The sequence below is a fragment of the Myodes glareolus genome, chromosome 2, assembly GCF_982192425.1.
Source record: "Myodes glareolus chromosome 2, mMyoGla1.1, whole genome shotgun sequence".
NCBI classification, from domain to species: Eukaryota; Metazoa; Chordata; class Mammalia; order Rodentia; family Cricetidae; genus Myodes; species Myodes glareolus.
Window position 1 is genome coordinate 71,263,943 of NC_142027.1, and position 71,896 is coordinate 71,335,838.

General features: G+C 45.7%; 2 long non-coding RNA genes across 4 annotated transcripts; both read left to right on the forward strand.

Annotated features, from left to right (window-relative positions):
* The first annotated feature begins 5,965 nt into the window (after positions 1–5,965).
* On the forward strand, positions 5,966–17,618 carry LOC148123000 (uncharacterized). 3 transcript variants are annotated; one of them, XR_015736654.1, is made up of 5 exons: positions 5,966–6,099; positions 7,216–7,401; positions 13,105–13,267; positions 15,059–15,794; positions 16,320–17,618. It is a non-coding gene; the product is annotated as an uncharacterized LOC148123000 (long non-coding RNA). The 3 variants fall into 3 exon arrangements; XR_015736650.1 differs by having other exon boundaries at positions 15,059–17,618; XR_015736656.1 differs by having other exon boundaries at positions 15,654–17,618.
* Positions 17,619–22,019: 4,401 nt separating this feature from the next.
* Positions 22,020–42,145, forward strand: LOC125412972 (uncharacterized). Its single transcript, XR_015000558.2, has 5 exons — positions 22,020–22,542; positions 28,856–28,901; positions 30,867–30,964; positions 38,349–38,442; positions 39,701–42,145. It is a non-coding gene; the product is annotated as an uncharacterized LOC125412972 (long non-coding RNA).
* The last annotated feature ends 29,751 nt before the right edge of the window (positions 42,146–71,896 follow it).

Here is a 71,896-nt window from a genome sequence, read left to right on the forward strand (position 1 = left end):
AGGTTTCTCTGTGTAGCCCTTGCTGTTCTGGGACTCGCTCTGTAGACCAACTGACCTCAAACTCTCAGGGATCCACCTGCCTCTGCCTTCTGAGTGCTGGGAATTAAGACATGTGCCACCACATCCTGCCCAGCCATAAATTTTTTTCTAAAGAATTATTAAAGTGGCACGGAGCCAGGCTTGGTTGTACATATCTACAGTTCTATAACTCAGGGGGGCGACTGAAGGAGGAAGATGTCCAGTTTGAGTCCAACCTGGACTACACAGTAAAATCGAAGTCAGACGGGTAATGAAACCCTACCTCAAAATAAGATGCAATACATCAATTAAAAGAGAGTGAGATGTGGGTTCCTCACTCAGTCTTTCAACGGCTTACTGTGAACCTAGCCACACTTGTGCAGTAAGTTCATGTCCTGTAGGGCAAAACTAAAGAGGTTGAATATATCAGAGTTCTGCAGAGGGGCAAAAGTCCTCTCCTGAACTGTAGATGTGGAATCAGGCCCAAGTTGGTCCCCTCTAAAACTAAAGTTATCAACAAACAAAAAACCACCACAGCAAAACAAAACAAAGCAAAGCACAGCAAACCTTCTGGTTCTTGTACAATGGTTGAAACCCTGCCTGAAGATGGCAGACCCCAGGATCTTGCTCCCCCCGAGGGTCTGAGGCTGTGCATGTCCCTGGGCATGGATTCCAGGTGGGATTTATGGAGAGCAATACTTTCTGCACAGTCCATAATCAAGGACTCGGCCTCTCTCGTGGCTGGTGTCTCCTCTGAGAGGAAGCGGGCCAGTCAGGTTTTGTGAGCTGGCATTCTCCCCCCTTGAAACATAATTGAGGCCCTGCCCTGGGGACCAAATGGAGAGAAAGGCAGGCTTCCTTCCCAGTCCATTAGCGAGCCAGTCAGTAGCCTGTACCTTTAAGATTTCTATCCAAGAGCAGAACACTGGAGGAAAAGGTATTTTCGCTAAGGCAGGGCGTTACTTTTCTATGGGTATTCTAAGAAATGACTACAGTCTAGACAACTCAGCCCAACAGAACTTTGTTCTCAAATAGTCCCATAATCTAGAAGTCAAGTTGTCGGGGTTGACAAGGGTGACAGGTTCTCTTCAACGGCTGTCATAGAGAACCTTCTTTTTTTTCGTGCTCTTCTGGCTAGAGGCTCTCTTGTTTTCATAATGGAGTCATTCCTGCCTTGCCTCTGTCCTCACTTCCTGTCTTGTAAGGACACATGTAGTGTAGGCTGCATCTAGTGATGCAGGAAGATCTCATGGATATCGCCTTATTTAATTACGTATCTAAGTACCCCTTTCCAAATAAAAGTCTACCTGTACGTACTTGGACATGTCTCTTGAGAGGCCACTATTTAATCCACTCCAGGTGACATGACTAATGGGCCCATTGGCCTTCCCTGAGCTGTAGGAAACCCAGGTGATAGTGGCTAGAGGGCCCTCCATGAACAGCATCATCAAGAGATGAGGTTTCAAGCAGGTGTAGGAAGAGTCCACGTGACCCTGCTGACTTTTGCTCATCCTAGAATCTGTGACTCTACAAGTTAGTGTAGACAGCTCTGAACACCCACTGTATTAGTAAGTTAGGTTTGGCTCTGCTGCGGTAACAAAGACGTCTCCAGATCCCAAGGTTCACAGCGCTGAGAAGGCTTTCTTGACTGAGGCCCTCCCAGGCTCACGACAGCAGCACCGCTCTAGGTCTCCTGCATTGTACCATCTGGCTGATAGAGACAAGGAGCTGGGGTCAGGCCAACCTCGGGGCAGCAAGAAGGGCTCTGTCTTAGGTTTCTGTTGCTGCAAAAACACCGCGATCAAAAGCAAGTTGGGAAGGAAAGGGTTTATTTCACTTTACAATTTACCACCTCTCCTCTCTCAATGCGGGAAGTCAGGGCAGGAGCCTGGAGACCAGAGCTGGTCCAGAAGCCATGGGGGAACGGAGCGCTGCTTACTGACTTCCTCCTCATGGTTTGCTCAGTTTGGTTTTTTACACACCTCGGGACCACTGCCCTGGATTGGTACTGCCCACGGTGGGCTGGGCTCTCCCACGTCAATCATCCGTCAAGAAAATGTCCCACAGGCCAATCTAATGGGGAATTTTGTCCCTTGAGACTCTTTCTCAGAGGACTCTAGTTTGTGCCAAGTTGACAAAACTAACAAACCATCACAAACTCTCAGTAAAACCTGCACAGGGGCTGCAGGCAGAGCTTGCCTACCTGCTGAGATACTGTCTGGCTCCCCTTCTGCTTCTTCTCCCAGGTGTCTCAGGCAAGTTTCAAGTACTGCAGTGTCTGCACGTTTTGGCCATACCCCTGGCTTTCTCCTCTCACTTTTGAGGCCTCCCATGCTCCCTCTTCCCCCTCATCTCAGGAAAGAAAACAACTCAGTTTCATGCTGCCAACCTACAGAACTGCTTTGGGGGGGGGGGTGCTGCTCTCCAAACAGAGCCTCAACTGACTGTCTAAATCCGTCTTGTCGACAGAGCCCATGGGAAGAACACTTGACTTCTTCATTGACTTAACAGAGACTTTGCCGAGTAGTCAAGGCCTCTCAATTGCTTGAGGCCAATTAAGCAGAAGGGGCTCTGGAGAGAGGTAAGTTCAGTCTCTTTGGCTCTATGGGTCCACAACAAAGGACCCTGTGAAGTCCCTAAATTGCAGGAAAAATGACGTCATTTTCGTGTCCAGCACCTGTGTACCTTCTGGAGCCAGGAACCACAGCTTATGTTGGGGTCCCAAAGGCTTTATGAGCCCAGGGAGATTAAGGACCAGGGTGTCTAACCGGACCTCTTCATTTAACTGTTGATACCAGAACTGAGGTATGCGGTTCCTTGTGCCAAATGGACTGACACTATTTAATACAACTCCACCCAAAGCTTTCCCCTGAATCTTGCTTTCTGTCGGTGAGCTAATTTCTCCCCTATTACCATCTACTCTGGGAGACAGGAGGATGCTTGGGAAAGTTACATTGCCTTTTAAAGCCACAGGGGTATCGTTTGGCGCATTCCTGCCCCAGCAATTATTACCTTCTGAGAGCCTGCCGAGCTGCCTCCTGCCTTCCCTTCGGTCTCCGTGGGGACTCATTATGTTTCTAGCAGGCCAGTATGAAATCGTACAGTGCTGGCTTACCAGAAGGGTTTGCTACGGGAATTTCACAGGCAGGACTGCTTCTGTCTTAAAGGAATTTACATCCCACATAGCAGAATAGGGAATGATTGTGTTAGACGATGATAATAGGACCACATTAATATTAAATGATGCCTGCTAGGCAGAGAACCAATGGGTTCTAATGGCAAAGACCGATTTATCACCCCCCCCCCCCGCACTGTGAAGCCTGGTTGGGGGACAGTGGTATTTCCTCTTTACAGATTAGGAAAACACAGGCTCAGCATTTTGTTGTCCTCCAGAGCAGAAATTCTTAGCAAGGTCCCCTAGAGAGCGTGACTGGGGATTCCCGAGGCCATCTGCAAAGGCAGGTAAATGATTTGTTCACAGGTGCAGGGTGGGTGTGATTTTCCTTACATTCTGCAGAATTCTGTGCCTACCAATGAGTCAGAACCACTATGGTAGAGAATCTACTCTTGTACATTGGTAGTAAGTATCATGGTTTGGAGATAAACACACAAACATATATATCTCCCAGAGGCTTAGGTGTGGAAATCTTGGTACCCAGTTTGGTGGCCCTCGTCATTTGAGAAATTTATTGGATCCTAAGGGCTCTAACCAAATTGGTGGATTAATCCTTTGATGGATTTCTACTATGATGGCGTTATTGGGAGATATAGCCTTGTTGGAGGAAACATGCACCCCAGAAAGACAGTCTGTTTCCATAACCCTTCCTGTTTCTCTTTGCTTCCTGATGGCCATTACCTGAGCAGTCTTTCCTTCACGGTGGCTTTCAGCCATGATGCCTCTGCCTTGCCATGAGCTCATAGCAAGGCAGCCAGCTGACCGTGGTCTGAAATCTCAGAATCCATGAGCCCCAAACAAAACAACCTGTCCAAAACAAGACAAACGTTTTCCTCCTTTTAAATGGTTCCTGTCAAGCACTTTTATCACAGTGCTGAAAAGGCTAACGCAGCAAGTGGGCCCTTTTTGATGTCTAAGCCTGCATTTCGATGTGTCTTCTCTGGTTTCCAACCTTTATAATAGTGGACAGAATTGGAGCTAAGAACAGTGTTTGGAGGAGACATGTCTACATGTTTCCCTTTCCGAACTTTGTTCTGCAAAGTTGAAAATCTTGTTTTGCCTCAAATACCCCCCATGTACAATGGAGCTGCTGTAATTTTAGAGCTCTAGGAAGACAGCTCTAAAATCTTCAGGCTGTGCAGACAGGGAAACTGAGGCCGAGACAGTGGCCGTGTCCAGGTAAGAAGTCAGTGACCGAATCAGGCACCATGCTTGCACCCTTTTAAGGACTCGACTCCAACCACAATTGGAACCTCTTGCCAATATTTCTCAACAAATGACAGTACAATGTGACTCATTTTTTGACATTATGCAAATGAAGGAAACAAGACTGAGTGCCCTTCTGTCCAGAGAGCAGGAAATGAAGGCTGTCTGGGGCCGCATGTTCCCAGGGACATACAGTGTCGCAAGGGGTCTCTGGAAGAACCAGGCCTTTGTTCACGGCTGTCTTCACTCAGCTTCTCTCCCCAGCCATGGCTAGCGGGATTGGCACCCAACCCACACTCCCAGCGTCAACCAGAGAATCTCATGAGGACACTTAGGTTGTGTTCTCTGTAGAACTGCCAGCCGAGAATCCTTTCCTCTCAACTTTGCCCCCCTCCCCCACAAGGCAGCATTTACACTCTCTGGAAGAGAGGTTTCTAGCCAATTGGTCCCTCCCTCCCATAAAAAGCAGAGCCATTTGCCACAATGGCCCTTATATTTTCGGCCAGAGAAGTGCTGAGTTGGTGCTGTTAGAGTTTATTGGGTTTTATTTTGTAGCTCCTTTCCCCCCCTTACAGGATGACTTCATCCAGACTGCAGTGCCCTCCACCCGGGTGGTTCCTGTGAGGGACCGTCTTTGTGTTCGCCTCATGAAGCAAGCAAGGGTCAGTGATGGAAACTCTCCCGGCTCTGGCTTCTTTCAATTAGGCACAACAGTGTTTCACCAGAGTGACTTGCGGTGAGACAGTCCAGAAATGGAGGCGTTTATAAGGAGGAGAGTGCTTTCCAGAGAGTAGGCAAGCTGGGGGAGTGGGGAGGGGGGCTCTTAGAGAGCGTTAGACGTGTGCGCGCGCGAGTGCACGCGGAGACTGCGGCCCTGGAGAGGCAAAGGCTGGGAGGCCACGGAAGCCAGGTGGCCGCAGCTGGACTACCAAGACAGGAAGCTGGGCCTTAGCGCCAAGCTGGTGCCCTGGGGTGTGCCACACCTGTCTTTCGAGATGTCCTCATGCTCCTGATGTAGATCACACGCTTGTCTTTAAATTGGGCTGTTGGTTAATGTAAAGATCTCCCAAGGGGTCGGGGTTGGGGTGTTCAAGACTGAGGGCTGGAGAGCTCACACTGCTCCCGCAGAGGACTCGAGTCTGATTCCTAGCACCTGTAGAGGCAGCTCATCACCATCTCTAACTCCAGCGCCAGGGGAGCTGATGCTCTAGCCTGGGACGCCTTTACCACATACACATATGGGCGCACAGACACAAAGACATATACATAATTTAAAATTAAAAAAATATTTCTAAGGTCCGAATGAAAGATGTTGAGAACTCCTCAGGGGATTTTGAGCACACTCTCCTGGTGGTGGTAGTGGTTGGGGAGGGGGATGAGGTGAAGGACGCCTCCCTTCCTTTTCCCTCAGAGCCTTCATCCTCCCTTCGTTTGGGTCAACTGAGCACAGGCCTACCTGGCACCCCGGGGCTTCTGCTGTGAGGTGACTGTGACAGGCTAGCCAGGCAGAAGGGTCCACGGCCGCTCTAGTGGACCAGAGTTCTCCTGATCACCTGCCACTGGAGACCTTCAAGCCTTCCCTTGCCCCTCCCTTCCCGGCTCCAGCCTGGGTGTTGTGCAAGAGCCAGAGGAATTTGTGATAATGGAGCCACATGCCCAGGCCCAACCCAGGCCCAAGGAACTTGACCTGAAGCAGGAGGGTAAGCAAGAACACTCCTAGCTCCCAGGCCAGAAGGGTGGCCGGCAGCCACAAGGAAACTCCTAGCCCTTCTGGATGCTGCCAAGAAAAGAAGGCTTGCATTCTTATTTATAGCGTTGCGCTTGCAGAAGGGGGGGAGGGGGAGCTTGCAGAAGAGCTCGATCCTTCTTGAGCTTGGCACATGATTCATTTCCCCCACCCCCACCCCCCGGGAGCAGCGGGCCGAGGTAGGGCGTGCGCTCCGGCAGCCTCCGGCCAGCCGCACACTCGGGCCTGCTCGTTTATTTATGGTGCTTTATCAGGGGCTGTGCACCAGGGCGATAAAGTTTATGAAAAGAGGCGGCGTCTCCGGCGGCGGGTTGGGCCCGGGCGCTCCTTTCCCACACTGATTAGGATCAGCCGGGGCTTTGGAAGCGGCAGTTAAGGATCAGGGTGCTGGGAGCTGGCTCTCCTTCCTGCCGCGCCCAGCCAGGCCGGCTGCTGGCCCGCGTGGGTGGGAGGTCCGCGCTGTGACCCGGCACGGGGCGGGCGCAGGGCAGCCTGGAAATCCAGTGCCCAGATCCCAGCTGAAGACTTGGACCGGGACTCAGGCGCCATTTGTCCTCTGAATGCAGCAACTCTGATCCCGTGGGTTTACTTTTCCACCCACCGGTTCTTTTCCTGATGCCTTTGGGGCCCATCCCTGTCCGAAGACTCTAGACTCTACAGTGAGAACGCCTTTAATCGCTTGCAGAGATAAATTCAGGATTACTAGCTCCGGTCTGGCCCCTCTCAAAGTCACAGAGGGTGGATTACAGAGTAACCACAGCCTAGGGTTATAAGGCCCCAAAGCAGGCTCTGAGTCTGACGATTGCATTATCCTCACTGACTTGCTTAATCTATGGTGACCTCAGGGAGGTGCCATTCCTAGTCAGAACATTTCAACAAGTGATATAAGATGACTCAGAAAGGCAGCCGCTGAACTTAAGTTGGACCTTAGAGACGGGATGTGGCTCAGTGGTAGAGTCCTGGCTCAGGGTTTGATCCCTTAGTACAACAAACAAAAAAGTAACCTGAACTTCAGCAAATAGTAGCAGAGTCCACTCAACCTAACTTCTGAATTTCCGGGCCTCTCTAGCACAGAGAAAATGCAGTGGATGGGACTGCCATCATGCCTGGGAAGGTCACCGAGGTGTCATGGTCTTGAAAAGGGTGGCATGCCTTCACTGTCCTGTGACTGGTTTAGAATCACCCATGAGATACGATGGCTGTGACTTGTGGGGATGTTTCCAGGGAGACAACTCAGGAAGGAAGACCGCTGAATGTGAGCATCACATGAGCATCCTATAGGCTGGGGCCTGGACTAAATAAGAAGGAGGAAGTAAACTAAGTCCTACCGTTCTCTGGTTCTCTGTTTCTTGCAGGAGAGATGGAGGTGCAAGGCCACCTGCTGCCTTGCCCTCTGGGAGTCATGCCTTCCTTGCTGTGATGATATTCCTTCAAACCATGAGCTAAAAACAAACCTTTGCTTCCTTAATATTTTGTTGTTGTTGTGTGTGATGAGTGTTTTTCGTTTTGGTATTTCTAACAAACACAAGTAGATGTTCACGAGACACAGTGGTAGGAAGGTAGGAGTTTCAAACAGAGCAAACCCTGCACAGCGCTGGCTCTCAGGGCCAGCTCGTTCACCTTCCACTTCTCCAAGGAGTAGGAGGGCAGAAGGGCCATCACAGCCTACTTCCTTGATCTGGAACATCCTGCTCACTGAAATCCCACCACCTCAACCATCTAGCAACAACCCGATCTCCTCCTCACCCTCCTAGACCCACTCCTTCTCCCTCTGACGGAGACTAAAGTCAGTCCTTCCTTTTACCTCTCTCATGCCAAGCCTGCCTCTCTGCCCGAGAGTCCTGTGGGGTTGGACTCCACCTGCCTGTGTTGCTAGTCTACCCTGTCCTAATCCTTTTCTTCCCACTTCCTTCTACCCCAGACTGGGTTTGCTATTGTGCACACAAGAGATGCATGGTAACTGTGGTGAACACATAGGGACATGTGTGGTGGTGGTGGGAGAGGGGGGCTTCTCATCTCAAAGAAATCTTATTTATTATCCCTTCATGAATTCCAAAAGCAGGCAGCCTCAAAACAGCCATGTGTGTTCCCACCTGGGAAAACCTGGACGGCTCTGCCAAGAGAACACAAAGAGTAGAACAGGCCTAGCAACCAGGCTGGCTGAGGCTAAGTAACCCAAGCTGCTAGCCCTTAAAAATCCCTCCAGACCTGAAGCAGGATTAGTCGCGGGGCCTGGACCTAGCGACGAGTCAACAAACGGAAGTCATGTTGCCCTAGTTATGGGGGAGAGTGTTGTGAGGGCTCTGAGCCAGGCCAGTCATTGTGCAATCCACCTTGAATGCAGCAAAGCATTCCATGGAGCCAGGGAATGTTGGACATTTGACTCTACAGGGTATAGCACCAGCGGTGGGCACCTTCCGGGTCCATCGCTAAGGGGTTTTGTTTTGTTCTTTGTTTTGAATTTTTTTTCTAAACTAGATTTTTTTTAGAAGATTAATTGGAAAAATAGTATATAACTATACTTTTAAAAGTAGAATGAGAGGCTGGAGAGATGGCTCAGCAGTTCAGAGCAGTGACTGTTCTCCTAGAGGACTGGGGAATGAATTACCAGCATCCACGTGGTAGCTCATAATTGTCTGTAACTCCATTTCTAAGACATCTTGATACCCTCTTTTGGCCTCTGTGGGCATCAAGCATGAACCAGGCATACAGACATACATGCAGAGAAAAGATTCATAAAAAACTAAGTTTTGATTTGATAGGAGTCAAACCATAAATGAAATAAAATAAAGTTAAAATAATTCTAACACTTGGGAGGCAGGGGCAGACCTCTGTGTTCTCTATGAGTTCAAGGACGGCTTGATTAGTCTACATTGCAAGTTCTGGGTCAGCAAAGGCTACAGAGTAAAACCATGCTTTAAAAAAAAAAGAGTCAAAGAGGTATACAAAGAAAATTCTACTCCCAATCATGTACAACTAAATTAGTCATCTCCCTTCAAAGTAGCCAAGGTACAGTCATCATTGAAGACTTTTTCAGAGTTGGGAATGGAGCTTAGTTTATAGAGTATTTTCCTAGCAGGAGAGAAGTCCTAGGTTCGATTTCCAGGTCCTTGTAAAACCAGGCACAGCGACACACACCTCTCACACTAGCCCTCAGGAGATAGAGGCAGAGAGTTGGTTGGAAATTCAAGGTCATCCTCAGCTACATAGTGAGTTTGAGGCAAACGTAGGCTATGTCATATACCCCTTATTGCCTCTCTCTCTCTCTCTAATAATAATCTCTTTTTTGAAGATTTGATATGCATATATATAATATTTTGCATTTTTATCTATATATATTTATATATAATAATCTCAAAAGGTTATTATGAAGCTAACGCATTTGTAGGCAATGTTTACGTGACGATTTCCTGGTGTTCTGGAAACGAAAATTATAGAACTAGTCTTACATATTCTGAATAATGCTAAGGGTTAAGACAGTGTGGATGACTATGCTCTGAACCGCTCCTGTACCACCTAGACAAGGCAGGTATGAAGAAAAGGACAGTCAAAGAAAGATCCAAGGAACCACAGTTGGCCACAAGGTGGATGGATACTGTTAAACCATTTTAGTGAGGGCCAATAGGCTGTCAGGATGACTCCCAGGAAGATAACTGATGGCGATGCTCACTGAAGTGTTTATAAATGTTCTGTGGTTACTCTGCTATATAAGAGAAGCAAACTGAGATCAGTCCACTTAGGTCCTCAAGGACCTTCTAGAGGGTACTCTACCCCACAGTCTTCCTAGAGCGAAGGCTGGCTAGGTCCAGTTTTCCCCAGTATCCCCAGGGACCTGCTCCTATGAGGCTGTCCAGCCATTCGGGGACTCTGTCTTTTTCCCTATTGTGTGATAGTCCAGTATCTGAGCTCCCAGCACTACCCCTCCACACTGTGCTTCACACAAGACCTCACTTGCACGCCTTTAATCCCAGCGCTCAGGAGGCAGAGGCAGGTGGATTTCTGTGAGTTTGAGGCCAGCCTGGTCTACAGAATGAGTTCCAGGACAGGTCAGAAACCACAGAGAAACTCTGTCAAAAAAAAAAAAAAAAGACCTCACTAAGCAGTCTTTCCAATTCTTTCCCGTGGTTTCATTGCTCCCCAATGGGACTCAGAAGTCCAAAACCTGTGTGAACAAAAGATATTCAAAAAAATTGTTCTTCCCCAGCTTCTAAAGCTGTCTTCCTGGATTAACTAGGGCTTCTGTCTCCTGCCCCACAGCACAGGCTGCTTCCCAGGAGACCAGGGCTCCGCACACAGCTGTCAGACATGCTCAGACATGTCAGAACCCAGCTCAGGTTCAGCCGAGGCTCTAGATTTGCCCTAATAATAACCAGCAAGTGTTCAGATATTTTGACAATTGATTCTAATGAGTTATTCCACGACGAAGGTCAAACGGGAGGCTCTGGGTCCAGACTGTAACAGGGAAGGATTTTAGCCAATGAAAAAGGCTTTCTCTCCTCCCTTCCCCCCTCCTTCCTTTTTCCCCCTCCGTCTTCCCTTCCTCCCTGTATTTGTCTTTTCTTTGGAATAGCTGCAGAGATTGAACCTAAGGTCTCATGCCTGCTGGGCACTGAGCTATATCCCTTCTCCCTCCTTCTTCATTTCTGTCCCTTTGTTTTTGACACCAGGATCCACCAGGTTGGCTTTGAACTCACTCTGTAGCCCAGACAGGCCTGAACTTGTTCTCCTCCATGTCCGGCTCCCAAGTAGCCGGGGTTATAGACTTGTGCCCCCTGACCTGGCAAAGAGTTTCTTATATCAGCGCGATAATGAGGCAAGGTATTAATTTAGTGTCTTCCTTGGGTGAAATCTAGAGTCTTGTCCTTGGAACTGCTGGAGCGAACTGAGGAAGCCCAGTTTTACAAGAGAAAGCTCTTGGTCCTGTCCTTAGTTCACGCTACATAGCAGTTCCGTGTAGTTCCCCCTCTGCCACACACACATTTTACCTGTCTTAAACTTTTCCACCTGCAGACAACCGAACTAATGAACAAGCAGTGAACAGATATGAATGCGGAAGGATGGACATCACGCTGCCTTGTTGCCCTTTTTAAAGGATGTGTTAAAATTCTTCTTGGTTCACAGGATGGAAAGAAACAGACCATTATTCCCCGGTGTTCCTCGTGTTTTGGAAAGTGTGCGGTGACATTTCGTCCTCTGTCACCCTAGCACACTTGAATGCTATATTGTAGTCTGGGGGTGAGGGGACTGGCTTCCTCCCTCTTCCCTCCTCCCTCTGCTGTTTGTGTCGTGGCCTGGGCTGACTCCCCACCCCTGCCAGGCTAAAGATAACCTCTCCATCTGGGATATCACCCACAGGCTAAATTTATTCTCGGGGGTGAGTTGGGGCTACCCTGACCTGTGACTCTAGACAAGTACTAGGGGACTCTCCGGCAACTTGAGAGGTCTCATGGAAGGAGAAGTGGGGATCGGGGAATGAAAGATACAGAGATTAATGGGAAGCTGCCAAAAAGACTTCAGAGAAAGAGGCCACACCCGTGACACACTGTGGTTTGAGAATAAGCCTGTGAGCCCGAAGGATTTGACTGCTCCCAGTGAAGGCCTCTCTGCTGCCAGTTATACCGTTACTGTAATACAATCCCAGCAGGAAAAGCCCAGTGTTAATCAGGGCTCAAGAAGTCAGTGGACTTGATGTACAGAATGGGGTATTTAATTTTATGATGTGGCTATGGGTTACATGGGAGACTAATAAAAGAACTCCATAAAACATGGCTTGCAGCAATGGGGTTACAGCTTCTGCCAGAGGGGTAGCTTGGCTCAGAAGTGGTTTCAGGCTGGAGCTATGCTCTGGCTGGTATGTGCTGCTGTGGTCACTCTGGTTCTTAAACTGCAACCCTTCTGTACCCATTGTTAAGGAACTATGGCTCTCAGCTTCCCTGAGAGCTGACCTGCTGCCCCAAACGGTTTCCCCAGACATGCTCACGATCCAATCAGCAGATACAGAGTGCCTACACACCCAGCCCTATACTGTGTCTCTAATGCCACATTCCTCTTGAGACAGCAGTACCTCTGCAGAATTGCTTGCTGGCCCTTTAAATATCACCCATCCTGCAAGCATGTTCTCCTGGGGCTGGGTCTTCCAGACGCCCGTGGGACAGATCAGGGACACAGGTGCCAAGACTGTCTTGCACCAATCCCTCAGCACCTATAGGCTTTCTTGAGGAGCGCTGCAAGAACACACCCAATCTTTCCCTTGAATCATACTTGGCAACCTTGAAGGGGAGCTTTAACAGGCCCAGAGATGACCTCAGGGCAGAGGAACACTTGGAAAGAAACAGAAAAATTTACATAATGTTGCCCAACCGAGGTTGCCTTACAGTTGGAATCAGAAAGATGCTCGCAACACCCTGAACTCTTTTATAGCCAGCACAGACCTTTCTTTCAGGAGACTGGCAATTCCTTCTGGGCCACACCCTTTGCCATGGGGCATAGCTCCTTAAAAAAACTGCTGTGTGAACCAGCAGGGCCCAAGACCTCCTAAAGAGCGTCAGATGTGAGCCCTTCTGTTGAGCGGAGATCTTGTACAACTTGAACTTCAGTCTCCAGTCTGGATCAAATTGTAAGTCCAAGGTCAGCCATAGCACAGCTGGGCCGTCTATATCGCACACTGTATTGTCCAGTGAACAAAGAATAAATTTAGCCAACCAGCATTTGTTGACCAGCTCCCAAGTGCTAGGCAACAGACCTGGTGCTGCAGTCCATATGGACAGGACGTGATTCTGTTCTGAGAGGGTACAGGGAGCTTGTGCTCTCATGGGATAATGGGAGGAGACCTAGGGACCTGGGCTGATGATCATTGCCTTCAAATTTTGTTCTAGACCCTGGTCCATCCTGGATGGGGTCCACTGTGAGTGACTCTGGGTAAGAAGTATCTGTCTCTGGTTCTCGTTGGCCTTCACAGGTTACGAGAAGCCTGCAAGGCCACTGAGAAGATGAGGCTAAGCTCTGCCCTTACCGTCTCCTCCATTCTGTTCTCTGAAAACTCCTATGAGAGTCACGTGTCTATGCCTAATGTGTTTCCCTGAGTGAACAACGGGACGGAATAACTCTTTCGTCTTTCATCAGTAAGTATTAGATGATGTAGACAAGAAAAAGAGAGGTAAGTTTATAACCTAGCATCCAGTGGTAGTAGTGTGATGTTGATCCTTACAAATATTTTATAGTTTTTTTCTAATATGCCTGTAGATGTGGGAGACATACACACATAATATATCTGTACATACTGCCTTTTAAACCACTTACTATCCTTATAAACACAATTTTGATTTTTAATTACATACATACATCTATATATGTGTGTATGTGTGTGTGCGCATGCATCTTACATGTACAACCATAGCACAACATGCATGTAGAGGTCAGAGAACAATTGTAGGAGTTGGTTCTTTCCTTTGGCCATGTCAACCCTAAAGTACCAACTAAGGTTGTCAGGCTTGGAGGCACACCCCTTTACCCACTCAGCCATCTTACTGGCCCATAAACACAATTTTAAAGTAAATCCAATGAGCCCAGGATATTTCTCTAAAGACTTTTCTCCCAAGACATCAGAGGAGAACGGAAGTTAAATCATGTCAGTTGCGAATGAGGAACCAGCCAGGGTGAGCCGATTAAGCATGCTCTTTACAGTGAAAGACGTATTGTGGGGTATCTAGGTTTTGTTAGCTTAGAAGATTTGCTGCCTTCATTCTCGGCTTGAGCCTGATAGTTAGCCCTCCTGGTGGAAGGATGGCAGCAGATCCCGGAGAAGGGAGAGTGTGTTGGAGCTTTGTGGCTATGACAAGACACCTGACTGAAAAATTGAAGAGCAGGAGATGAATTTTCGTTCCAAGATACAGAGGTTCCAGTCCATAGCTTCTGGGTGTGTTGGGTCTGGGCCTGTGATGAGGCAGTGCATCTTGGCAGTGTGCAGTGTGCGGCAGAGCCTGCTCACTTCATGGCAGACAGGAAGAAGAGTGAAAGAATGGGACCAAGGTCTACGCATGACAGTCAAAGGCAGATTCGCTTCTCCCAGCTCCCAAAACAGTGCCACCAGCTGGGGACTAAGCATTCAACACATGAGCCCAGGGGAGCGGAGCATTTAATATTTATACTGGTACAGAAGGCTATCCGGGCTTTAATGGAGCTGTGGAGTAGGGCTTTCTTCCCTGGGTACCAGTGCCTGGCAAGCTTAGGGCTGATGCTCACTGTGGTGAGGTCTGTGCGTGGCCCCTTCACATTCATGACCCTAGAGTAAAGGACAGTCAGCATCTGTGCTGGACGGCCCTCCCCAACTCAGCAGAGAAGCTGAATGTGGAGAGTCGGGGGAGCCCCTCATCCTGATGTCTCGGCTGGGACTGGAGGGGCCCTGTATGCTGCTGACCTGGAGGCTCCTGAAGGAATCCCCTCTGTGTCACCATGGATGCGCACTGAGTTTTAATAGACTCTCACCATCCCCAGTGGGCTCTCGGCCACCTGTTTGTGCATCAGGGTGTGAGCTTTCAACCGCTCTTGCTGCCCTGCCTTGGCTCAGCCATCATGGGCTCTAACCCTCTGAAACCATAAGCCTAGTCAAATGCTTTCTCTTCTAAGTTGTCTTGCTCTTAGGGGCTGGAGGGTTTGCTCCGTGCTTAGAGGCCCTTGCTATGGTGAAAGACACGGGTTCGACTGCCAGCAGTCACATGGAGGCTGGCAATCTCCCTGGGTGTCATGCACACATGTGGCGCACAGATGAACAAGCAGGCAAACACTCATAAAATAATAAAAATAAACCCAAAAACTTTAAAAAAAACAAACAAACAACAAAAAGCGTTGGCTTGGTTATGGCCTTTTATTACAAGAGTAGAAAAGTGACTAAGACATCTTTCTATTCTGGCAAGGTTTTCATGGCTATGGAACCTCAGGGGCTGAGCTGCAGAGGGCAGTGGTGCCTCTATGGGACTCATCAGGCCAGCAAGAAAGAAGAGAAAATTGCAAGAGAACAACATACCAGGCAATGGTGGCACACACCTTTAATCCCAGTGCTCTGGAGGCAGAGGCAGGAGGATCTCTGTGAGTTCGAGGCCAGCCTGATCTGCAGAGCGAGTTTCAGGACAGTCAGAGCTAACAGAGAAAGCTTATTTAAGAAAAAATAAACAAATAAATAAAAAGCATCCTAGAACTCAAGTGAGAAATGAATGAAAATAATGCATTGGATGAGTTAAAAGAAGTGGTTGGAAAATCAAATGCAAAAGCATCCGAAACATAGGAACCACGTGCAAAGAGATAGAACTCGAGAGACCAAAGCCAGGGAACTGGCTCTAGGGTACCGAAGACGCCAATACGGAGCTGTGGAAGAAAAAGATAAATGAGCAGGTTAAGAGGGAATAATTAAACAAAGTAGGGAAGATAATCTCCCTGACTTGCGCCTGATATTTGCGTGTTTAGTGTTGAGTCTATAATCCAAGCTGACCTTGAATTCACCCTGTGGCCCAGGCTGACCTCCAACCTTCTGCACCAGTCTCCTGGATTCTAGGATCACCACGCAGACCGGGCCTGAGACTCGAAAGAGCTCGTAGGATCCCCAGAGCTGAAAGCCAAGTCCTCAAACTCATTCAGGACATTGTTGAACAGCAGGTGTGAGAAGAAGCTCATGCAACCTTCTACAGCACGGGAACAAAACCACAAAGGAAGAGGAGATTGTGTCAGAACATCTCCCCTCTTTCCCTTCCAACCGTGGGCGCCAGAAGGGAATGCTGCTTGCAAAATACGAGAACCAGCCAAAATTCCCTTTACTGGGCAGGGTGGGAGTGTGTGTGTGTGTGTGTGTGTGTGTGTGTGTGTGTGTGTGTGTGTGTGTGAAAGTTGTCTTCCTTGGAATTCATCTTACCGTCCCACCCCCGAGCTGACTGGTTGGTAAGGATGTTGCCCCAGGCAAGGGAGCAGACCTGGCTGAGACTGTTCCTTGGAGCTTAAGGCAATTCCTGGAGAGGGATTTGTGCAAACTCAGCAGCTGGAGGGGGTGGGACGTGACACTCGGCATCCTTCTCAGCGTGACAAGGTCATGAGCCCCATGTGTGCAGGTGTTACCGTGTGCTGGGATATTCAACCGAGAGGTGAGGGCTCTGATTTTACTGATTCTTTTTTTGTTTTTCGAGACAGGGTTTCTCTGTAGCCTTGGTTCTCCTGGAACTCGCCCTGTAGACCAGGCTGTCCTCAAACTCTGCCTCCCCAGTGCTGCCTCCTCATGCCCCACCACCACTAGTTTGCTGATTTTCCGTGGTAGAAATATCACCATCATGATGGCTATCCAGGTACTAGTGTGTTGTTGTGGAGCAGAGCACTGTATTGCCGGTGAGTGTCTGGGCAGGCTAGGAATGTCGCTGTGCCTAAAGTGGCATAGGGGAGTTGTGAGAGACAAGCTGACTTACACACCTCCATCACTAGTAACCTGTGAGTGTCTCCATTGGGCCCACTCTCCATTTTTTGGCCACCTTTTATCCAGTCTCAAGTCCTTATCTCCTCCCTGACACGGATTGGTGTTCCTTCAGGCAGCACTCACAGAGGAACCGCAGACACTTGTTGGCTGAAGGTCTGTCAGAACCGGAGGCTTCTTCTTGGTTGGTAGCTGTGGTGACCAATGTACAGTCATCTTTATGGAGGAGGCTAGCAGGAAACTGTGCTCAAGGGACTCGCGGTCTTTGGTGCAGAGACAGACCTCCAGACAGGTTATGACTTCTGTGTGTGTTACTGTTGTATCCCCATGCCCATAGAAGGGCTAATTATAGTTATTTCAAAGGCCCCAAGGGAAGGAATCGTTGGACTCCACACTTTCAAACCATTAGGCCCAGAGGCGGGAGACAGGCATGCAGGGTGGTTATGAATGAGACCTCCTCCACAAAGCCTTTCTTCTTTTTACCCAAGGTTTTGTTCATTTGTTTATTTTTTTAGAAGTGAGAAAAGGAGAAACATAGATTAAAAACCAAAAGCAAAATCCAAACCCAGTTCTACTAACAAACTCTTTTACCTGTCAGGGTTCTGCTAATTCACCCGGTGACCAGTGAGGTATCAGACATTGAAGCAATCTCCTCTCACATCCATCAGTGTTCAGGAGCACATGCCCAGGAAGGCGGCAAGCTCCCAGCATCCTATCTCTGAGTAGATCAGCGGAATAGACCAAGTGAAGCAGCAAGAACCTTGACCAGGCTAAGAAATGAGCCATGCTTTGGCTTCCCGGCAAGCGCAACCCTGGAATACAGATCTGAAATCCCAGAAATCTTCCAGTCACACAAATGGCAAGCCGAGGAACCTGTCTCAGGAGCCTCTGTGAGCTTGCCCAGCATGCTGGCGTAGGCCCTGAAGCAATAGCTTCCAAATTCATTTGGGTCAAGTCTCTTTTCTCCTGGTTTCACATTTCGTGTCTTCAAACAAATATATTAGATTTCTTGGGCACTCTTATAAGTTTCTGTGAATATGTACTTGTCTAGAACACTAAATTTCAGGTTTTTTTTTTTTGAGCCCCCAGTGTTTGACCTCTTAATTACTTGTTTTGTAATTAGTTAAGGTTGGCTGTGTGTGGTTTTGACATTCTGCCCCTCCTCCACTACTGCTGGCTGATGAGTGAAACTTGAACCCAGGGTCATGTGTATGACGAACATGCGTTCTTCCCCTGAGTTATAACACAGTATAAACTATGTGAGAACCACTCTGTTTGGGCCTCTAGTCCTCTTTGGATGTGCTTGTGTGTGTTTCTATAGCGACGCTGACATTGGGAGAGATGTTTTTTTCTAAAAGAAAGTTCTTGACTTACTGAATTTGACAAAAATTTGCTTTAAAAAATTTCTGCTCTCCGGCACCTGGCAGAGATGCAGGTACGTTGCTCTTTGGAGGGCCGTGTTGGTTACCTCTTCTCTTTAGCCCAGCAGTGGTGGCGCAAGCAGAGGTAGGTGAATCTCTGTGAGTTTAAGGACAGCCTGGTCTACAGCGCTAGTTCCGGGACAGCTAGGACTGTTACACAGAGAAACCTCATCTTGAAAAACAAAACAGAATAAAAATTTAGTTTATGGGGCTGTTGAGATGACTCAGCAATTAAGAACACTGACTGCTCTTCCAGAGAATCTAGGTTCAATCCCCAACAACCCATATGGCAGCTCACAACTGCCATAACTTCAAGATCTGACACTTTTTTAAAGCTTTTTTTTATATATAATTTTTGGGTGTGAGTGTGTGTGTTTTGGGGGGGTTGTGTTCATGAGTGTGCAGGGAGGCCAGAGGCACTGGAACCCTGAAAGTTGCCTGATGTGGGTGCTGGGAACCAAACTCAGCTTCTCCAGAAGAGCAGCCTGCGCCTCTTACCTGCTGAGATACCTTTGCAGGCCACTTTTATGGATATTTGATGGAAGAAATGAGGAGCCCATTAGGAAACATTCATCTATTTATCTATTTCAAATCTTCAACTATGGTATTTTATATTCTACCAGTATTATATGACTCAAGGGCTATTGTACTTCCCAATATAGAAGCAACAGGGGCAGGGTTGGAAAGGGTTATTTGTTTGATTTGATCCTAAGGGAAGGGGCTTCTGAACTGTTTTTCGAGGAGAGTATTTCTCCAGGAAATACCACAACCTACTCCTGCGTTAAAGGAAAAGCACTAGGCTAAGGTGAAGCTCTGTTTTCACTGGCTGCTCCTGCATCTAAACATCATCTCTCTGCTATCAGCTGCAGCTCTTCTTCACTGTGGACACAGGATCGGACTTAGGATAGGAGATGATGTGATCGAGACTGTTGGAGAGCGCTGCTGCCCAGCTAGGAGAGTGCAGGTGAAGGGGCATGGTCACTCTCTCAGGATTACCAGCAGCCACACTCACTGCTATTTGCCCTCTGGCCTGACATTCCTGTGTCTCCATTTGTTCTTCTATAAACCCAGGAGAAGGTTTATATTTAATGATATATTATTATATAATATTATATATAATATTATATAATATAATATTATATAAATATTATATTTATCATTCAAGGAAGTTCTGCTAGATCTCAAAATGAGTAGCAAAAAACCTCTAGGCTAGTGAGGCCGTGGGACAGCTCTCTGGGATGTCCATTAGAAATAACTTGCATCACCAGATGTGTGGATGCACATCTGTAATCTCAGACACTCAGGTGGCTGAGGCAGGGGGATTCAGAGTTTGGGTCCAGTCTGGGCAGTTTAGCAAGAGCCTGTCTCAAAATAAAATAAAGGAGGAACGCTTGTGTCTGCTGCAGGTATTCCTCCTATAAACCCAGGAGAAGGTATCTCTGTCCTTGTGCATAGCTGGTGTGGTGGTTTGATAGCAACGGCCTAGGCTCAGGCGTTTGCAGACTTGGTCCGTAGGGGGTGGTACTATTAGGAGGTGTGGCTTTGTTGGAGAAACTGTGTCATGAGGGGGTGGGCTTTGAGGTCTCAGAAGCTCAACTCAATTCACTTCCTGTTGCCTGTGGATCCAGATGTAAAACTTTCAGCTCTTTCTCCAGCACCATGTCTGCCTGCACACTGCCATGCTTCCCACCTGGATGATAATGGATTAAACCTCTGCGACTGTAAGCCAACCCCAGTTAAATGTTTTCCTTTCTAAGAGTTGCTGTGGTCGCGGTAACTAAGACAGTTGGCCTGGCCTTTAAGCTCCAATTCAATTTGCAGCCCCTGTTTGGATTTTGCCCCCCTCTGTTCCCTGCATGAACACACTAGAGTGGTCGCATAGCACAATTATAAAAGATTTACACAGTCAGTTTAGAAGTTTGGAAATACATGCAAGTATAGAATTACCTGTAGTCCCACTATCCAGCAACAACTACTGTTAACTTTTCTTTTTCTTCCTCTAATTTTAGTTTCCTTTTTTTCTTGTTGGTGGAGGTCAAACCCAGGGTCCCATGTTTGACAGGCAAGTATACTACCATTGAGTTACAGTCACAGCTCCATCTTCTAGTTTGTTGATTTTTGGAATTTTTTTAAATCTATGTTTCTATGTGCCTACTTTAGAACATTTTATATGAAATGTTTGGTTTTTTTTTTGTTTAAGAAACATTTTATTTGGAGATAGTTCTGGATTTGCATGTAATTCCAAGACACAATACAGAGTGATCTTATAAACTCTTCCCTCAGTTTTCTCCAGTGGCAACATCTTCTGTAATTGTGTAAAATATCCCAACCAAGAATCCATACCAATAGACTCCTGGGACTGTATTCACAGTCTTGCAGATATTCGTGTGTGTATGTGTGTGTGCTTAGTTTTGTAAGAGTTATCTCTTGTCCTGACTGACCACCTCTAACCTAAGTGGTCGCTACACCTAACGGTGACGTTCCACATATCTTTCTTCTGCCGTAGGAAACCATCTCCTTTGTAACATGCTCACCTTCTTCCCTCCAGCCTGGCCTCTCATCACCTCCTGCCAACACTGAGATTTTCTAAGAGCTTGCCTAGTTTTATAACCTGTATCTCCACAGACCATTACCAGTGTCCCAAACATCATTTAGAAGTGATCCACCATATTGATACATCATCATTCCATACTTGTTCAATTGATTAGGTTACTGTTCCTTATAAAACCTACTCTGATGAGAATCTTTACACACATGTCTACACATCTGATTATCTACATTATCTACCTTTGATATAGTCTTGAAATTAGTGTCCAAATGGTGTGGAAAATAACGGTTTATATTGCCAAATTGCCTTCAGAAAGGTTTATCGTTTCAAGTCCCTTCAGTGGAGAAGAATTCACTATCTTCCTTTTGTAATCAAGTTACAAATGTCATCAGAGTGTGTATGTTTTGCTTTCACATATGTCCTTGATTATTAATAAGTAATTACATATGGATTTTAGTGACTTTCTACTTATTTTTATCTAAGTCATATGTTTGCATTTTTTTTCTATGTAGAAAATGGCAGTGCTAATATTTTTCTGACGAAAATGTTACCGATCAACCAGCAAGCCAGCGAAGGGCTTGAAAATCACTTTAAGACAAACTTGTTTGTTCATCTATACACCGCACGATCAGTGCCGTGATTCTGATGGCCCTTCAGAAGGGCAGCCCCACATATAACACGGAGTCTTTTCAAGCACTATTGAGTGTCCTTTCTTTGGGTGGTGTCCTGGTTGTTTTGTGTTGCTGCTGTGACCAAAATACCCAGCAGAAATGACTGAGAGCAGGAGAGAGCCTTTGGGGCTCAGGGTTCCAAAGGGAGGAGAGGACCTGGGGAAGTTGATGTGATAGGAATGTGAGCCAAGTGATATTCACATGCTGGTTGGGGGGTTCTCAATGAGAATGCCTCCTCCCAGGCCTGTGTATTTAAATACTTAATCCCCATGGGGTGGCACAGCTTGAGGAGGTTCAGGAGCTGTGGGCTTGTCTTGGAGGAAGTACATCACTAGAGGCAGGCTTTGAGCATTTAAGGACTCCAGTTATTTCCAATTTGCTCTCCCGCTTTCTCCCCCCTCCTTCCCTTTCTCTCTCTCTCCCTCCCTCTCTCTCTCTCTTTCTTTCTCTCTCTCCCTTCCTCCCTCCCTCCCTCCCTCCCTCCCTCCATCCCTCTCTCTTTCTCTTTCTCTCTCCTTGCTCTCAGCTTCTTGTTCCTGCTGCCTGGCCTGCTGCTTGTGGCCATCACCCCCTCCACTTTGCCACCATGAACTTTTATCCCTCTGGAACCATAAGCCAACATAAACTTTGGTCCTGGTGTTTTAACACAGCAGCAGTAAGTAAGTAATACCGTGGTGGCGCACGACGCAGAGAACACAGGCCAGAAACAAAGGTAGGTATAACTTTCAAAGGCTTACTCCATTGGCAAAGTTCCAACTCCTAATGGCTCCGCAGCTCTTGAAAAAGAGGTTTACAAGCTGGGGACCAAGCGCTCAAAGCATAAGCCTGTGGAGGATGTTTCAGATTCAAACCATAACCGGTAGCGGAGAATACACAAGGGCGGCGTGCTCTATTGCACACTTGCTTCCTGTTAAATCTGCCCTTTGGACTGAAACGGACTCACAGCTGTAGCGAACCAGACCGTGCTGCTGGCAGGAAGCATGGGACTGTGTTCTCATGGGCTGTGCCCATGCAACAGAGAGTGTCTACAGCACAGTGCAGACCAGCCCCTGCCAATCCAGGCTAGAATTTCCTCCTGCTTTCTCCCTCTCTCTTTACTTTTGTGACATGCTAAGATGTCAAGAATCACCCGGTTCATTAGATTTGCTACATTTTCCCAGAAGCCTCTGTTTTGTTCATCTTCTTTTGGGGCACACAGATTTCTGAGGGTATTCAAAGAACAAAATTGGGGTTTGAAGTTCATTCCTAAGATACCCACCGAGCATCACAGCAGCGCCCACGAGACTCTTAAGACAACAACTCCCCTCAGGTGGGTGTTGGCTTCATCATGATCTTACAAAGCTTGCTTTGCTTGGCCGTTAAGCAGTTTGCTCAGCATCAATAGATAGCAAGGCATTCGCACCGAAACTCAGGCCTGGTTCCACTGGTGCCCACGTGCATATTCCAATCGATATCACTCGGCTAACCTAGCTGCCATCCTGTGTTTAGAAAGCTGCAGTTCTAGAGCTCTCATGGATGATCAGAAATCCTGCCCAAAAATCCTTGGCAGCTGCTCCGTGGAGAGGGTGCAAGGGGAACGTTAGATAGAACCTTGAGTCATGAGGCTAAGGAAGTCAACAAGCTGGGAAATGAGAGTACGGTCTTGAATGAGGGCCAGGGCGGCCATCCTCTGAGTGAAACGACACCAGGGGACACTGGACTATTGGCATGGAAAACTAAAGAAGATCAGTGGGGGAAGGAGTTGAGGTGGTTCACTCCCCTCCTCAATGACTAAATTTAGGAACATATGGATGTTGCCTTTATCACAAATTGCGAAAGTCTAGGCCTGATATGGTGGTGCACAGCTTTAACCCTGTCACCTAACATCTACAGAGGCAGCTGGGTTTATGAGTTCAAAGCCAGCCTGATCTACATAGAGAGTTCCAGGTAAGCAGAACTATATAGTGAGGCCTTGGCTTTGAAAAACAATCTATCTATCCATCTATCTATCTATCTATCTATCTATCTATCTATCTATCTATCTATCTATCTATCCATTATAGATTGTATTATATATATAAACTAATATATGTGCACATATATTAGTTTCTAGGGTGATAGGTAAGGAAGACTGGGATGGGGAGGGAGGTTATGACACTTACTTTTGACAATTTGACACCATCCAGAATCACCTGGTATATTAGCTATTTTTCTGTTGCTATGATACAATACCATTACCAAAGGAAGTTATAGAAGTGAGAGTTTATTTGGGCTTACAGTTCCCCAGGGAGAGTCCATAATAGGGGTGGGGCAGGAGGGAGAGGAAGCAAGGCCACAGGCAGCTAGAGCAGAAAACAAAAATCACCTCTTCCACTACAAACATGAAGCTGAGAGCAAACCAGAAGTAGAGTAAGGGCACAAATTCTCCTAGTCCAGCCCCACTGACCAACTTCCTCCAATGAGGCTGCACCACCTCCCCAAACAGAACCAACAATTGGGGGACCAAGAGTTCAACTCCTGTGCTTCTGGGGACATTCTTAATTCTTATTCAAACCACAACTGGGGAAGAGAGTCTCAATGAGGAAGTATATAGATTAGGTTGGTATGTGGGCATGTCTATGGGGAATTGTCTTTATTAGATTAATTAGGATGTGAAGACCTTCCTATCTTTGGGTTTCTATTGCTGTGAAGAGGCACCATAACCACAACAACTATTATAAAGGAAGACATTTAACTATGGTGGCTCGCTTACAGTTCAGAGATTTAGTCCATTATCATCATGGTGGGAAACAGGCATCATGCAGGCAAACATGGTGCTGGAGAAGGAGCTGAGAGTGCTTACATTTTGATTCATAAGCAACAGGAAGTTATCTGTGTAGGATAAGGCTGCTTGTTGGTCTCGGCCACCTGGCTAGCTTAGACCCGAAATAATCACACAGAAACTATATTAATTAAATCACTGCTTGGCCCATTCGCTGTAGCTTCTTATTGGCTAACTCTTACATATTAATTTTACCCATTTCTATTAATCTGTGTATGGCCATGTGGCTGTGGCTTACCGGCTAAGTTCTGGCATCTGTCTCTGGTACTCAGGAGTCAGAGGAGGGTGGATCTCTTAGTTCAAGGCCAACCTGGTCTACAGAGTGAGTTCCAAGACAGCCAGGGCTACTTAAGAGGAACCCTGTCTCAAATGAAAAAACAAAACAAATGAAAGAACTTGGATACTGATGATGAGACAGGGCTCTTCTTTCTGGGCTAGAGAGCAGGTTTTCTAAGATAGTCACAGCTACACATTTTGAATCCTAGCACAGTGGAAGGTACCTTTTCTATCATAAGTCAGAGGCATGTATGGAAGTCTGCTCCAAAATATATGAGCTGCACCCACTCGTATATATTCTCTTCCTTCTCTTCTGAATAGGCAAAAATGCTGGTTTCTTTTTGCTAAATTGATTTCTCAATGTAAATGGAGGCTGTATTTTCATTTTCCGGTCACCTAGACCTGAAAATCACACAAAAACTATATTAATTACAACACTGTTTGGCCAACGGCTTAGGCATATTCCTAGCTAGCTCTTATATCTTAAATTAACCCATTTCTATTAATCTGTGTATCAGCACGAGGCTGTGGCTTACCAGTAAGGTTCTGGCATTTTCCTACTTCTGTAGCTACATGACATCTCTCTGATTCTGCCTTCTTTCCTTCCCTATCTCTGCTTGGATTTCCTGCCTTACTATATTCTGCACTGCCATAAGCCAAAGCAGTTTTTTTTTTTTAATTAACCACTGGTAATAAAACAGATTCACAGTATACACGGGGGAATCCCACATCATCTCAATCCGTTGTTGAATCATGACTAACTGAGCAAAAACTCCCTACTTTGAGTTGCATTATATATTAATAAAAGAGCGTGTTCGTAGCTGTCATCATCTGGGCTCTTTGTAGATTCCATAACATGGAAGTTGTAGATAGAAATTTTCCCAAGAAGGCGTGATTTTGTTGTTTTTATTTTATTTTTTGTTTTGTTTTGTTTGCTCAAGATAGGGTTTTACTGTGTAGCCAGGCTGTCCTGAAACTTGCTTTGTAGACCAGGCTGGCCGCAAACTCATAGAAATCTGTCTGTCTCTGCCTCCTGAGTGCAGGGATTAAAGACATGCACCACCACTGATGGGGTGAGAAGTAATTTTTTAAAAACAGAATGTTTTGCATAGAACTAAAAACAACCAACTAACAAACAAACAAAAGAACATTTGGGACCAGAAAGATGACTGGGCAGGTAAGAGCTCATATTGTCCTTGCATAGGACCCAAGTTTGGTTTCCAGTTCCTATACCAGGGAGCTCATAAACACCTATACTCCAGCTCCAGTGGAGTCAATGCCTTCTTCTGGCCTTTGTAGGCACTGGGCTCATATGTACAAACCTGTACACAGACTCACACACAAATACCTAATTAAAAATAATAAAATAATTGACATTTTAATTCTGGCTATGAAAAGATGCTAATCCATTTGAAATTGTCCAGAACATAGTTCTGTAAGGTTAGAGCTGCTCCATTCCTATATAGCATATATGTGGAAGTTTCTAGAAGACCACTGCTTGAGCTTAGTCTTGTTTTTGCTTAAGATAGGGCATCATCCCTCGCCAACTTCCCAGGACCCCTTGGCTGTACACACAAAGAGAACCCGGCCTTTCTTGTTTGGGCTTTTGCTCCTTCCTATGTGATTGAATTTACAGAGGAACTGTTTGCCTTTGGCTGCACATCCTGAATCATAATCAGGATGCTGCTGGCACAAAACCTGCTCCCACCCTGGCCTGAAATAACTGAATAGGGAAGTAGAAGTCCTCCCCTTTCCAACCTGAAAGCAAGAGGCTCATAATTTGTTGCGTTCTGGCAATACATCAAAAGTCAATTCGTCCACTTACAGTAAAACCAGGGAGGGAAGGACAATGAGTATGGAGGGAGAGAGGTAAAGGCACCTCATCAAAAGGGACAAATTGTTCAGCTGACACCCAGAACTGTGCCATTTATGTTTGTTAGCCAGAGTCCAGCGGCCTTGGGGGAATGCCTCCCTTTCTGTGGGGCATGGAAAAGGTGCCCAGTTTCCTGCTTGGCTCTTCCAGGTCTGCAGTTTGACAAATACACTTTGACTTCAGGGTGTAAGTGGACTATCCTAGTTTTCTGTGGTTGCTGCAAAGTCCTTCTTGCCTCCTTCCCTCCTTTCTATCTATCTATCTATCTATCTATCTATCTATCTATCTATCTATCATCTATCTGTCTATCTATCTATCTATCTGTCTATCATCTATCTATCTATCTATTATCTATCTATCTATCTATCTATCTATCTATCTATCTATCTATCTATCATCCATCCAGCTATTTATCATCTATCTATCTATTATCTATCTATCTATCTATCTATCTATCTATCTATCTATCTATCTATCTATCTATCTATTATCTATCTATCTATCCATCCAGCTATCTATCATCTATCTATCTATCTATCTATCATCTATCTATCTATCTATCTATCTATCTATCTATCTATCTACCTACCTACCTATCATCTACTTCTTAACTGCTCTGAAAGCTAGAAATCTGCTTCTGGTGGCTCCAGGTGATCTTTGTTTTTATTATGATGGTTGCCACTCTAGGATCAGCCAGTGTCTTCTCAGACACTGAGAAGCTTCTCCTTTAGGATCTTCTCTTCTGTATCTCATGTCTTGACAGATGCTTGTCACTGGATTCAATGCCTCCTGGTCATCCAATACAATTTTTGCTGAAAAGGCTTCATTTAATTTCTTCTCTGAAGACCACTCCTACCCCTAAAAGGTTACTTAATATGTGTTGAGCAATAAGTCTTGGACAGATATTCCCAGGGACCAATATCCATCCAATCACAGGGGGATACAAGGTAGAAAAGGATGAGACTTATTCTCTCAAGGGGCTCAGTCTAGTGAGAGAGACAAACGGTTAAGTAATAATGTCAAGGCAACACCCAGAACTGAAGAGCTACCTCAGTGGTCAAGGGTGCTCATTGCAGAGGATCTGAGCGTGGGTCCCAGCACCCATGTCTGGAATCTCACAACTGCCTGTAACTCCAGCTCCAGGAAGATCTGATGTCCCTGGTTTCCATAGATATCTGCACTTATGTATACATACAATCTCGCCTCTATGAGTACATATCATTTAAAATAATAAAAATTGTGCTGGTTTGAGTGATAATAGCGCCCACAGGCTCTTACGTTGGAATACCTGGTTCCCAGTTGGTTGGAACTATTTGGGAAGGATTAGGTGAGCTGGTCTTATTGGAGGAGGGTTGTCACTGGAGACAAGCTTGAGGTTTCGAGAGACTCAGTGCCATGGCCAGTATGCTCTTTGTTTTCTGCTTGTGAATCGGGGTGTGAGCTCTCAGCTACTGCTCCAGCGCTGTGTTTGCCAGCTGCCATGTTCCCCACTATGGTGGTCATGGACTCTCACCCTCTGAAACTGTCAGCCCCAATAAACTATTTCTGTTACCTTGGTCAGGACGTCATATCACATCAATTGAAAAGTTACTAAGACAAGACAAATATTTAAAAAATATATATTTTAAAAGAAAAGAATGTCTACAGACAGAGTTATGCTCAGAGGGCTGAGAGCATCATCAACAACTTTGTGTTGGGAGTTGATATGGAGACTGTGGCGGGGCAGATATAGGGTGTGTGCTTTTTCACCTTTAAAAACTATAACTTCCTGGAACCCAAGTTCAGTCTGAATAGGGATGACGGATCCTGACCCAACCAGAGCTATGGTGGAGTTCAGTCAACCCTGTTGGTCATCTTGAAGCTTTGGAGACTTGGTGCAAGGAAGGATAGCTACTGCCATAAATGGTTGTGATTTAGAATGCCATGACCTAGGTCATTGGCTTCCTCTGCTGTAGAGACTGAAAAAAAGGAACATTTGCGTGGCCCTTAACACATGTCTAGTGACATGTGTCTGCCATTCTTCCCAGGTCAGAGTAGGAATAACACTGCAAGGACATGCAGGCCAGAGCAGCTGCCTATCAAGGTCTCCCAGCAAGGAAACCTCTTTGGCTTTGGAGCAATGTTGTCTGATCTTTAGTGTGCTGGAGAAGGCAACCAGTGCCCCGGTATCCCATGGAGAGATAAAAGTTTTTGAGAGCATCATTTGCAGTTCATCATATTCTCTTAGGACTTGGCTTTCTTTGCAATGTTTGTTGTGCCACAAGAATCTCAGCCATGGATATAATGGAATTATTGTTGATACTTCTGAATATCATTGGCTTGTTGGTTGAAAGAAACCTTTTTATTTTTAGAAGCACATACTAAAATATTTATAGGTGATTTTACTAATGTCTACAATATTTAAATATTTCATCAAATGTATAATAGATAAACCTAAAACAAAATAAAGAGAATTGCGGGTTGGGTACGGTGGTGTACACTTTTAATCCTAGCACTCAAGAGATTAAGGAGGAAGGATTTCAAGTTTAAACGTAACTTGGGCTACATAGCAAAAACCCTGTCTCAAATCATAGAAACAGCAATAAATGGACAAAAAGGGCAAACAGGTAAAACAGTACTCCGTCCAGGTGAGATTTGGCAAGTGTCTGACTGCCTGCTATTCTGTGTTTTCAGTTTCTCTCTGCGACTGACATGCTTCATAACAAAACTTGGAAAGGAGGTAAAGGGGGAAAATGCATGGAGTAGAGTTGAGTTATCTATGTTTCTTGGGATTCAGGAGTGGGGGAAAGAGTAGGCTTTGGGGACCAGGAGCACTGAGGTTTATTTCTTAAGTTTGTGTGTGTGTGTGTGTGTGTGTGTGTGTGTTTCATTCCTTTTGCGGGTGAGGGGGCTATTATTCTTTTAACTTTCCTTTGATTCTCAAAGGTGTCAGTTAGCTCCCTTCCTCAAGGCTACACACCAGTGCCTAAAAGGAGAGAGACATTCTCATGCATCATATCATTTGCAAACACATACAAGCAGGAAAGCACTTCTTGTTGGTGCATCACAAATACTTTGTAACAAAACTTAGGCTTTATCTGTTTATTAGTTTCTTGATTTTTCTTAATTAGTACTTTTATTATTTTAGTTCAGGTGAAATTTTTAGACTTTTAGCTAGGTTTCAGGTATTGTCAACATTAACAAATTTTCTAATTTTAAATTAAAATAATATACTTCTAGATTATAAAATTTACATGGACTCATCATATGCTGTTTTTAACATGTAAAAATGTATGAGAGATGGCTCAGTGGCTAAGAGTGCTTCCTGCTCTTTCAGAGGGAGGACCCAAAACAGAATTAGGTTTCCTGTACCCAATTCATAGCAGCTCCCAACTATCTGTAACTCCAGCTCTACAAGAGGGACTTGACCCTCTCTTCTGGCTTTTTGAGGCATACATAACACACATACACACACACACACACACACACACAAATTAATTAATTAATTAAAATAAATCATTAAATAAAATGTATGAAGAAGGAAGGAAGCCACCATTAACCCATGCTCCAGTCACTATTAATTAAGCTGTCCCCTGGTGTAGGAGGGTCTTCTTTCTATGTGTTGCTTTTATTGGTTGAATAAAGAAAACTGCCTTGGCCTTTTGAGAGGGCAGCCCTTAGGTGGGCGGAGTAGACAGAACAGAATGCTGGGAGGAAGAAGGCAGTGTGGCAGACGCCATGGTTCTCCTCTCTGAGATGGATGCTGGTTAGACTCATGCTGGTAAGCCACAGTCAAGTGGCGATACACATTAATGGAGATGGGTTAAACAAATATGTAAGAGTTAGCCAATAAGAGGTTAAAACTAATGGGCCAGGCAGTGTTTAAATGAATACAGTTTCTGTGTAATTATTTTGGGGCTAAGCTAGCCGGACAGCGGGACACAGCCCGCCAGTCCTTAATACAACAATCCCCCATACCTCCATGTTCCACATCGCCAGTTAATTGTGGATGAAAATGTGCTTTCTTAAGATCTGTCTACACTAAACATGTCCACATCCTTTTTTTCTTTTCATGAATCCCTAAACTGATGCTGAATGCATCGAATGGGGGAAACGCGAGTCAAATAATCCCAAATTAACTCCAATAGAGTATTCTAAGGTTTTTCTTTATTAAAAGGGAAAACTCACGGAACAGGAATGGGGGTCCAATATCAAGGTGTGGAGCATGGAAAGAGAGGGGCAAGCAAGGATCAGTGGCTTTTTGGTACCCCAAAGTCATGCCTCAGACTGGTCCAGCCTCTCAAAGACTGAAGGAGGTTCCCCGTCACTGAACAATTCAATGTAGCAATTGTTTATAAGACATTTCCTTGTGTCAGAGATTTAAAGACAACTTAAAGCAATGTGTGACAAGGCTGGAGAAATGGCTCAGTGGTTAAAAGCTCCTTGCTGTTCTTACAGCGAGGACCCAGGTTCAAATCCCCAGTACTGTCATTCCAGCTCTAACTGCTCTTATGGCCTCTATGGACACCTGTGCCATGTGCACATTGAAAGCCAAGTTTAAAAAGAATGGCAAGTGAAGATGTGCCAAGACTATATACAAACTTCACCTAGTATTTTGGTGCCTAAGTGGCGGAGGATCTTACATCCATTTTTCTTCATTTCATATAATATATATTCTGATGTATTTCTTATTTTTACCCCCAAGACAAGGTTTCTCTGTGTAGCTTTGACTGTCCTGGAACTCTGGAGACCAGACTGACCTTGAGATCTGCCTACTTTGCCTCCTGAGTGCTGGGATTAAAGGTATGCATCACTGCCAAGCTTTAAAAAACTTTTTTTAAAGACACATTTTATCATTTTAAAGTATGTGTGTGTGTGTGTGTGTGTGTGTGTGCGCACTCACACTTGTATAGGAACCTAGAGAGATCTGAGGTGTAGGATCCCATGGAACTGGAGTTACCAGCATCTTTGAGTTGCCCCATACACATATTGAGAACATAATTTGAGTCTTCTTAACTGCTGATTTGTGTTCCCAGCCCCTGATAAACACCTTTATCTTGATACTTATACAACTATATGACACACATTTCAATAAGACTAATATACAAATTTATGTTATGTAAAAAAATTCACATTTAAAGTTTTTAATGGTTTTCTCACTTGTCTAAAAACATTTAAATTGATTTCTTTCATCTTTATACTATATATAGTTTTTCTATTTTTCTTTTCTTTCTTTCTTTTTTCTTCTTTCTTTTCTTTTGAGACAAGTTTTCTCTGTGTAACAGCTGTGGCTGTTCTAGAACTCTCTGTAGACCAGGCTGGCCTTGAACTCACAGAGATCTGCCCGTCTCTGCTTCCCAAATGCTAGGATTAAAAGCACATGCCATCACCACCCAGCTAAGTATAGTTCTTCTAAATCAATGTTTTATGTTTTAGTGAAGAGGGGGGACATTTTTCTCCTGGAATCTCTTTTCTCTGCATGCTTAGTAGACTGAATTAAATTTTTCAAGCTCATTGCCTATGTATTTGCCTTCACAGTGTTGTTGTGTCAAAGCCAAACCAAACAAAAAACAAACAAACAAAAATTTTAGTTTCTGGCTGGGCAGTGGTGGTGCATGCCTTTAATCCCAGCACACGGGAGGCAGAGGCAAGTGAGCCCAGGCTGGTCTACAGAGTGAGTTCCAGGACTGACTCCACAGCTACTGGAAAATGCTGTCTCAAAACAAAACAACAATAAAAACAAAACAAAAACCTTTAGTTTTTCTTAAAGATCATAAATTAGCTTTGTTGCTGTTGTTGTTTATCTGAGAGTGGGTTTCTCTGTATAATCCTGGTTGTCCAAAACTTGTTTTGTGGACCAGGCTGGCCTCAAACTCACAGGGATCCACCTGCTTCTGCCTCCCAAGTTCTGGAATTAAAAGCATTTGCCACTACTGCCCAGCCTTTTTAGCCTTGCTGTCAGCAACAAGGTAAGAAATTTTTTATTGTGCCAAACCAAACCAAAAACACAAAACAAACAAGCAAACAAACAAACCCTAGCTTATTCTTGTAACAAATCCATGGCTTATTCTTATAACTGTGTAACAAATCTTATTCTGTCCTGCCAGCCAGCTCCCAGATAATGACAATGGAGACTTCCTATTACTTATGGAAACTTGGCCATTAGCTTAGGCTTATCCCACTAGCTCTTACAACTTAAATCAACCTATTTATTTTAGTCTATGTTCTATATAATAATCTATGTTCTATCACAGGGCATTACCTCTCTTCCATCTTGCACCTCCTGCTTCCTCTCTGTGGAAAGGAAGGTTACTCTCTGCCTTTCTTCTTCCCAGAGTCCTCTCTCTGTCTCCTGAAGTCCTGCCTAACCTCTTCCTGCATAGCTATTGGCCATCTAGGTCTTTATTAAGCCCATCAGAAGGCGCCTTGGCAAAGACACATCCTCACAGCGTACAGAAAGATTCTTCCCCAACATGACTGATGTGTGATGGGAGCAGAACAGTGCAAAGCGAAGGTGCTATGGCTGCCTGCAGAAGCCAGGGGTTTGCCAGGCCATCAGGGGAGCAGAGGAGCCCCCAGAGGGAAAACAAAGATAGCTAGGGACAGCATAGTGTTTGTTTTCCTCTGGCTTTCAGCACTTGGTAAAGACCTAATCACATTTTTGGCTTCAACCAGAGTAATTTGTTTACTTACATTAACATGTGTAAAGCCCCAAGGAAGTGCCTTGCACTTGAGGAGCACAAAACACCTCCTAGGTGAGTGAGCGCCTAGGAAGCATTTGCATCATTCTACACAGTCAATAAGATCTTGGTGGTCTGGATCCAAGCACACCTGCTCAGGGCCTTGAGTTTGCTTCTAATTAGTACTCAGACCTTAGCAAACTTGCTAATGACTCTGAAGCTGTTTTCTTATTTATAAAACAGAACCGTAAGAGTTTCCATTTTGCTGAGAAATGGAAAGAGTTACATAGGCATATCTCCACAGTGGTGTCTAGTATCCACCAAGGACTTGCTTCACTCAGAGCACTGCTTTCAGGGTCACCTCTACTCGTTAGTTTCTTGTCACTGGGCACAGCGGTTTTGGTCCAAGGTTGGCTGGTCTGCCTGCTTTGGGCCTGAGGTGAAGCAGGATGCTATAGAGGCCAGTGCAATGCATCATGAAAGCCGGGAAATCAGGAGACAAGCTATATCCTTCAAAGCCACATCTTCGGTGACCCTCTTCTCCAAATAATCTTCATTCTCTACGGTTCTTTTGATTCCTGTAGTCTGATCAAATTTTGAATCTATCCATGGATTAATCCTAAAAACTCTCATGATCTACTAACTCCCACAAGCTCTGTATCTGAACTGCTTCACTTGCTCTGGATTCCTGCCCTGAGTGCCCACCGTACCTCCCTGGATGATGGACTGTGAGCTGTAAGCTGAAATAAACCCCCACCTCCCTGAACTGCTCTTTGGTCATGATGTTTACCATAGCAACAAGGGAGCAGACTAGGGCCACATTCAACCCCTAGTCCCTGTAAGCTCATGGCTGTCTCATCATGCAAAATACACTCAACCCAACTACAAAACTCTCCACAGCCTTTAACAGCTTCAACACCACAAAAAGTACAAAATCTCTCCTGACACTCAGGACAAACTAGTAGCTATGTACCTCTTTTTTGTTTTGTTTTTAAATGTTATGTACAATATGCAAGAGCACAGAGTAAATCTTCCCATCCAAAAGGGAGAACTAGGAAAACAGTGAGGGAAGACCAAACCTAAGCAAGTCTGAAGCCAAGTAGGGAAGGTACTATCCCTGCAGATCCATCTCCAGCATCTGGGACTCCTGATGGTGCTATCTGGGCTTCAACAACCTTAGGTAATTCTGACTCTCAGCTCTGCTCCTGTAACGCTTCTTGTTGTTGTTGTTTAATGCTGGCATGTTCCCTGTCAGACGCGTAGAGCAGTCGCTAGTCCGACAAGGACAGCTGTGGGTCCCTGCAAGATCTCCAAGGTGGCGGGCTGGTCCCGCCATGTGGCCGGGTGAGTCAGGCGGGCGAGTACAGCGGATGGCGTTGTAAATAAACATAAGACTATACATAAAACTAAATATTTATTACTTAAAGAAGAGGCAGAGAGACAAAGAGACAGAGATAGAGAGACATAAAGACATAAAAACATAGAGACAGAGAAGACACGTGTGCACACGCCTAGAGACGGGGACAGAAGAGAAAAGAGTTAAGATGGCGACCAGGAGGTCAGAAGTGGCTGGGAGTGGGCGTGGCTTGCCCTTAAAGGGACCAGAACAAAAGAGTAACACTTATGGTGTTTTCCTTGGGTTGGTTTTCAAGCAGGCAAGCATAGGCAATAGTTTAATGTGGGTTTCATTTGGCTTTCATGCAAAGCTTGATTCCTTTATCTGAATGTGCTATGTGCACACCCCTCTACAAATATTGCCTCCAACAACCTCCTCAGAACCGCTTGAGACACACCCTCACATCAGGCTATAGGTACTCCCAACTCTGAGCAAGAGTGTGAGTTTCTCCTCCAATGGTTATAATCAGATTTGTACCGTTTCTATACTAGTGTATTCCCAACATACCTGGGTATTAAGGCTAGGAGGGTTGATCTTGCCTGAAGTGGTACTGGGTGCATACACAGTAGGGCAAATCTTTGTATCCTCTTGTAATCTTTTAGGGGATAATACTCTATTTACTATACATTATTGCAAATGCATATGATTTAAGTCAGATGCATTATGGGAGGAGCGTTCAAAGTAGAAGAAAGTATTACGTAACCTAATTTATTAATCAAAATATAAAATCTACCCAACAACCACTTAGTAGCCAGCTCCTTCTCTTGAACCCCATAAAAGGAAACTCCAAACAATAATTGGGGCCCTTGAGTTCTGTCCCCTATCTGGCCGCTGTCCATCTTGTCAGTGTGTCCTTTGTTAATCTATACTATCCTTTTGATCCAATAAGTTTATATTGCATCTTTTTCAAGTATTTGCTAGCCTTTCTTGTCAATCCTGTTGTGGGATAATCTTTTTGTACACTGTGAAGATGTGTTTTTGCCAAGACGTCTTCTGATTGGTTTAATAAAGAGCTGAATAGCCAATGGCTAAGCAGGAGAGGATAGGTGGGACTTCTGTGGAGAGAGAAGAAGAAGAGATAAATACAGGTGCATGGAGACACCCGCAATATGTGAACCAAGTCACACATACAGAAAGGAGAAGAGGTTAAACAAAAAAAGAAGAAGAAGAAGCCACATGGCATGTAGATTAATAGAAGCAGGTTAATTTAAGTTGTTTAAGAGCTGTTTGGGGACAATCCTAAGCTAAAGGCTAAGCTTTCATAAATAATAAGAAGTCTTCATGCTGTTATTTGGGGACTGTCAACCCGAAGATGTTCTGAAAAGAAAGCTTGCTACACAATTCTCTGAATAAGAAGTCAAGAGTCTGTAAACACTCAACTCAGATCTTGATCATGGGTGACTGTCCCATGTTTCTAGATATTACATTATATGATATAATAATATGATTATTTTGTCTCTACTGTAACTTAACTTCATGTACTCAGGAGATTTGGCCCTGCTACAGGCTGCCTGGCTTCGGCAGCTTCCTGGAACTTTGATGTGTACTTCTTTGGCCACCTCATCCTTGCATTTTTGTATTTATGGCAATCATTCGTTATGTGAATGATACTAAGTGCTTGCTGCCAGCTCCAGAAATCGTCTGACCCTTGGATCACCGCTGCAGCAGCCTCCATGTGTCCTCCCGCTGAACATGGAAAACACTTTCCTAGGTGACTCTGGTGGAGCGTGATGTCCTTGGTGCTCTCGCTCCATCTCTGTTTCCGATTGAGTTTGCGTTAGCACACATCGCTGTGGATGGGGCTTGCCCTCGAGGCCCCTTCCCAGCCTTTCCTGTTTTCTCCACACTGAGTCCCGGGTTTCTCTTTAATAGAACTAAGTAGAGATTCTCCTCTTCAAGCCTGCATTGTCTGCACCTTCTGGTGAGTTGACTCGGTGCTTTAAGGTACTTATCGCTAACCCTGAAAACCTGAATTTGGGCCCCAGAAGCTACATGATAGAACAGAGCTGGTTTCTACAAGTTACCCTCTGAGTCCACACCACACACACACACACACACACACACACACACACACACACACACACACGTTCACACTCCTTACTTCACCAACCGCACGTTTCTCATCATCTTTGAATTCTCACTGTAAATCTCATTAAAGGCAATGTGCAGTAACAGTGCCGTAGTTGAATGTTATGCTACCTTGAAATTTCCCGTCAAACAATGTAGTTCTTTCCTCTTTTGGGATACAGGCCAGCTATAGCCATATCATTTGCCAAATGTAAAATGAATGACCTCTAGTCCAATTCCCAATGGAATCCTTATTCCTCTGTGAAACCTTGGGAGCCAATCCTCTACTGCTTGCATTTCTCGTGGCTTTCTGATGTTCTACACTCTGCTAGAATGATCCATTAATTTCTGCCTGCAGCATTCTTGATCTTTGCTAGTTCGTGGTTTTAACTCGTTCATGTTCCTCCTGCAAGCCAGTTCTAATAACTCAAGAACCACATTAAGCTGTCATGGCAAATACCCCCATTCTCTGATACCCCAATTTCTGAATCAGGAAATTCTCTGATTTCCTCTATTAGTTATTTTCATATGGCTGTGACAAAAAAAGAAAAAGAGGAACAGAACAATAAGAAGTGATGGAAGGAAGGGAAGTTTTCCTTTGGCTCACGGTTTGAGGGCACCTTCCATCTGATACGGGAACTTGAAAGACTGCATGCTCTGGTCTCAGTGGACCAGGAGACAGAAAGGGAAATGCCAGCACTTACTGGCCTTCTCCTTTTCCTCTTTTTGTTCAGCCCAAGACCCAGGCCAATGGGGACAGTGCTGCCCACATTAAGGGCAGATCTTTTTTCTTCCATTAATCCTCTCCGGATACTCTTATAAGCATACTTGAAGATATGCCTCACTCACGCCCTTAATCCAATCAATTTGTCGGTGAAGTCCATCACACTATCAATTCCTTAACAATGCCATCTTATTTAATTATCATAGCTCTGTGAGTTAGGTACTAGCATCCCCGTTTCAAAGATGAGAAAGCTGAGGCACAGGGGGCAGGGAAGCCAAGCCAATCCCCCATTGCAGAGTCTCCGCCTCGAGCTGCCGTTAGAAGGCTCCAGGCTTCACACAGGCATGTGCTCAGTACCTGGGTTCAGAGTGGAGCAGACCGCTGCCGAGTTGCTGGCTGATTGCACCTGGTGCCGTCAATACAAGGAGGGACGGTCACTGCTTGTCTTATTCTGAAATGATGTAGGGAATATCCCTGACCTGGCACTCCCATATTCTGTACATAAGATCCCACTGAGTTAGTGGGTGGGAATAAAAAGGAAATATAGAAAGGGAAGAGAAAAAGAAAGGGAGCAGGACAGCTCAAATACAGCGATGCAGAGTGATGTGCCTAAGGCCAGGCAGGATTTGAACCAAGGACGTTCAATCTGACAGCCTTTATGTCTATCTCACTTTGCACACTGTCTTGCCCCTGACAAGCTATTCATTGGATGTTTACATAGCTAAGTAGGCCCTGCCTGGTAAACAGGACTGTCTCCCCAGGTTGGAGGAGCACTATTCCTCTTCCTCTTCCTCTTCCTCTTCCTCTTCCTCTTCCTCTTCCTCTTCCTCTTCCTCTTCCTATTATGTATTCCTATTCCTATTCTGGATGAGAAGACATGCCTGTTTTGAAAAAAGGATGCATCTACAAGCCTGGAGTTTAACTCTTTTAAATAATGCTTGGTGTGGCGACGATCTCTGCAATTCCCTGCTCCAATCAGCTGCTGAGACTGGGCTGCAGCCAGAGGGATGACTCTTCTCCCGCATGCAAGAGGGTGAACCATGAGGGTGTTACCAGGAACGGAGACCTGGTCGGGCTTGCAGCCCTGGCACCCCGCCGAGTCACACCCAAGTGGTGTGTGCTTGCCAGCTTCTGGGCTAAGCTATTGCCCTGAGAGTCTGGGCAGGGCAAGCAACTCTGTGCTTGCTGATTTCTTTTGTCTCCTGGGCAACAGCCTGGAGCAGGCTGTGGTCACCCGTGGGAATGCTCCTCCTGAGTCAGCAGGACCTGGACTGTCCCAGGGTGTGACTGTCTGTTCTTTGGGGCCTCTTTATCTTGCAGGATGTTACTGCGCCATCATGGGTTCACAGATAAAGCTGCAGGACAAGGGCTGTTTGGAGAGCCCTGCTCAGGGGTCCCTTCTTCGGCTGTTGAGGTACGCACAAATCATTTGAGGCTGGAGGATTTTCTAATTGCAAGTGTGCTAGTGTAAGAGCATCAGACAGCAACTGGAGGCTCTAGTTCTAGGTCAGCCCCTTTTCTGAATAGCTATAGAAATTGGAATAATTGGCATTCTCTTCTCTGAGCCTCAGTTTCCCCATCTAGACAATTAAATAATGCAGGGTCTGTTTATGGCAATGGATTAGGTCGAGATCGAAATGAGATTCTGAGTGCCAGTGTTTGATGCTACACCGATGCTAGGAGCCAGTTTCTCATGCAGCTCCATCCTTCTGCTTTTCCGAGAACTTGGCCCACGGCTGGATTCTGGGATGCCAGAGGGATCCTTGAGAGTAGGGAAATGTTAGGGAGCAGGCTCTGGAAGCCAACACACTGTAATGGGGAGCCTGCCCCTAGGATCTCATTCTCTTAACTGGAAGGCAGAGTTTCTTCCTCGGTCAGCTTTCCATCAAGTCTTCACGAAGCCTCCTGCTTTAGGGATGAGGAGCACCCTCGGCATACAGCTTTCCAATCAGAGAATGCAGAGCTGTATGTACATACTGAGAACCAAAGGTGATGGAAAAGGCCCCGAGGAAGTTGTATCTCAGTCCAGTCTGAATCAGAACACAGAGGGAGAGAGGGAGAACAAAGTGAGGTTCTGGCCAGAGATGGTGGCTGCTGGGGCTTGGTACCCTCCCTGCCCGCTGTGCATTTGTAATAGGAGCAGCGCAATGTTTTCAGTTGGCAGTGGGGACAAGGAGACAGGGGTATCAGAGGTCACTTTCCATGTGTCCAAGGCACTGCAGCCTGTGCGCATGGACACCCAGCTTCTGCTGCATCGTGAACTTGTAGGGCTGGCATGAGCAGTACTGGCTCCAGCACTCATGAACGGCATTCTGACCAGAGATATCTACAGGATCTTAGTCAGGAACACAGATCACAGAAGGTCAGGGCATCAGGCACATTTAGTTTGGAACATTAGACTCCTCTTCGTATACCCAAGGACTCATCAATTCTGTTAGGCTTCCATTGCCTTCCCATTTTCGCTTCTTCCTCTCTCTAGGGAAAGGGTTTGGCTGGATGTAGGAGAGCTGTGTCAAGATCTCTGAAGTGATGGGGAAGGAGTTGGCTCACCACTTGACAGGGGCGGCAGGGAGGCTATCCTGAGATCTATGGGGTGAGCCTAGATCTCCAGGTCCTGGGGGACTTAATTTCACAGAGTTAACATCTATTCCCTCCTTATATTCTCTTGACAGGTTACCAGGGGTTCCTCAACGAGGGACGAAAACATCTCTGGGGACGGCCCTGCTGGCTCCAGCCCCACAGCAGTGTGCCTGGGGGGAATGCCAGTTCCTCCTCTCTCTGGTTTTGCTGGAGGGGGAGAACGGTTCACAAGCATCATTCTGATGAGCTCCCCCTAATTCCCTCTTTTTTTTCCCCCCATGTTTTCTATTCTTATTTTATTTTTAACTTCTTGTTCTTGGCACAAGAGTGTGTGTTGATTTGCTCACAACAATCACCTTTTGCCTCGAGAGTCATACAGAATGTTTTAGGTGTATTCTTTAGAAATCTTGGGCCATATTCTGTTTTGGAGGGGCTGGAAACTAACCAGAGGATCACCAGAGCACAGGCTCACTTACTCAGCCTTCTGTCTGGACGATGCTCTGTCTCCTGCCACCCGATTTTACGCTCAAACCCTGTGACACATAAGCACTTCCATGGACTTGGTCCTCCCTGGACAAGGACTCCATGGTTTCTTGCAGTTCTGTGCTCTATCATGGAGCTTCCGGGCCTCTCTTTACCTCCCAAAATGCTACTTCTCCTTGGTTCCTCTCCCTTACTTCAACCCTCACCTCTTTCCTCTGTTTCCCCTTTAAAAATCTGTAGTCCCTGAGCTGCATGGAGCTGGCTGTCACTTGCTTCCTGAAGAGACAGGTAGTCCAAAAGTATTAGTCGTACATATTTAGGTCTTTGGGGAGAGGAGATGGCAAGATAGTAAACTCCGGCCGTCTTTTTATTCTTCCATGATTGTAAAGTCTAGTCCATTTCTGTATTCTGACTGTTTTGATCATGACTCTTCAGGCTTCCCCGATGAAGACATTGTCTTGGTGCCACTTCTTTTGAAGTGTCTGAGGCCTCAAGAAAGCGAATCATGAATGTGATCTGATAGAACTCTGTGTTAATGCATGACTCCGCAACAACTACGCAGTAGCTATGTGACAGACAGTGGTATAGGCATTGGGGACAAACAGATTGACAGGACAAATTCCTGCCTTCAGGCTTTCTGAGTCTCCTTATGGGTGAAGACATCTCATGGCACCACCAGTGTTAAGGAAGATGACATAGGCACCCATCAGAGGCTTGAGTTGGGTTTGGGTGGAGATGGAATAGACAGGTGGCCTCTGGGATGGGTAGAACCATTTGAGATATTTAAAGGAAGACAGGATGGTGTGGATCAAAGGAAGGGTTTAGAACAATGGTTCTCAACATGTGGGTCGCAACCCCTCTACCTCCAAAAATATTTACATTGCTATTCATAACAGTAGCAAAATTAATGATGAAGTAGCAAGGAAAACAATTTTATGGCCAGGCATGCTGGAACACACCTTTCACCCCAGCAATGGGGAGGCAGAGGCAAGTGGATCTCTGAGTTTGAGACCAGCCTGGTCTTCAGAGAAAGTTCCAGGACAGCCAGGGCTACACAGAGGAATCCTGTCTGGAAAAGCAAACAAAAACCAATAGCAAAATATTTTTATGTTTGGGGGGGTCACCACAATATGAGGACCTATATTAAAGGGTCCCAGCATTAGGAAGGCTGAGACCCACTGATCTAGAAGCACAAGGGAGCCTGAGAGTATTGGCATGCTTAGGCGCCGAGGACCAGTTGGTGCAAACAGACACAGGGGAAGGGAAGGGTCATTGTAACTCTTGCATAAGGGGTCAGGGGAGTCTGGAAGTCACAGGATGGGAATGACTGAGCCCTCAACCATGACTTTCTGCAGGACATCCCCAATCACAAATGGATTCCTCTCCACACTGGGGGATGCCCTGAAAGACTGAACATGCCTGTGCTTTAGAAAATCCTTCAGGCTGCAAAGCAGAAGACAGATGCCAACCCTGGGAGGCCAGTGACCGGGACGTTACTGGGAGGATTTCATGAGCAGCAGGTTAGGACTCCAGCTTGTCCCAGGCTCACTGAGGACATGTCTGTACCACACACCTAGTGGCATGTGCTTTTACCCTAGAGTCTTGTAGCCTCTGATTTGACCCATGGTTTCTGTGGTTACCCACCACACCCTCTGGCTGTTAATCTCAGCTGTTGTATTTGAGGAGACCTAGAAGCACCTGGCAGAAGGGCTTCTGGGCATGCCTGTTGGGGGTTATCTTGATTAGGTTCGCTGAGTAAGACTTGCCCACTATGAACAGTGCCATTCCTTAGGCTGGGATCTCTGACAGTATAGAAAAGAGGAAGTAAGCTGAAGACAAGTGTTCATCACTCTCTGCTTCCTGACTGTGGACACAATGCAAGCAGCTGCCTCAAACTCCTGCAGCCCATGACTTCTCTACCATGGTGGACTGAACCCTGGAACTGTAAGCCGAAACAAGCCCTTGTTGCAAGGAGTCTCTTCTTCATCCCGGCCACCCAGAACTGAAATAATCACACAGAAACTGTATTAATTAAATCACTGCTTGGCCCATTCGCTCTAGCTTCTTATTTGCTAACTCTTACATCTTAATTTAACCCATTTCTATTAATCTGTATATTGTCATATGACAGTGGCTTACCGACAAAGTTTTGGCAAGTCTGACTCTGGCGGAGGCTCCATGGTGTCTCTCTCCACCTTCCTTCTCCCAGCATTCCATCCAGTCCCCCCCCCCGCCTCCACCTACCTAAGTTCTGCCCTATTAACAGGCCAAGGCAGTTTCTGTATGCATTAACCAATAAAAGCAACACATAGACAGAAGGACCTCCCACACCAAGCCCTTTCTCCCTTAAGTCGCTTCTGCCAGGGTATTTTATCATTGGAACAGGAAAATTCCGTAAGACATCCCGCTTGCCACAGCCTTCTCTACCAGAACGTGTCCCCAGTTACAGAATGAAGCTCTGACTGCATCTGTACCACCAAAGCCTCTGGGGCATTGCCCTGATGATGCCGTGGCTGCGTGGATGCTCTACGCCACTGGTAAGGGAAGCAGAGGGTCTCTGTGTGTGTTGGTTGAGTTGAAGTCAGGCTTCCCATTTCCTTCCTGTCCAGCGTACGTTCTTCTCATGTGAGTCATGCATCGGTCGAGCTGGGGAAACCAGCCTCTGCTGTTGCAAATGCAAAGACTCCCTGCACCCGGCGTGGGAAAGGCTTCAGACCTGTTTCTACAGGCCTCTTGGCTGGGCTTTGGCAGGTCCCTGCATTACCTCACCCAAGTGAACATCTGCTCCTTCCTCTTGAACAATGACGGAGGCTTCACATGTCTGTGCCACAGGCTTCCACCTGTGGGACACTGAGGCCTGCTAGCCCAGCCCTTCACTCTGGACTTTGTCTCCAAAGGCTTGGACAGGTCTGACTGATAAGAATCTCACGGGGTCAAATGCCTTTGGGAAAACTTAAGTGCACCACCAAGGAAAAGTCTAATTGACTTTTCACCATCTCTTTTAAAATGGTTACTTTTTAGTATGTAAAATAAAGCATTTCGTGACATGTTCACATATATAAGCCGTTATACTTTGGTCTTTTCTATCTCCATACTTCCATCTGTCTTGATGGGCCCCTTCCCTTATCCCAAATAGTCTTCTCTGCTTTAGTGAGACTTACATTTCATTTTTGGGGAGGGGTGTTGAAACAGGGTTTTTCTGTGTCGTCCTGGCTGTCCTGTCCTGGAACTCACTCTGTAGACCCAGCTGGTCTTGAACTCACAGAAATCCATGTGCCCATGCTTCTCAAGTGCTGGGATTAAAGGAGAGTACCACTACTGCAGGCTCATTAGCCTCTCTTGTTCTTCACCCCCTTTCTCTTTAGCCCTCCTCCTCCCCTCTCATTCATTCTACTCCCAAAATTTAGATGTAGATTCTGCATAGACATCTCACCACCTTTAATTTGATGATATATAATGTGAGTCTCCAAGACAGGCTAAGAGTGTAACTTGCCTGGTTCCTGGACCTGTTGAATTAACTCCCTCAGGGCCCGTCCCTTGCTATTGTAACTGCTTCTCTGCAGGCAAGAAGGCAGCTGGAGCTCTGCCTGGAGGAAATCCTGAGGACTGCTAGCATCTGCTTGCTTGGCTTTGGAGGGGACCAGAAGTCGGGTTAGCAGTGAACGGATTGATCTGAGGTCATCCCTGCTCATATGGGCTCCCCCGGAGAATTATAATCGACACCCACTCCCTTTTCTCTCAAAAGTGCCCTGATTTGGGGTACAAATGATAGGATCCAGAGCCCAGGCACTTGGTATCTTGAAACCCAAAGAGCAGCATTGTTAGATTTTCTTCTGCCCAAACAGTCTGATGTCAACCGAGTGACTCACTGCTTGCTCTCTGGCAACATCTGAATTCTTTCTCCCTTATTCAGCTGCCATGCTCACTCAGTCTGGTGGCTGCCTCACCTTGCCCGTCACTCTGCAAAGGGTGGCGAGAATGCCAGCGCCCCAGGAAACGCCACATTCCTGTCCCTTCAGGACACCTCCTTTAGCCACGGTGTTTCTGCGTTTGCTGGTTGGTTGTTGAACCTTTGCTGCCATTCTTTCTCCTGCTTGTCTGCGTTTATCCTGCTTCTGAAGCAGACATTTTCCTACTGGCAGGTGCTCTGCAGGTGTCTGGGTTAAAGAAAACTGTCAGGGAGCCATCTTTACTCAGGTGATGAGAAAAATGGGGTGGGGGAGGTCAGTGGAGGCCAGGGTCTGAACTGGTGATGAATTAGAGGGTCATGGACTTTACTGAGGACAAGAAATAGTTAGACAATTCCAAGGTCAGTGACTGGTTTTTTTTGTTTTTGTTTTTGTTTTTTGAAACAGAGTTTGTCTGTGTAACAGCCTTGTCTGTCCAGGAACTCACTCTGCAGACCAGACTGGCATCTAACTCAGAGATCCACCTGCCTCTGCCTCCTGAGTGCTGGGATTAAAGGCATGTGCCACTAAGGCTCCTCTCTCTCTCTCTCTCTCTCTCTCTCTCTCTCTCTCTCTCCCTTCTTCCCTCCCTCCCTCCTTCTTTCTCTCCCTTCCTTCTTTCTTCTTCTTCCTTTCATCCTTCCTTCCCCTCTCCCCCTCTCTTTCTTTCTTTTTTTCTTTCTCCTTTTTTCTTCTTTCACTTCTGTAGATCGAATGCAGCTGTTTGAAAACGAAAATGTAGATGCCTGCCTTTGCAGACTCCTTAAAGTGGGACTGTTTAATAGGGAAAATGCTTTCCTTTATATTTGACAAGAGTAAATAGTGAGAAATAACTTTAGTACTTACAAAAACCTCAAAATAAAAAACCCAAACCCAAAAGAACAAAGCCGCCACCCCCCCCCCCCATAAAAGCCCTCATCAGTTAGAAACACAAGGGAAGCAAACGTGGCGCTGGGTGTTTGAGACCTGCCTCAGGCTCTGGTGCTAGTGTTAAAGATGTGCGCCCCCACCGAGATCTGTTTTGTTAGGGGTAGTTCCAGGTGTAAATTTTAGGACCCGACTCTTGGATTGTGTCAGACAGTAGGGTTCCCACGGCTTCTTTGTGGATATGCTAATGATCTACACATCTGGGACAGACCCTTAAATCCGTGTCTTTCTTGGAATAATAATAATAATAAAAAGAACCTTTGTCTTCTAAGACTAGTCTTTGACAAGTTATTCGAGTATAGTTCTTATAAAGTCATTGTCTTTTTGATTAGTCATTTTGCATTTTTTAAGCCTCTTCTGTCCCCCAACCCCACTGGTATAATTTGCTTGATCTTCTTCTGACCATGTTGAAGATACCCATACTTTTTTTTTGTTAATTCCTTTGATATCTCAGTTATCTGGTATTAGCAGCATGCTTCGTTCACTTGCATGTGTGTTTGCGGTGGACTCAAATTGGCTTCAAATACCACAATTTTTAGCTTGTTCACATGTCGTAATCTGCATGACTTCTCTCACCAAACCAAATTATAATAAACAAAAAATCTGACCCACCGAACGAAAGCTCGGCATGTTGGTAGTCCCTGTCACTCCTGCGAGATAACTTGGGGCTCTTTCCTCCTGTTTGTGATTTAAAGACTTTATTTAAGCTTTGAAATGTCTATCAATATTTTGTTTCAAATTCTGTTTTAAGATTTTTGTTTCAAATTCTGTTTAAAGATGCTGGAGCCTCAATATATAGGTAATGAATGGAAAACCTTAAAGAAATATTTACACATGGAAATTGAAATTAAACCCTGGGTCTGCAAGATCCTCTTCATTTGGCTGATTTATTTTTAGAGGGCAGGCCATTTAATTTAAAAAATTCTCCTTTCCTTTCTTCCCTTCTCCTCCCCCTCTGCTCTGATTGTCTCCCCGGACCAGGAAGTTTATATGTAAACACAAGCGGTAATGGACCCCTGACCTGCTCAGGGCTTTCAACTCAGTCAAGCCACGGAGGGATTAACCCCAAATACCGACTTGCTCTCAGAGGTAAAATTGTTCCCCAGGCGGGTATCACCAAAAGGTTTTCTCCCGTCTGGGTTTCGCCATTCACCCCACAAATAAGGTCCTCCTCAAAGCAGAGTTTAAAGACAGACACTAGAAAGCAAATTGGCGGCAGACTGGAGCCCGGAGGGTGCTAGGCTTTCTCTGAGCCCTCAAGCCATTTTACTCAGCCTTCCTGGCTCGGGGGTGGGGATGGGGGTAGGGGGAGGAGGGTTGAGTTACATGGTCTAGAAACAGGTTCTCTCTGTATGTTTTTGAATATAATCACTTGGTGTCCTGTGGACTGTTGATCCTCACAGGGACTCCCCAGGGCGTCCCAGGCCTGCTGGCAAGCAAGGGCTTCGCGGGTGCATAGATTAGCATTTATTTGCCCCTGGGGAAGACCCGAGCGATGGCCCTGGATTTTGGTACAGAACCTCAGCTTCCGGGCTCGTAAGGAGAATGTCTGCAAATCCTCCCGGTTTATTCTCTGTAGCTCTTGTCCCCTCAGAAGGGAGCACTCTGAACGGGCATCAAGCACTGGGCCAGGTTCCAAGTCAGTCTTAAAAAACAACAACAACAACAAAAACCACTACCCATCGTCTTCACTTCCTGATCTGCAGATTTGCTGCGAGATTGGGTACTGCATGTTTCCGTGTTGCGTGAACAGTCTTTTTCCAAGCAAGGAACCTGCCCCAGGAGAGTTTCTTAGTTAGACAGGAGCTTCTGGACCCACAACAATCGCTCACCAGAGACAATGTATCTGTATTTCAGAGTCTCAGTTGCAAGGGGAGTCCAGAAGTTTCCCATGTTGTTAAGAAGCGGGCGGGGACAGAGACAGGGCCCAGTGAGGCTACATACTCAACAGGCCTTCCCAGCTGTGGAAAGTTTGATGCAGCAGGGGCACCCAGACAGAAAATTAAAAAACTAATAAAGTCCTCAGTGTGGGGCGCTGGCATCAGGACAGTTTCCCTTCGCCAGACACCTAATAAAGAGACATTCCGGGACACTAACTCATAAGGGGGATCTGCAGGGGTCACCGACAACAGCGGACTGTGAGCCATGGAAACAGCAGCCGCTGCTGGGAGGTTTCTCAGCTCCTCTTGGTCCCCCGCCCTTCGCCTTTTCATTTCGGAGAAATGGTAGGGTGTGCAGGACGGAGGAAACGCCGCGTGAGTGATGCCAGGAGCCCAGGCTGGGAAACCTCTTTCATGGCAGGATAAGCACAAGGCTGCTGTTTGACACTCCGGGGCAGGAGGTGATGGTCACCAGGGAGGTTGGGACTGAAGGTGAGATGGCTCCTGGGGTAGCAGGGGTTTGGAGAACGAAGGTTTGTCCAGCTGGATATGAGGAAGCACCTTCTTAACAGCCGGCTCATCCCGCGGATTTTTTCCGATTACTTGGCCATCATGGAACTGAGTTTGGAAGGTCATTTATGTTGTTTGATTTGGTTTTCAAGTTGGTCCATATCAATTCAAGGATGGGGCGGGTGAGGGGGGGAACTTGGGCCTTCAGCTAAATCACCGGTCAGTTCCCCCTTTGCCCATCGCTTTGCTTCTTCCTGTGGTTTCAATTACCCACAATCGACCACAGCTCAGAAACAATGACCAGAAAACTCCAAAAGCAACTAATACTTTGCAGTGCATGACACCCTCAGGCATGTGATGAAGTCCTGGACTGTCCCCCAATCTCCTAGGACTGGAATCGTTCCTTTTATGGAGCACTCACACTGTATCTGCGACTCACTGTTGGTGGTTGCTCAGTCATCTTAGTTAGCAGATGGATCATTAGCAGTGCTCACGGTCAGTTAATGCAGTGGTTCTCAAACTAGGGTGGAGACCCCAAAGGGGTCTCATACCAGATACCCGCATATCAGATATTTACATTGGGATTCATAACAGTAGTGAAACTTACAGGTGTAAGGTAGCAACGAAAATAATTGCATGGTTGGGGGCACCGCAACATGAGGAACTGTATTAAAGGCTCACAACATTAGGAAGGTTGAGAACCACCAAGTTATTGCTTATTCGATTTAATAATATCCTTAAAGTACAAATGCGGTAATGTCCAGGAGGGGTCCAGAGCATAAACTATCAAAGGACAGATTAACTCTGATGCTATGTGGCTGTGTGATGGGGCAAACAGGAGCGACTTCAGGAGGTACAGGATTCACTGCCCTCCCCGGGGAAGGGCTGTCATACTTGGTACCTGTCTTCTCTCACAGAAGGAGGAAGTCAAAGTTGGTAAAGGAGAGAGTAAATCCCAGCTGGCTTTGTTCCCTAGTCTTCAGTGTTGAGTTCAGCCCACGTCTTTAGAAAGACTCAGGGTAGCTGCCATTTTCTGAGCAGTGTCACCCGGAGAGTCTCCTCAGCAGTGGTTACAAATGGGTAACGCTCCTTTTGCTTTAGAAAAGTAGTTCTACATTGTAGGCATCTGCAAAGGGGCTTTTACACACCCACCTCCAGAATCCTTATGGTCTTCTGGCGTGAGCAAAGGGGACAGGGGACCTGGGCCACGCCATTCTGTCCTGCCACTCTGAGGTACAGGTTGTGGGAACAGATAGCTTCCTTCATGGGCCTCAGTTTGTGTGCAGGATGAAGGTATGGGAAATGGCTCCAGTGCCCCGTTGGCTCCCACACACTGATTCCCTGAGGTCAGGAGGTTCAACTGGGGATTGTATTCCTTCTTCTCCCTGTCAGAAAGAGTGTTTTCCTTCTGACTGTTCTGCTCAGCGGTGGCTTGCCAGAGGCTGAGCTGCAGCCCTTGGGTGTGATATAGGGAGGGATGTGGTTTGGTGAGTAAGAGAGAATGTAGGCTTTTGAATTTTGTGTGTCTGGGCTCTCTTCTCCCCTTTTCCTTCTCCCTCTTCCTCCCCTCCCTCCCTTCCGCGGTTCCCTTCTTTCCTCTCTCCTTCTCCCTCTCTCTGTTTTATTTATTTATGTTTTTAAAGTCACGTTTCTGTCCATGAGAGTAGCTCACATTGAAAAAAAAGACAAACTTCCATGAGGTAGACGGTGGGAAACAGGCTGCCTTCCAGAACGTAACTCTAGAGAGACCTGGGATTCATTTCGTATAATGAATGTTAAAATTCAAAGCATGTTAGGGTCCCTGAGTGTCTTGATAAGCGCTGACTGATTCAGCGGATTTGCAGCAGAATACAGGACTCTGTACTTCTGGGGAGCCCAGAGATGCTGCTGTGCCCTCTGAACCACAGTTACCAACAAGGGTAGAGGACCCCAATCCATGTCTTCCCTAGGCCCTCAGGGAGCAAAGCTCCTGGGATGTGAACACTGTCATCAGATGCTCCAAACTGGGTCTCTTGGGTCAGCCCCAGAATGAACCAGGTCTGTTTTTTTGTTTTGTTTTGTTTTGTTTTTCATAGGGAATTCTGTCCCCTGGAAGGATGGTTGTCCCTCTGCCATCTGGCATAAGGGCTCTTATGGCCTTTCTTCCTTCTTTCCTTTTCAGCCAGCAGGAGAAGGACTGGATGGCAGGGTGAGGAAGGACAGTACTTCAGTCAGTTAGAAAGCCACGGTATTATACAGGATTAAATGAGCCCCATATTTGGCTCCTTACAACACCCTGGCACTGAGCAAAACCGGAAGTGATGTTTCAGCAGAACAATGAACTGCACATCGTTTAATATACCTTTCTTAATTGGGATGCGCACCAGGTGCTCCCTCTTAATGGCGTTATGAGCACCAGTAACCTCATTAGGAGGAAAGAGCTGCTTTTATGACAGTTTTGGAAATTAAAATAGCAGAAAGACATCTTTTAGAGTCATTGATTCTGGATTATGAGTGGACTAAAAAGGCCTGGGGACTGAAGACATGCGTCTGGCCTGACCTCTCTTGAACGCCAGACTTGGAACTCTCTGTGTTGCAAAGTTGGGAGCCTTAACCCAAGGGCTCAGACACTGCAGTGTGTTTAAGGGCTGTGGGGGAGGCTTTCCAGAAGCTCGGTTTCTAGGACCACACCCTGTGATTCTGACCCAGGAAGCCTGCTTCTGTCGGCTGCTCTCCAGATAAAGTCCTTGAGCTGCTCCAGTGCGTGAGGCTTGAAGACGCTGTTTGCTGTCAAGCACACAGGGTCTTGATGATGCCAGCCGAACCCCGGATGCATATATCGGCTTCTTACACCTGCAGTGGTCTGTAGCTTGCCAAAGCCTGGACCCAATGAGAGTCTCTGCTGTGCTTCTATCACAGCTCCTTTTCTGTTCCCTCCGGTGTTGTTTAATCGTGGGGTTCATGTCAGGATTCACTGTTCTCTCGAATGCTAGCCTGCTGGATTAGCGGTTCCTTATCAATTGAACAAGAAAGCTACACTGTATCAAATGTGAGCTGGGTGGGTCTAGGTGGGACTGGGCTTCTCTTCCTGGCAGCCTTTCATGTTTTCCTTCCCTGCAGTCACAAGAAGGCCAACCTCCAGATTTTGTGTAAATACTGGATTTATAGCAATGGTTTCGTAGAGTATTCCAGTTTGCCAGGTTGATGATTAATGTGGTTTTCTCAGGGAGCGTCATGCTTTTCCTGCCTGCGAAGTGAATTACACGCAAGGCATGCTTCCCCTGCTTTTCTTTGGTCGCCCTGTGGAAGAGGGATACATTGTGTCGCCCGCAGGGCAGAAGAAGCCTCAGTTGTGAACAGGCAAAACTGAGCTAATCTGTAGAGGATTTCTCAATGATTAGAGGAACTGCCCTGGTTCCAAATCTTTGCTGGCTGTGCACCGCCTGCAGACTTCTCCAAGCAGCATCCAGTCGGTGTGCCACCATCTGGCTTTCATGGGCTTCGGTAATCCTGTGTCCTCTCCCTAAATAACTAGAATCGTGTGTGACTCTAATTCACTTTGTGATGGTTCCTCTCCAAGCCAAACCAGCCCCTCTCTATACTGCCACACAGCCTGCAACACTTCTCAATGATCTTGTCATTGCTGTAAACAAAATCTCCTCAAGGATGTCAGTTAACTTAACCTGGACACCTCCCGATCTATCTCATTTCAATCTGTGGGCATATGCTCTAGGGAGTGAAAAGTAACTGGTGAGAGCGGAGCCCCCAAAATTCTGCATGTTATTCCCTCGTCTTTCACCAGGACCCATTGCTCTGAAATAGTCCAGAGGTTAATAGACAGAAGAAATTCCGCTTCAGCCAGGCAGTGGTGGTGCACGGCTTTAATCCCAGTACTTGGGAGGTATTGGTAGGTGGATCTCAGTGAGTCAGAGGCCAGTCTGGTCTACAAAGTGAGCTCCAGGACAGCCACGACAACAAGGACTGTAACACAGAGGAACCCTGTCTTGAAAAAAGAAGAAAGAAAGAAAGAAAGAAAGAAAGAAAGAAAGAAAAGACATTCCACTTCTTACAACCTGTAAGATTATTTCTTCTTCCTCCAAATCAATAATAAAACTCTACTCCATGGCTTTTGTGTCTGGCTAAATCTGACAAACAGGGGAAGTTAGATTGTTAGCAAAGAAATTTATTAACAAGAGGCTATAATTAGAACTGCTCCCTGGTAAAAGTGGGATTCAAGCCATTTATATTTACTATTGCTGTTGCTATGTATTTTTTTTTTTTGCATCAACCAGGCTGCTCCTTCCCTCCTTGCTTACAGATATGGCTGATAACTTATATTACTTCAGAATTCTTTTTAATTAAGGTAAAATTGCATCATTTCTCCCCCACTTATTGTCCTCCCTCCAACCATATTTCCTCCTGCCTGGTTCCCTCTCAAATTCATGGCTTCCTTTAATTACTGTTTTTACACACATACATACACACACACACACACACACACACACACACACACACACGGAGAGAGAGAGAGAGAGAGAGAGAGAGAGAGAGAGAGTCATTGTTGTTACATAATATGTTATTGCTACTCATATGTAAAATTAATATGTTTATTAATACAGATATACAACCCACTGAGTCTTTTTAGTGTTGCTTGCATGTATATGATTTCAGGACTAGCCTTTTGGTATTAGATAACCAATTAGGGGTATCCCTGGGGAAGACTTAGTTCTCCTGCTCTCAGAATCCATAGTTGCCTGTAGTTCTTTGTCTAGGTGTGGGGAATGAATATAAAGATTATATTAACCAGAATTCTCCTCCCCTCTCCTCCCTTCCCCTCCCCTCCCCTCCCCTCCCCTCCCCTCCCCTCCCCTCCCCTCCCCTCCCCCCTCCTTTCCCTTCCTTTCCCTTTCCTTTTCTTTCTTGCTTTTAGATTTTTGGACCTGAACTTCTTACAGTCCAGGCTAAACTGGAACTCACGATGTAGCTAAGGATGGCTTCCACTTCTATGCGCTGTGATTGCAGCTGTGTTACTCTGTACCCAGCCGCTTTCTGTCTACTTAGACTATTTTCTTCCTCTTTAGTTTTTTAGGGGCTGTGTTGTTTAGACTCTATTTTTTGGTTTTTACACTAATAAAATAGAAGATAAAGATGCTATTTTCAAATTCTACTTGGACTGCCTTGAAAATATTAAAAATAAATAAATCTTTATCTCCTAATTATTATTTTTAAAATGTTATGCATTATCTCCTATGTCAAGAAAAAAGCATTTCTCCTCCTCCTCCTCCTTCTTCTCCTCCTCCTTCTCCTCCTCCTTCTTTTCTCTCAGTTTCCTGTTTTGTTTAATCTTGATTTTAGACTCAGATTTTTCTTTTATTTTTCTTCAACAACCTTTTTACTGACAAATTTCATATATTCAGAAAAGCTGGATTTTGTAGTTAGCATGATATACTAACCACTTACTTTCCACCATTGTTATTCTAGTACACTTGTATCATCCTGAATCTACCCATCCATCATATATACATATGTGTGTGTGTATACATATAAATGTACACACACACACACACACACACACACACACACACACACACACACACATATATATATATATATATATATATATATATATATATATATATATATATATATATAATGTTTTTCATGACCAGGGAGATGGTCCTCAGTTAGATCTATATCTAGAACCTATATTTTGAAAAGCTACCGTAGGGGTGAAAACTTGGAATTTCTGTGCCAGGGAAGAGAAGACAAGTGGATTCCCGGCTCACTGGCCGGCAGCCTAGCCTCATTGATTTCTAGGTTTGCTAGAAATCATGATTGCTCATTCTTTTGAGCAATGATGTCTCAAAAAAAGGGGAGAAGGGTGGTGGGTGATACCTGAGACTGTCCTCCGGCCTGCATGTGCATGCACCTACATGTACACACACACACACACACACACACTTCGATTAATTGAAATTAACCATAGCACTCACTATACTTCCTCCTCAGTACTACAGGACATACATCCTTAACTATTTTTAGTAATTGATTGCATTTTTCCCCTTTGGAGTAATACTTTTGAAACAATGAACCATGCAGCTTGGTATCTAAAATAAATAACAGCTCCTACTTTAGCATTGCCTGCCCTTTCCAGAGTTACTATTCTGTACTTAAAGACTTCTTTCCTGCCTGGTATGGTGGCTCACACATTCACTCCAAGCACTACTCGGGAGGCAGAAGCAGGCAGATATCTGTGAGTTTCAGGCCAGCCAGGGCTTCAAAGAGAGACCCTGCCTCAAAAAGAAACAAACAAATAAACACATACACACCCTCAAAAAGAAAAGACTCCTTTACAAACATATTTTTATAAAAACTGACTTCAGTAATCATCATAAGTTCAGAACATTCCCATTTTTAAAAACTGTATAACTTAAATACATTTTTTTTTCCTGGAAGGTGCGAGTAATGTGCCCTAGGAATATTTGAATAAGAACAGTTTCATACATTTCTTTCAGATATGAGTGATAACTCAGATAACTATGGAATTCTTGACTACCAGACAATATTTTTTGTACTCAAAACCACAGATATTTCTCTCTTCCCCTCTACTGTTTATTGGCAGAGGGCTATCTGAAGTTAGGCCAAAACTGCAACTGTATTACTAAATTGACTTTCTTTTTCCCCCTTTCTTCCTTCCTCCCTTCCTTCATTTCTCCCCCCCCCACTCTCTCTCTTTCCCTCCCTCTCTCCTTCTTCCTTCCTTCCTCTCTCTCTCTCTGACTCTCTCTCTTTCCCTCCCTCTCTCCCTCCTTCTTCCTTCCTTCCTTCCTTCCTTTCTCTCTCTCTGACTCTCTCTCCCTCTTGCTCTCTTTTCTTTTTTCTTTCTTTCTTTTTCTTTCATTTTTTTTTGCCTAGATAATTGTAAATTTTTGTTGTTGTTGTTCTTGACCTTGGGTATACGTAGCAGTTGAAATGTCTGAGGTAGTTTTTCTAGGTGCTGACTAAAATATTTTGACCTGCACATATATGTTTTTATTTAATTATGGCAGACACTGGGAGTGGTTCTCTCAATTTAGATTTTTTTCCCCTTAATAACATAAATTTCTGATTTTCGGGTAGACATATAACTGTTTGAGTAAAAACTGCATTGCATTTGTATCTGGACAGTAGTAGTGCACACCTTTAATCCCAGCACTCTGTAGACAGAGGTGTTGCAAGGAACCACTTGTGCCTCTGAGCCCCCCACACTGCCAGTTTGTAGGAGGAGGACCCACTTGTTCATCCCGGCTGCCCAGAACAAAAACAATCACACAGAAACTGTATTAATTAAATCACTGCATGGCCCATTAGCTCTAGTCTCTTATTGGCTAACACTTACATTTTAATTTAACCCATTTCTATTAATCTGTATATCACCATGCGGTTGTGGCCTACCAGCAAAGTTTCAGCACATCTACCTCCGGCCACAGATCCATGACATCTCTTGACTCTGCCCTTTTTTCCCTCCCAGAATTCCGTTTAGTTTTCCCTGCCTACCTAAGTTCTGCCCTAGCAACAGGCCAAGGCAGTTTCTTTATTAATTAACGGTAATTACAGCACACAGAGGGGACTCCCACATCACTTCCCCTTTTCTGTTTAAATAAAAAGGAAGGTTATAACTTTAACAGAGTAAAATTACATATAACAGGTATCAAGCAAGAATTATAATTACAATATACATGCGTGTGTGTGTGTGTGTGTGTGTGTGTGTGTGTGTGCGTGTGTGTTTGGTTTCTGTGTGATTATTTCAGTTCTGGGCGGCTGGGATGAACAAGCGGGCCCTGCTCCTACACAGAGGCAGGCAGATCTCTGTGAGTTCGAGGCCAGCCTGGTCTGCAGAGTGAGTTCCAGGACAGCCAGGGCTACACAGAGAAACCCTGTCTTAAAAATAAATAAATAAACAAACAAATGAAACAAATAATAAAGTCTGCTGGACAGTAGTGTTACACACCTTTAGTCCTAGCACTCGGGAGGTGGGGGGCAGAGGCAGGTGGATCTCTGTGAGTTTGAGGACAGCCTGATCTACAGAGTGAGTTCTAGGACAGGCTCCAAAACTACACAGGGAAACCTTGTCTCAGAAAAACAAACAACCCAAAAGAACCCCAAAAGGCTGCACTTGTATCAACTGAGGAAACTTTTATTTATTTCCATTTTCAGTTTTTATTTTTCCTGTCCCCCCCAGGATAATCTCTTATCTGCATTTTCTGTATTTTCTATCCTTCAAGCCCAACAATTTTCTCTCTTTGTTTTTAACTTTTTGTTTTTCTCCTCCCCCTCATTTTATGGCAGCCTTTGAAGGTTTTCTTCCGTAATACTAACTCCAATATTTTGCAGTGTGCATTTTTAAAAGTTTTGAATTAAACCTTTAATTTTCTACTTTTCTTTATATCTACATATATATGTGTATATATGTACGTATTTTTTTAGCTGCTTTGTATTTTGCCTCTTCCGAGTCTGAGTGCTTTTCACTGCTGACTCTCTCACCTTTCATCACTTTTTTCTTGAATTTTTATGATAACATATCAGAGTTTTTAAAATTCTTTTCTAGAAGCTGTAATTAATTTTTGCTTCTTTAAAAGAAAATAATCTTTTTTTGTGTGTGTATTTTGAGCTCTGACTTCTCTACCTTTTATAGTCCCCATAACGATTTTTGTTGACTTATAAGAAATAATAAAAGATGTGTCTACTTTTCATGCTTGTTCATAAATAATGTGAGCGGACTTGCCTGGTGGGCATGAATTTGTATGAGCACTTTGGAGCTTCTATCTCTGGGGCCCGAGAAGAGAAGAAACAGGGATGGGGGCTGGGGAAGAGGCAGACAGGGGAAGATGGACTCACACTGGCTTGGGAAGAGATTGACTCTCTTTGCACCATTTGTCTTTACAAGATGGGACCCTGCTCTGGTGTCTTCCTGTCCACATCCATCCTAGTTTGGATGGAGCAGTGTTCCGTTGGCTCCCTCCTGGTGTTATTCACAGTATAGCTTTCTTGTACGTACACACACACACACACACACACACACACACACACACACACACACTCCTTAATGAACGTGCTTAGCCTGGGGCCTCCTGAGATGGCTGCTTCTGCAGCCAGCCTAAGTCATGGCTTCTTAGAGATAACCACTCACCCACCACACTCCCTTCGTTCTCTGTACTTGACAACACAGGGGGACAGCAGGCTCTGTGGGAGACTTGGTCTCTCTGCCACTTCCTGGAACCACCACTCTTTCTCTAGAAGATCTGACCCCAGTGTGACCTCTCCTCTGCCATCTGGGAGGGTGGCACCACTCTCCTAGCGGGCACAAGGCACATGCTGTTGTCACCTTTATTTCTCTCTGCAGGGAGCTTTGGCTTTCTATTTCTACTTCTTCCAGGGTCGCATCCCAGAGGATGCTTGGAGGAAATTAGGCACCGACCTTCACATGTGTGACCAAGTTTCCTTTAAGGCTTTTCAGATTTTGCGATCCTGGGTTGTGTGCTATGAGTCTTGGGAGTGGAAGAGTAAACATGTGAGAAGGTTGGTTCCGAGCCAACACCCTAGGCTGCTGCTCCAGCACCGTTACTTGTAAACCGCATGGCCTTGGTCAGTAATCTTCAGTTTGCTCATCTGTAAAATGAGAGCAATATCTTGCATTGAGTGAGAGTATGGGAAGGATTTTTTTTACAAAACAAAACAAAACAAGTCAAGAGTATCGGTTCTCCTTTTGCCTCATATAGGCTGTGCCTATAGTATGGGAGATGTTCCATGAATCCTTATTGGCACTTACTTGAAATGAACATCTAGAAAATTCTGAAGAATAACTGGAATAAAAGGGAGCAGTGGGACCCTTGGGTGCTATTGTTCCCTTCTTTGATGACCATTTATAGACTGTTCTTGAACAGACAGCACCAGATCCCAGCTTCTTACATCACCTCTTTAGTCTGTCCTGGAAATCCTTCCCACCCACTCTCCTGACAGTCAGACTTTATCACAAAAGGCATTCTTTCAAAGGCCCTTTCAGAAATGTAATTATCCAGGATACAGTGTCACTTCCAAAGCCCTTCCTTGTTACTTCCTGGAAGCTACAAAATCTACTGACTTTCCAAACATTCTTGGATTCGGGAAGGAGGAGGAGACATCCTATTAGGTGTCTGGGGAGATTGTTCTGAGTTGGCCCTCATCATTTAGATGGGCAGTCCAGCAGTTGTATCAATAGCACCTCCTGGGAGTTCGCCAGTAAGCATCTCCGCATGGCTCCATCCCAGTGTTGTATTCTCAGAAGCTGGTGAGCTAGGCCCCAGGCCAGGCAGGAGAGGTTTGCTTCAGCATCAACAGTATTAGTTATGAAATAGTTTTTTGCTTGGTAAAAAAATGGTAGGATCCACCACCTAAATGAAGAACCTGGCTCTTTCAAGTATGCATGTGGTTTCAAGCTTATGTGGAGTGCTGTGGAGGTTGAACAGAGTGCAATTTCTAGGCTGACTTTTGGGAAGTCATTCCATCTATCTATCTATCTATCTATCTATCTATCTATCTATCTATCTATCTATCTATCTATCATCTATCTAGAAACAGAAGCTTATATATCACAACATTTTGGGCCAGTTTAGAAAAGCGTGAAGTGTTAGAAAGGAACACTTCAGGGTTGCTTCTTCTTGGTAGCGGAAGAATTGAAATCAGAATGGTGGTATTTACGACCCAGGCAATTCTGCACTATGCTGTGATCGCCCAGAGAGGTCAATTTTAGTTGTGTCATTATTTACAGAAGAATAAAGTTCAACAGGCAGAAAAAGCGGAGGGCACCCTAGGGAGTGGGAATTGCACCGAGACCTCGAGTGTGTATAGATTTGTGTGCAAACAAGGGAGGAAGCAGGTGTGGCTGACCGGCATGGTCATGGCTGATGGGTCTATGGCTGGGTGAGGGGCCCTGAGGGGTGGAGTGGAGACAGAGATAGAAGATCTACCTGAGCAAAGTCGCAGAGGGTTCTGAAGGCCCAATAAAAGATTAGTCATTCTTCCCCTGAACCACGGTGCTCAACATGTCGGGATCGCTCCCCGATAGATGTCATGGCTGGACACACCGCTACATGTGTATAGAAATTACTGGAAAGGGAGCAGTCTCAGAATCTGAGATGTGATCACTCAAGAACAGCTTTGGGCAAGTCACTTAACCTCACCAATGCCCTGTTTTGTCCTCTATGAAAACGTGGTTTGTGAAGATTAGGTTAGAAAAGAGGGGTGAAGGCAGTAGTAACGCCCACCCTTTCAGAGACTTCTTACGAGTTAGTCATAAATAAAGTTTAGGCAGGACCTGGAAATCCGCGTGTCTAATTTCCTTATTCTGCCCCGTAGACCATGCCCGATGACCACTGTCTCTTCTCTCTTCTCTGCTAATGGCGTCTGTTCTCTGCACCCCTCTCACAGAAATGAGAGGTCTGTTCTCTTATTAACTCTTAAATGAGTTGTGATGGAACGTAAATTACTGACCATCACTAGTAGTGTTTGTCTCATATATTAAAAAAAAATGTTATTTATCTCAAAGTATCCAAGAAGTTCCCTCGTTTTTTATGGACTCATACAAGTTTTATGAAATATTTTATGTGCTGCAGTATTGTCAATGGCAAACTTTCTGTTCCTATACTTAGCCAAAATGTTTAAAGCAGAGACTAGGAACTGAACTACAGAGGAGAGAGAAATTAGTGCATATAGACAAAATATATTTATCTCATTGTTACACAGGTATTTGGGTCTGAGCCCCACGTTGAGGGCCATCTGCCAGGTTCCTCCCGACCTATTCATCCATGCATGGGGGGAAGTGTGACGATTGATAGAGAAATAGATAAGAGACAGATAGATTCGGGAGGATGTCCAGTAAATACTGTGATCAGCCTCCTGTTTATTCTCATAGCCTTTATGGACCCCGATCCAGAGACGAGGGGGAAGGCAAAAGGTTTCTTTACCAAGATACAAAGAGCATCCAAAGCATCAAGTAACTATACCTTAGGTCAAAGCCTCCCATTAGTAGGCACACTTTAGGTCAAAGCTCCTGTCATAGAATCTTGAAGGAGCAAGAATAGGCCTAAACTCTCTGACCTTTAGTCAAGGTAGACTGGATCCAAGTCTATGCTCCCTCATATTTGCTAATGTGGGTGTGTGGCACGTTTTGTGTGTGTGTGATATGTTCTTTACGTGTTTCTAATTATCATAGCTGTAAATGTACATAGATGCATATGCTATGGTTTGCTTCTTACTACTAATTCCTGGTTGAAGATTTCGACTTTCCATTTTACCACTTTTTTGCTTTTTTTTGTTTTGCTTTGTTTTTTGAGACAGGTTTCTCTGTGTGGAACCCCCTCTGTAGATCAGGCTGGCCTTGAACTCACAGGGATCCACCTGCCTCCGTCTCTGGAGTGCTGGGATTAAAGGTGTGCGCCACCACCGCCTAGTCCTTTTAGTCTCACGGTCAGCAACAAGGTGAGATATTAGGTTGTGCCTCCTTCCCTTCTAATGAGGAGGAAGACATCGGAAAGCCTCTGTTGGCTCTGGGTTTTACTGCTGCCACTACTGTATGCCACATGCACTTTGTCACTGATCACGTGATCAATTTATTTCATTCAGATGAACTGCGCAGCGTCCACCTCAACCTAAGCCGAGATGATAGACTTGGTACTTGATCATAAGGGACGCCTCATATGTAGGAGACATACATGAAAAACTGCTATAAAGTGCAGCGAACAGTGGTAAATATGATATGAACAATAAATCAGAGTGGGGGAAAGAGGAGAGAGACAGAGGGAGGAGAGAAAGGGAGAGAGAGAGAGAGAGAGAGAGAGAGAGAACCTTGTGGGTAGAGCATAAAAGAAGTCTTCAGCATCTTACTGTACCTGGGTTCCTTGACTGCATCATGGGTTTTGGCCCAGGAGGCTAATGAACTCCTCATTGAGGCTGGGATAATCCTTATCAGTTTAGATCAGATCTCATTAGAACAACACAAAAAGATTGTCCCACACTGGAGTTTGTTGCAGGTTCCGGGCTGACAGCTCATCTGCCGCTCTCACAGGGACAAGGTGAGCTGGTTCACACGTTTGCCTGCTCAGAAGACTGACTCAGGGACTTGACCATAACGGAGAACGGCTGTATTCGTTGCACTTGGAAAGGGTCCATAGACTCTTGGCTCAGGAAGTGTTTGGGGTACGTTTATATACTGCTGTTTCTTTTTCCTATAGCACAAAGAAATGAAGGCCAAGTGGGAGGGGGGGCATCAGAAAGCAAACCAGCGCACAGTTCTTCAGCCTAGCCCCTTTGCATTGTCCAAACGTACAGCGTGTTCCCCCACCTCAAGTTACAAGCAGCTGAATTGAATTAGAAAAACAGCCCCTCGGTTGCTGAGACCTGGCCTGCCAAATTCTCAGCTGGCAGAAGTTTTTATAGCTCCGTTATAAACCCCTGAAAAGTGAGGTAGAGAATGGAAACATTGACATAACCTGAACTCCCAGGAGTGGCTTGTGGCACTCTAATTATCCTTTGGGCTCACTGGCCCCAGTTTCCTCTCCCTGGGCTGGCAAAGGCTACTGCAGTGGCTCTGCCTGTCTTGGGCACTGGAGGTTGGAAGCCAGGGTTTGCAGGGAATAATGAGATAGTGTCTGCTGGTGGGAAGCCCCCTGTTCCATACATGTGAGCCCCTCCCTTTCCCCTTCCTTCCCTTGTTCTCCCCCCCGCACCACCTCCCCAACCCCACTCCCCCTCAAAAAGGCAGAACAGTTCAGTTGGTTGTAAAAATTAATGAGTTCAGATACAGACTTGCCTTATTCTGGTCCAGCTGCGTAACCAGGGCGATCCCGACCAGCATTCTAGACGCTGACATCAGCTCCACACCCCGGCACAATGCTGCTCTGTTTGATCTCGGAAAGAGATCAGGCTCCTGGGCTTTATACATCCTGCTTCCTCCCTACGTAAACTCATTTGATGACCCACCAGGAGAAGGCATCTTGGCTGGTCTCTCTCCAGGCCACCAAGACCAGAGGGTCTGGTCCCACGGTGGACTCCTTTTTTACCAGCTGGACACTTTGGTTCCACTTGCCTGTCTCCCCCCCCCCCCCCCCCCCGCCCAGGCACTGACAACTAGTGAAGGATAGTGGTGATAATGATTCCATGATTTTCCATTTCCACAACCCTGCACCATTTTCAACATGCTTCTGTGGATTTTTGGGTTTTTTTTGGGGGGGGGGTGAGTTGAGGGAGTCTTTTGGCTTTGTTTTGTTTTATTTTTCTGATTTACCAAGCAGCATCACCCTGGGAGGTAGGAGTGATACACCGGCTATGTAGATGAAGAAAGGCTGGCAAAGTCGCTGAGGGCAGAAACCAGGGACAGATTCCAGCAGTAAAGTTCTCATACACACTTTGTGGGATACCTTGGTTCAGGCTCCTGGGCCCGGAGCTGGACGGAAGCTCTGTGGACTCACTTCCTGTTGGGCTGGAGGAGACTAGAGGTGACAGGGTGTGTGAAAATGCTACAGTTCACACGAATCGCCATCTTCCCGCAGGACGCTGCCTTCTCTTCCACTCGCTCACCTGTACAAGAATTTTTGTGTACAGCAGCGGGAAGCGCCAACCCCGAGGAGGGGTTTTTGCTGCTGCCCTACAGTGATCTCAGGTGAAGTTGCTAGAACAGAGGCAAATCGTTTTAGAAATGACAGAGGAGCGTATCCCTGGGTACAGGTAGAGTTTGCAGGAGTCTTCGCGGTAAATGCTACAAAAGTCTGCAGGGGAAGAGGAGGAGATATTAGGATGTGTTTGTCCACCACATCTGCCATGTCTAAGTGCTAAGCGCAGAGGGTGTGGCTTAAAAGGGTAGTAACTATTCTGGAGGCTGGGCCGCGTTCCCCTGGGACTATCAGAATCACCTACGGTGGTGCCTGTCAATCCTTGGCGCAATTCACAGCTGCCTCACCCACTCTGATCTTTGCTGGGTCCTCACCCGCCATTCTCCCAGTGTGTCTGTAATCCTTTTGGGCATTTTTTTCTCTTCCGGTAGGGACTCTAGTCCCGCTGGATCAGAACTCCCCTGAGGTAATGAAGTTGTACGAGATTGCTGATGTTGGCAGTGTGGTCATGAGGATATAATCCAACGATCAGGGTTCATACAAGAAAAGAGCATACCTTAATGGCATTCATTCGCACTTGCTAAAGATGCGATTTCAGCAAATTCACATTTATAGATACTGGGGATGAGGGGTGAGGACCTTGACGCCTTTCAGGAGGGTATGGTTGAACCCAGGATAGGCCCGGCAATTTTTTTATGGTTGCCCCCTGTCTCATCCCTCTTCAGAAGCTAGTGGATTGGTCTGGTTTCCAAGTAGCCAGTAACAGGAGTTATAAGACACTCTCCTACTTGTTCATGATTTTTATCAGTGTTTCCTCACACATCCTCAATTAATCTGTGTGACGACCCTAGACGTGGCAAAGCTTAGAATTCCCATTTTGCAGACGGATGGAATCGTTGTCCCTTGCTTGAGGCTGTAAGTGCTGTAGGGTGGCTTTAAAACAGTAAGTATCAACTCCCACTCACCAAGGGTAGCTCCCCGCCCCTCCAAATCTACAAGAATGAGTCTCAGAGAAGTCAATGAGCCTGCCATGGACCCCAACAGGGAAACAGCTGGAGTGCCCACCCCACAGCCCATGCTCATTTCATTCCCTTTTATCTTAATGTGTCACTGACCTCACTTTAATCGTGGTGCAAAAGTTGGGAGCCAGGGACCCACGTAGCCGTTTCTTTGGGACTCTGTAAGCACAGGCGCAGCATCGTTAGCTTGTGGAGCTCTTGCTTTCTGCGCTTTACCAGTGGGTCCTGCTCAGCACCACAGAGAGACAGCATGGCTCCCTAGCAAGCTGCCCAAACTTGTGTTGATAAGAATCTGCCCTCATTACCATTTATTCATGCCCCTTTCATTGTGACGACGCAAACACATTTTAGCTTTAAGACGGGCTTGCCGTGCAGCCTTCATTAAGTTCATATAAGAACCTAAGTTCATTAGTGCTGAAAATGCACCGTTTTCCCAGCCTCTCTGTGCTTGCTGTGGGAAGCATCAGGACTCTGGGGACACTGAGGTTTATTTGATTCTAGGGGTTTTAAGGTATTTCTGAGGGTGTGTAGGTTGTAAATATCCTGCCTTCTTTTCTCCAGAAGATACTAAGGCATTCTGGAAACGACCACGTTTCAGCAACCGAGATGCATTGTTAGGTTGCCTCTAGTTTCAGGCATGGTGTGTCCTTTTCAGTCATCCATAAGCCTGTGCAAGAGCTGACAGTGTGGCTGCCAATCACCGAGGACCCTCCCACCCAGACACTGGCACACCTGTGTCCCACCAAGGTTGTCATTTATGAAATACTGCATGAGTCCTGAGTTTTATACCTATGACTAGCTGCCCTCCGTGTAGAACATTTTCTCTTTTTTGTTTACCTTTATGTTATATGTTCCTTGTTTATATTTACGGGTGCACAGTCCACTAGAACTGTAATATACAAACCCAAGTGTGACACATATGAATTTTGAGGAATATGGTACTATGTGAAGCAAAGCCTATATGTAATTGCTTTTAAATTGTCTTTTTTATATAATTTTTTTCATTTATTTATTTATTATGTATATTCTGTCTGCATGTCAGAAGAGGGAGCTTGATCAAATTACAAATGATTGTGAGCCACCATGTGGTTGCTGGGAATTGAACTCAGGACCTCTGGAAGAGCAGCCAGTGCTCTTAACCTCTGAGCCATCTCTCCAGCCCCTTTAATTTTTTTGTCTTTTTTTATATAATTTTTTTCATTTATTTATATTGCTTTTAAATTGAAATGTCGATGAAGACTGTGAAGACAATAATTCTCATTTATTAAACAAACCTATAGGGTTCCACTGGACACAAGGTGCCATGCCTGTTTGTGTTCTGAGTGTGTGTGTGTGTGTGTGTGTGCGCGCGCGCGCGCGAAGGTGAATAGGGTCAGCTCACACATGAAAACAAAATGAAGACAAACACTACAGAAAGCTATAAGAGATGAAGAGCTGACTCAGGGAAACGTCATTGTTCTCTGAGGACAAGAGAGCCAGAGAAGGCTTAGGAAAGAGTTAACACATAGGAAGATGAAGAAGAGTCCATTTGGAAACACACAAGAGGGAAGGCGGACTTGGGCATTCCAAGCTGAGCCAGCAGCATGAGCCAGCAGATGCTCATGAGGCGAGGGTTCTGAACCCTTGGGCTAGGGTGTGCTCGGTGGCCACTTGCAGGGACTTTGATCAAGCAAGACTTCTGCTTCTAAGGTGCACGAGCCAAAGGAGGCTGGCAGAGTCACAGGGGCCCCCGTGCTAGCACCTTCGTGGCCTGACTTGATTCTTTTTATGTGATCTCTGCTTCATGGATGAAGAAGCAAGGAGTCAAAAGCAAAGTCTTGCCACAACCAGCAACCGGCTAAACAAAGTCACAGGTTTTTCTGGGGTCAGTCTGCTCCTTTTCTTGCCAGGTTCCACTGGAAATTTGGGGCGTGGACAATTGTATCAGATGACTATAGTTGTCTTTCTTCGCATACTTCTGTTTACACCTATTTAACTGATCTCTCCTTAAGGAGACATCACCGAAGGAAGGCATGCAAACAAAGACACATATGATGGTTTTGAACATTATCGCTCCCTTATTTTTCTTTATAGTTTTTTCCAAACACATATATTTAGTTTTATTTAAAAATTAATATTGGTTTGATTTTAGAGAGCTCTTCCCTAAAGGGCATGTTAAGGTTTTTCATTTTGTTTCGTTTTTTTGTTTGTTTGTTTGGTTTTCTAAAGAACTGTTCCACTAAAGACTTTTTTTGTCCTGTGGCTGAGCTGTTTTCCATTTGGGGTAGATTTTCCTTTCCTAGCTGGTAATTATTTCAGGGCTACTGTTCTGATTTCCAGGCGTCAGAGCTGAAGGGTCCCCTGACGAATGCTGGAGAAATCTGCTTCTGTATGGGGACTCCCTCATCTTCTCGTTCACCAGGAGCTCAGAAAAGAGCACACTCCAACTCAGTCACTTTCCACGGATTAGCCCGGGTTTAGTCCCAATCAGAACCTCTGAGAAATGGCAAGACAGGGCTGTCAGGGAACCCACTGGGCTGAGTCTCAAACCAAGTAAACACAATCGGAAACGGCCAGGGAGCTTGAAAGCAAAACTGTGAATGATCCCATCTGTGAGACTTGGCTGATTACTCCTCTGGACTGGACTAGAGGGGGCAGGGAGGTGGGACCAGAAGACAGGGTCTCTTGTGCTTTGAACAAGATGCGGCTACAGTCTTGCATCTATGTTTGGGGGTGTTTTCCAAGTGAAAGTTCATTAGGGAGACAGGAAAGCACGTTCCACTAATACCCATCAAAGAAGGGGTTGAGTTTCAAAGCTCAGAGGAAATATAATAGGGTTGAAGTAAACGGCAGGCAAAGGGGTCTCCTGCCACTGAAAAGCAAAATAAAGCCGGGAAGTGAGTTGGATTATTTTTGTTGAAGCCAACTTTTGTTTGGGACAAATAAGTACATCTCAGGAAAATGGGTGTGCCCTGGGCATTCTCTTACAGGGACAGTTAGGATGAAACATTTCGGAATGTATGAATTTCCCTGCCTCTTATTTTCTTCTGTTGGTACCAAACCTGAAGGGCTCAGAGTTCCCTACACTTGGTTCTTCCCCGTCATGTAATGGTTATTAATTCTTACTGAGTTAGAGAATAGTGTCAGGCTGAGGTATAGACTAGAGCTGGGTATTAGGTGAGCTGGTGAAAAGAATATAAACAGAGGCACCCAAAAAATAGGGAACCTGAGCGGCGCAACAGAGGCCCTGGCTTGGGAGCAGCGCGACTTTGTGTCTGTCCTCAAGCCAGGGAAGGGGCCAGATGCTGGGGGTCGTTAAGCAGGCCCCTGACTTGAGGGATGGTCTGCATAGGCTCAGAACGTCTTTTCCAAGGGTTGGCTTTGTCATCAAAGACACAGCTTCAAACCCGGTACTAGTTACTCAGTTTTCTCTGTGAAATGAGATACCATCCACTCAAGTGAACAGATATGTAGGAGAGATGGGGTAATGCATGTGTTTACAAATCACAGGGCCTGGCACACAGTAGGTGCTCGCTGTATGGTAGGTTTATTTCCTGTGGACGTTCTCTAAAAGATTGGGGACACTAAGGTTTAGGGAGTACGTACTCCATGCTATACATACTATGATAATAGGCCCTCTGTGTGGGTGCAGTGCCGGCTGATGACTTGAGGCCACACTGATAGATACCTGACCCCAGGAGCTGAGCATAGAAGAGACAAACACCACCACTTACACTCCAGTGACTTCTTTAGTTGTCCCAAGTTCATTTTGATACTGTGACTTGCAATGGCAGCTGGGATGATAATTTTTTTGTTGTTGTTGTTTTTTGTTTTTCAAGACAGGGTTTTGCTGTAGCTATCAAGCCTGTCCTGGAACTAGCTCTTGTAGACCAGGCTGGCCTAGAACTCACAAGGATCTGCCTGCCTCTGCCTCTGCCTCTGGAGTGCTGGGATTAAAGGTGTGCACTACCCAGCTTATGATGGTAATTTTAAGTATATGAAGAAGTCTATGACTTTAAATTTTCTCCAGGCTTTGGATCTTACCAATGTATATACCCAGGCCTTTGTAGAGTAAGCAGCTCCCTCCAGATTGAAATGCTCCCCCATGTGGAAAATCTCATCAAGCAGAGGTAAACAATTAAAAATAGCTTCAGGAAGTCCCTGAAACTGACCATTTACTACATCCCTGCCTCTCAAAGAATATATAAGCAGCCAAGTTGAGTAAGAATCATCCTCAGATAAGCCAAATTGCAAAGAAGAGACTTAACCAAGACCAAGACCAACTGGGGCTAGAGAGCTGGCTCAGTGAGTAATATCACTGACTGCGGCTGTGGGACAATGGTCTGTACCTTGTCAATTGTATTTTAATAAAATGCTGATTGGCCAGTAGCCAGGCAGGAAGTATAGGCGGGGCAACCAGACAGGAGGTAGAGGTGGGACAATGAGAACAGGAGAATTCTGGGAAGAAGGAAGTCCCAGTCTGCAGTCATGACCCAGCCACAGAAGAAGCAAGATGTGACTGCCTCACTGAATAAGGTACCGAGTCACATGGCTAATATAGACAAGAATAATAGGTTAATACAGGTTATAAGAATTAATAAGAAGTCTGAGCTACTAGGCCAATCAGTTTATAACTAATGTAGACCTCTGTGTGATTTCTTTGGGAATTAACGACTGTGGGAACCAGACAGGGCAGAAACCTCAGACAACAGACTGCTGTCCAGAGTACCTAGGTTCAATTCCCGGCACCTCTGTGGCAGCTTACAACTATCTGTAACTCCCAGATTTGACACCCTCCTACAGACATACATGCAGGCAAAAGACCAATACAAATAATAATTTTTTAAAAAAGTAGAAACCAGCCAAGCTTCCTGGATGAGGTTTAGGCCAACTGAATCACCTGGAAAGGAAACTTTCCAACCTCAAGTTGAACCACCTGTAGGTTGTGCAGTGTGCTCCAGGTTCCCAGTTTTTGTGAGCTCTCACCCATGCTAGGGTGGGCTTTTGGGAAGTAGCTGTCTTTGAGTCATTCCTGTGAGTGACCCCTCATCCATATTCTTATATGTAACCCTAATAAAACTCTTAGCTCACTAAGTTGAACTTTGTGGTGTCTGTACTTTGTATGTATGTCATAAACTTCCTATGTATGCATGCCACTTTCTGGGGTGGGTGGGTGTGTAAGAGAGAGAGAGAGAGAGAGAGAGAGAGAGAGAGAGAGAGAGAGAGATCCCTAGCAAAAGTCTGTCACAACACCAGGTCGAGGAGTCAGCCTCTCCCCAAGGTTCCATTCTCCACCACTAACATTTTCTCACAGCCCCTAGCATTCAGAATTCAGTTCGCAAATCCTAGACAAGCCATCCCGATTTGTCTTCTTGGACAATCTAGGAAAAAAATGGTGACTGGTAGAAAATTTAAACAGGTCTATGAGAGAAAAACCACCATTTATTGCATTGTTCAACCGCCATTGCTAGATACATACTGTATGTCAGCTACTATACTTGGTACCCATGTTGCAAAGGCGAACTGAAGTTTGTCTCTCTTTTCCACACTAGTGGCTTCTTCGTGTTCCAGATGTTGGTCAAAATATGAAAGCATTTAACAAATTGCAGTGGTAAGATTGGAACATGTTTCTGTGTATGTTATTCTCCAATAGAAACTTTGGTTTTGTTTAAAAGTATAGGACAGATGTGGACATCTACTCAGATAATTCTAAGCAGCAGACTCAGAAATGCCCAGGACTTGTAAGAGAATGGTCAGGCCAGTGAGATGTGTTTGGATCTAGATAAAGCTTTCCTGAGATGCAGCTTGGGTGCCCGGCAGAGGGTCCCAGCAAGCAGAAGAAGGCAAGAAAGAAGCCATGTAGAATGTGTAGGAGACTAGGAAGAGCTTCTCGCTGGTGATCCATAAATCCTAAAGCAGAAAATGAGCAGATCTGTGAGAGAAGGCGGGGAAGCTGGGGCGCACTGCACAGCCCGAAGGGTGCTCTTCCCAGTGACTCAGTCGGTCTGAGCCTCTGGCAGGCAGCTCAGTCTCTGCTGCTTTCTTCAGGGAGTGTCTCTATGCCAATGGGCTTCCTCTGGTGGGCAGTGGGAACCCCAGGGGAGTCTTAGCCAGAGGGAAGGAATGGTCTGGTCTGTGCTTTGTTGAGAAAGGATCTCAACAAGAAGAGCTAGCTGTCTTAGAACCCGTCACGTACACCAGTCTGACCTCAAACTTTTTGTCTGTTAGAGGGATGGGGTTAGAGTCCTAGAGACCTGATTCCCACTTTAGACACCGGGTGGAGACCGGATGGAGGGTGCAGCAGTTTTGAGGTCCTTGCTACTTTCTAGATAAAAGGTGGGTGGGGGGTTCACGGAAGGAACACATTTTTACTTCCAATGTGGCCACACATGCACACACAGTGGAGAACCGCTAGGTACAAAAAGAAGCGCGCGCGCGCATGTGTGTGTGTGTGTGTGTGTGTGTGTGTGTGTGTGTGTGATTACAAGGGAAAAGGAGTCTGGCCCTGTTGGGGATTGAACCCCGGGTCTCAGTGCATGCTAAGCAAGTGCCCTACCAACCAGCTACACGCCTAGCCCTCTCTGCCACCCAGCCACACGCGTAGCCCTCAAGTCCCTTATTATCAGATACGAGAGTGGGTTCTACAACAGCTCCTGCATCACGAAGAAAGAGCACACATCTAGCTTTTTACATTTCGGTTTGGGGAAAGTGTATAAGGACGTAATTTGCCCGTTCTTTCTGGTGCATTTTTGGTTACTGGTTGTCTCTGCTTTGAAATGTTTTCTATTATTGCTTTGAGGTTCAAGTGTGGGTTGTGAACTCCTTAGACTTACTCATCTCTCCCACCTTCAGTCACTCGCCCAACCCCTGCCCCAGTATGTTCCAGAAGCAGCTGCCAAGCAGCAAACCTGAAGAGGAATATTTAAATCTCTTCTCCACGTCCCTAGGTGGTCTAAAGAACTTTCTCACATCCCGGCCCTTCATACAGGAGGCTGACGGTGGCATCTTCCATTCCAGAACCCTGGGCAACTCTAGGAGGAGGCAAGGAGGACCCTCTGGATTCTGGAGGGAGGAGCAAGTGCACAGACGAGTTCCATCCTTCATTGAGGGGCCTGGAGAAGGCGTGGGGAACAACAAAGATATGGGGAAGAAGAGGGTCAAGGATGTGTGATATTTATCCAAACATTGATTCTGTAGCCTAACAGCTAGAGAGTGTGTAAGGCGGTCTTCTGCAAGCGAAGCTGTTCACTGCAGGAGGACTTGGGGTGTGGTTGGTGTGAACCATCCTTCAGGAGTGTGGTTTTGATCAGCAGTCTCTATTCTCAGAGACCTCAAAGACCGATTTCTTCTCTGTATGGGTGGGCATAACAGACCCGGGTTTTGCCTGTGCAGCTTGAGGGATGTTGAGGGTGACGATACTGAGTAACGGTCTAGTAAGAGAATTTTCTCCCGAGTGTTAATGGAAGCCCTACTGTGGCAAAGTGAACTATAATAACCGGCTTTGGAGAAGTAAGCCTAAAGTATGCAAGGCACTCCTTCAGCGAGGCAGAGTGCATGCTAATCCATGATTCGCTATCTCAGGGCTGGCTTCCTATGGCCCTTCAGATTTCCCCTTCCTTTCTCTCTTTGTAGGATTTGTAAATCATTTCCCATGCTAAGAGCAGGCAAAACCTACTGGAAAGGGGAAGCAGAGACTTGACTCTGTTGGAAGCAGGCGAAGGCCTTAGTGCTACCTCTGGATTTGGGTTTCAATTCTGTCCTTTGCTCCCTGAGAGCATCAGGACAGAGCTCTTTACCTTCCTGGATCTCGGTTTCTGATGCACATTTCAGTGGGGAATAATTTTAAGTCTCTCTCTACACTCAAAATGGATTCTGTGTCCTGCCAAGGTGTAGAGTGACAATATCATCTCGGGGTAGAAGGGTGCTTTGTGGCTAATAAGCCAGCTGCTGGCATCTCCTGCCTTCTCAAAGAATCAGAAGTTGATGTTGTTGAACTCAAGCACCCCAAGATGGTATGATGAATTGGGGGTGCCACTGAGGCTGCTGTGAGGCCCAGCTTTCAGGGCACATGCAGCTGTCATGTTTTCTACCAGTCACACCTCCAAACAAGCCACAGGGGAGAGGTTTGGCAGGTGTGTGGTTGCTCTACCAGGATGAAGGAGACGGGAAGAGTGTTCATCTGGAAGGCGGCAAGTCACCAACTGAGACGTGCAAGAGGATTGGCGTTACTCAGAAGGCGAGTCCCTACCCATTTTAGACCCAAAGCAAATTCTTCAAGCCCTGTTGTCGTTAGCTAACAGCAATCCCCAAACCACAGGCTCCAGAGATATGAGCCAGCGTTCCAGAAAAAGCCACCCACGCACAGGAGAAGAGAATCAGGGGAAGGAAGCCTGGCTCCGGGTTCTGGATGTTTGACTCCATTGCTCTTAAGAGTTTCACGATAAGTCCTTGAGCAAAATCCTGTCTGTGTTCACAACTTCTTATCTGGGCAGGTTCTCCTTAAAGTCAAAATCAATGAGTTGCAGTTTTTTTCTCCGTGTCCCGTCTGCTGAGGGGGTGGGGCTTGAGAAGCTCTCTACAGCGTGGGCGTGATCAGATCGCTCCCATTCCACCTAGGTGGTTTTCAGACTTGTCTTAAATGGGATTCTGTTAACTTTTAAAAAAATAGCTCCTCTAGAGTGGAGGAAAGGTTTGCCTTCATCTATGAACGGGCTAAAGTGAGAGATAATGCCTCGTCGGGTATGGTTGTGTACGCCATTAATCTCAGCCCCCGGGAAGCAGATCTCTGAGTTTGAGGTCAACCTGGTCTGTAGAAGCGAGCCCAGTTCACGACAAAAAAACCAATGTCGTGAAAAAACGAACACCAGCCATTAAACAAACAAATGAAAGAAGAAAAAAAGGAAAAGGGAAAGAAAAGAAAACAAGATGAATGGATATTTG